Source organism: Triticum aestivum, chromosome 7B (genome assembly GCF_018294505.1).
Source record: "Triticum aestivum cultivar Chinese Spring chromosome 7B, IWGSC CS RefSeq v2.1, whole genome shotgun sequence".
Classification (NCBI taxonomy): Eukaryota; Viridiplantae; Streptophyta; class Magnoliopsida; order Poales; family Poaceae; genus Triticum; species Triticum aestivum.
In genome coordinates this window covers 133,096,015-133,168,103 of record NC_057813.1, presented here as the reverse complement: position 1 = coordinate 133,168,103, position 72,089 = coordinate 133,096,015, and positions in this window count along the sequence as shown.

Sequence of the window (72,089 nt, the reverse complement as noted above, 5' to 3'; positions counted from 1 at the left end):
CATCATATTGAGCTAGTTAAACGTTCATAACATCTGCATCTGCTCCTGCAATAGGTCTGTCACCTAGCGGTGCATCAAGGACATAATTCTTCTGTGCAGCAATGAGGATAAACCTCAGATCACGGACCCAGTCCGCATCATTGCTAGTATCATCTTTCAACTTAGTTTTCTCTAGGAACACATATAAAAACATAGGGAAGCAACAACACGAGCTATTGATCTACAACATTATTTGCAAAATACTATTAGGACTAAGTTCATGATAAATTAAAGTTCAATTAATCATATTACTTAAGAACTCCCACTTAGATAGACATCCCTTTAGTCATCTAAATGATCACGTGATCCAAATCAACTAAACCATGTCCGATCATCACGTGAGATGGAGTAGTTTTCAATGGTGAACATCACTATGTTGATCATATCTACTATATGATTCACGCTTGACCTTTCGGTCTCCAGTGTTTCGAGGCCACATCTTCATATGCTAGGCTCGTCAAGTTCAACCCGAGTATTCTGTGTGTGCAAAACTGGCTTGCACCCATTGTATGTGAATGTAGAGCCTATCACACCCGATCATCACGTGGTGTCTCAGCACGAAGAACTGTAGCAACGGCGCATACTCAAGGAGAACACTTATACCTTGAAATTTAGTAAGGGATCATCTTATAATGCTACCATTGAACTAAGCAAAATAAGAAGCATAAAAGATAAACATCATATGTAATCAAAATATGTGACATGATATGGCCATCATCATCTTGTGCTCATGATCTCCATCACCAAAGCATCGTCATGATCTCCAACGACACCGGCGCGACACCTTGATCTCCATCGTAGCATCATTGTCGTCTTGCCACCTATTATTACTACGACTATCGCTACCGCTTAGTAATAAAGTAAAACAATTACATGGTGATTGCATTGCATACAATAAAGCGACAACCATATGGCTCCTGCCAGTTGCCGATAACTTTGTTACAAAACATGATCATCTCATAAAACAATTTATATCACATCATGCTTGACCATATCACATCACAGCAAGCCCTACAAAAACAAGTTAGACGTCATCTGCTTTGTTGTTGCAAGTTTTACGTGGCTGCTACGGGCTTCTAGCAAGAACCATTCTTACCTATGCATCAAAACCACAACGATTTTTCATGAAGTGTGATGTTTTAACCTTCAACAAGGACTGGGCGTAGCCACACTCGATTCAACTAAAGTTGGAGAAATAGACACTCACCAGCCACCTATGTGCAAAGCACGTCGGTAGAACCAGTCTCACGTAAGCGTATGTGTAATGTCGGTCTGAGCCGCTTCATCCAACAAAACCGCCGAATCAAAGTATGACATGCTGGTAAGCAGTATGACTATTATCATCCACAACTCTTTGTCTTTTACTCGTGCATATAACATCTACGCATAGACCTGGCTCGGATGCCACTGTTGGGGAACGCAGTAATTTAACAAAAATCCTACGATCACGCAAGATCTATCTATGTGATGCATAGCAACAAGAGGGGAAAGTGTGTCCACGTACCATCATAGACCGAAAGCGGAAGCATTATGACAACGCGGTTGATGTAGTCCTACGTCTTCACGATCCAACCGATCCAAGTACCGAACGTACGGCACCTCTGCGTTTAGCACACGTTCATCTCGATGACGTCCCTCATACTCTTGATCTAGTTGAGGTTAGAGGGTGAGTTCCGTTAGCACGATGGCATGGTGACGGTGATGATGATGCTACCAACGCAGGGCTTCGCCTAAGCTCCGCAATGGTATGATCGAGGTGTGTAACTATGTAGGGGGCACCGCACACGGCTAAAAGATCAACTTGTGTGTCTATGGGGTGCCCCTTGGCCATGCATATGAAGGAGGGAGGAGGAGGAGGCCGGCCTAGGAGGGGCGCGCCTACAGGGGGAGTCCAACTAGGATTCTGAATCCTAGTTGGAGTCCCCTTCCTTTTCCAAGAGGGGAGAGAGGGAAGGAGTAGGAGAGGGTGAAGGAAAGAGAGGGGGGCGTCGCCCCTCCCTAGTCCAATTCGAACTTGCCATAGGGGGGCGTGCGGACACCCCTTGAGGCCCTTCTCTCCTTTTTCATATGGCCCATTAAGGCCCACTACTTCCCCGGCTAATTCTCGTAACTCTCCGGTACTCCAAAAAATACCTGAATCACTTGGAACCTTTCTGATGTCCGAATATAGCCTTCCAATATATCGGTATTTACATCTCGACCATTTCAAGACTCATAATACAAATCGTCATCGAACGTTAAGCGTGCGGACTCTACGGGTTCGAGAACTATGTAGACATGACCGAGACACGTCTCCGGTCAATAACCAATAGAGGAACCTGGATGCTCATATTGGTTCCTACATATTCTTCAAATATATTTATCGGTCAAACCGCATAACAACATATGTTGTTCCCTTTGTCATAGTATGTTACTTGCCCAAGATTTGATCATCGGTATCATCATACCTAGTTCAATCTCGTTACCGGCAAGTCTCTTACCTAGTTCAATCTCGTTACCGGCAAGTCTCTTTACTCGTTTGTAATACTTCATCTTGCAACTAACTCATTATTCACATTGCTTGCAAGGCTTATAGTCATGAGTATTACCGAGAGGTCCCAGAGATACCTCTCTGAAACACGGAGTGACAAATCCTAATCTCGATTTATGCCAACCCAACAAACACATTCGGAGACACATGTAGAACATTTTTATAATCACCCAGTTATGTTGTGACGTTTGATAGCACACAAGGTGTTCCTCTGGTATTCCGGAGTTGCATAATCTCATAGTCTTTGGAACATGTATAAGTCATAAAGAAAGCAGTAGCAATGAAATTGTAGCGATCATAATGCTAAGCTAACGGATGGGTCTTGTTCATCACATCATTCTCCTAATGATGTGATCCCATTTATCAAATGACCACACATGTCTATGGTCAGGAAACATAACCATTTTTGATTAACGAGCTAGGCAGGTAGAGCCATACTAGGAACACTCTGTTTTGTCTATGTATTCACACATGTACTAAGTTTCCGGTTAATACAGTTCTAGCATTAATAATAAACATTTATCATGATATAAGGAAATAAATAATAACTTTGTTATTGCCTCTAGGGCATATTTCCTTCAAGGGGGTTGATCAAACGCGCCTCGGGCTCCTTCCTTTTTTTTACAGGAGGACAAAAACTTACCTAATCTGACCGGTTGCGAGGGATCCCTAACCAACACTTAGGGCATGTACATCAGTTTAGACGGCACTTGTCTACAACTGCTTGCCACTTCACATCCATACGGCCAAACATACAGCTTGTATAGTGAGCCGTCTATTTGACTGTCTAGTGTTGTACAATGCGTTCATGCATCCATGATCAAGCACGGGTATGATCAATGTATGTCACTCTGTTGCTTCTCTATGCAAATGAGATCAAACATATTAAGATGAACCTAACATGTGTATATGTGAACTGTATAGAAAGTAATAAAAAAGATATAAACGCGAGTTGGATCAGATCTATTACATATGGGAATCAATAATAAAAATATTTTTCAAACTAGTTGTAATTATTCACTCAAATTGGTACGAAATTATTACATATGGGAATAATTAAGGGAAAAATTAACAATAAAAATTAATTCAACTAGCTCTAATTATTCACTCATCCCCAAATTTTTGCCAGATATGCTCGACCAAATCCTGCTTCAGTTTCAGATGTGTTGGCCGTGCACGAATAGAGGAATTCCTTTGTAGCACCATCTGTAAAGTAGATGTTAGGACCACGATTGACCTCCGGTGGTAAAGCACAATATGTTCCAGGATTATCATTCAAGTCTAAAGGAAGGAATAGATAGTCACCAAGCTGGACACTGTTATGAGCTGGCCGGGACTCTGTGAGATGCTGGGCGTCGACCTTTGTATATAAAGGGACACCCCGGCGGCGGTTTAGGACAAGTAACACTAAATCAGGAACTAGGTCAAGCAGATTTCACTCCCTGGTAATCGAGACATAGCAATTCCACCTCAAACTAGATTAGGCCTTTACCTTCACCGCAAGGGGCCGAACCAGTATAAACTCCCATGTCATTTGCCCGTTTTAACCCCTTTAAGATTCCTAGTTGCAATGGCTCCACGACTAAGTCCTTTCACTAGGATATCTGACGTGACGATTCCACGACAATTGGCACCCACGGTGGGGCCAGTGCATGGTGGATTTGAGTTCTTGAAGGGCAGCTTAGAAGGGCTCAAAGGATACTGAGGGAGTCCTGGATTAGGGGGTGTCCGGATGGCCGGACTATGACCTTTGGCCGGACTCCCGGACTATGAAGATACAAGATTGAAGACTTTGTCCTATGTCTAGATAGGACTTTCCTTGGCGTGGAAGGCAAGCTTGGCGATACGATATGTAGATCTCCTCCCATTGTAACCGACTCTGTGTAACCCTGGCCCTCTCCGGTGTCTATATAAACCGGAGAGGTTTAGTCCGTAGGACGAACAAGAATCATACCATAGGCTTGCTTCTAGGGTTTAGCCTCTCTGATCTCGTGGTAGATCTACTCTTGTACTACCCATATCATCAATATTAATCAAGCAGGAGTAGGGTTTTACCTCCAACGAGAGGGCCTGAACCTGGGTAAAAACATCGTGTCCCTTGTCTCATGTTACCATCCGCCTAGACGCACAGTTCGGGACCCCCTACCCGAGATCCGCCGGTTTTGACACCGACATTGGTGCTTTCATTGAGAGTTCCACTGTGTCGTCGCCATCAGGAAGGATGCCACGTCCCGTCTTTAAAGATGGCACTGTTGCTAAAGGAGCTTTGGCTATCGGCCAAACTCTCCGGCTAGGCGGTTTTCTTATGACCGCATGTTTGGCCGCCGCGCTGATGATGACTTCTCGGGTCATCAAAAGCAATCTCCACGTCGACTCGGAACTCACCGAGCAGTTAGATCCGATGGAGCTCTCTTCCTTCAACGAGCTCTTGGATCGCATCGCCACCCTGGGAGTCGCTACAGACTACGATCAGATTGGGCTTAAACCCGATCCAAGAGAAATTGACTCTCCCCAGGTCACCAACCACATCGCAGTGGTGGAGGAACAATGCGGCAAATCTATACCCATCTTAAGGACCAAATATGTCCGGATTCCCGATCCCCCCAAGCCGGATACCCGCGGAGGGGAGGATGTCACTCAAGCCCTGAACCTAAAGTCAGGCAGCGGGCCAGATTCATTGGACAGCATCGAAGAACCCAAGCTTCCGAATTCGGAAACTCCTTGGCCCCTGAGCCTCAGATCGGGCGAGGTTCCAGATTTAACTGCACCCGCCCACCCTAACGTAAGGGATCTATCCCAAGTTCGGCAAGAGCCCACGGAAATAGTACATCATTACTGGGCCAGATTCCTCCTGGTTATGAACAGGATAGAGGACTGCCGCGAGGAGGATGCAATTTCATCCTTCTGCAATAATTGCACGGACATCGGAATCCTCAACACCATAAGTCTCCGTGATATTACACGCTTCATTGACTTGGCATCCATGGTACGAAAATACTGCGTGATGGAAAGTATCCAGAAAACCGAAATAAAATTTTGGGACGATCCGGCCCAGAATACAACCCCAGTCCGAAATAAAAGGGCGCATTATCGCCATGCACAGGGGTTAATCACCAAAAAAAGAAAACCTCTATAGGGTATGGAATCGTACTGGAGGGATGGCTCAATGGACCCTGTAAAATTCATAGTACAGAGGGCGTCACACCAACTCATAGCCTTAGAGCATGTTGGATACTCCGGTAGGTGGCCAGAAGTGGCGAGGAGCTTCTAACTCCAAAATCCGTAGAGCACCACCCCAGGAATACCAGTACGGTATCAACAGTCTTCGAGATGTTCGCATCAAACAATGTGCGGAAATGAACACTCCGCAGCCTTATCAAAGTCTACCAGGTAGCAAAAATAAACCCATGGAGTGACACGGCTATTACCTTTAATGCTAGTGACGAACCTAAATTTCGGACAGCCCGAGCACCAGCCACATTGGTCCTCAGTCCGATAGTGGACGACTTGGTCTCCGGATGGCAGTCTCCATGGGCATTCAACGCCTAGAGGTGCGTGGGGATTCAAACCTCGTGATATCCCAAATAAATGGAGACTTTGATGCCAAGGATCCAAAAATGGAAGCTTATCGCAATGCTGTCCTAAAAATGTCAGCTCGGTTCGAGGGGCTCGAATTTCACCATATAGCCCGGGAAAATAATCAGGCAGCAGACGTCTTGGCACGCATCAGCGCAAAGCGCGATGTAGTCCCCCCCAACATTTTATTGGAGAGGCTATTCAAGCCATCCGTCCAATGAGAAGGGGAGTCCGGAAATAACAACCCGGACTCAGCCGCACCACCTGACACCGAACATTCTGACACAACGGGAGGCTCTGCCAACGAAGTAACATCCTCAACCCACGTAATAATGGCAGTCATTACCCCATGGACAGAACCATTCTTAGCCTACCTAACCAGGCAAGAACTCCCCGAGGACCAAAACGAGGCACGCTGCATAGTGCGGCGATCTAAAGCCTACAAAGTCCATGAAGGAGAGCTTTATAGGAAAAGCACCACCGGAGTCCTTCAAAGGTGTATCTCCGAAGAGGAAGGGCGGAACCTTCTGGCTGAAATTCATGCCAGACTAGGCGGGCACCACGCCGCAGCCCGGGCCCTCGTAAGCAAGGCCTTCCGTACTGGATTTTATTGGCCTACGGCCCGGACAAATGCTCAGGACTTAGTCCAACGATGCGTCGGCTGCCAATTATTCGCTAACCAAAGCCATATGGCACCCACCGCCGTCCGAACTATACCCATCACCTGGCCCTTCGCGGTTTGGGGGCTTGACATGGTTGGAACCCTTAAAGGGGGAACCCACAAGCAAAAATACTTATTTGTCATGGTTGACAAATTCACCAAATGGATAGAGCCCAAGCCTGTTAAGACGGCCGAATCCGGACCAGTGATAGACTTCATATCAGGGGTCGTACACCGTTACGGCGTCCCCCACAGCATCATCATTTATAACGGCACGAACTTTATGGCCGACGAGGTAAAACTCTGGTGCAAAAACATGGGCATCAAGCTTGACTACGCTTCAGTCTATCACCCACAAACTAACGGTCACGTCGAGCGGGCAAATGGTCTAATCATGAGCAGCATCAAACCCAGACTAGTGCGGTCCCTCAAGGAATCTAACACGCACTGGGTAGAGGAGCTCGACTCCGTACTCTGGGGGCTGCGGACCACGCCAAACCGCACTACCGGATTCACACCATTTTTTATGGTATACGGCGTAGAGGCAGTTCTGCCCTGTGACATAATTCATGACTCACCTCGCGTGCGCATGTACGAAGAAAGAGAAGCCGAACTCGATCAGTAGGACAGTTTGGACGCATTGGAGGAGGAGCGCGACGTGGCAAAAGCTCGTTCCGCATTCTATCAACAGCAGGCTCGAAGATATCAAAGCAGAGAAGTACGGGCCAAAACTTACAATGTTGGCGAATTAGTTCTATGCCTGTCAGACAAGAAAAAGGACAAAATCAAGCCCAAATGGGAAGGTCCCTTCATAATTGACCAAGTCCTGGCTGGTGGAGCATACCGTCTGCGAAATGCATCGGATCACCAACTCGAGCCGAACCCATGGAACGCCGCGCGCCTACGAAGATTCTATGCCTAGCACCGGAATCTGTGTTCGTCTCCTTCCTCTGTCTATTTTGTACACATTAGCAGTCTTATATTTCTCTCCTTCTCCCTCCTTTTCTCTTACAGCCTTTTAAGGGCTCATTCGCGCCTCGTTCGCACACAATTGACGCGCTATCCGCGCTCATTATACCTGGGGGCTTCTTCAACAGAAGCTTATTTACATGGGCCTCGTGCCCAAGACGTGTGTCACACTTCCGCATGTACCTTTTATTCACCATTATATGCATCGATATGACTTAAGTTTTGGCCAAACTGGGTTGCCTGGCTCCTGTGCTTACCCCTACGTTCCCAATTGTTCGGCTAGGTGGTAAAGGGAGCAACTTTGCGATTGTTACTGCCGGATCAGCCGGATGTGTACCTCACACTGGGTGAAGCCGAAAGCTAGCGTTCTTAAGGGAATATTTGGTCGGTGAACTAAAAGATGTTTTTTACCTTGATTATTTATCCGCCCCGGATGCTTTCCTGCTTTTTTCGCAGTTCGGACATGCACTTTATGGCATGCCTCCCAGGGAAGGGAACCCCTAACGAAACTATTCTCCATGGAAGATGTTTCTTACTAACCATGTAATATAACATAACTAGTTGGGCACTTGTCTGCTAAAGCACTAATGACCCCTACGCCTGGTCTCCACGCATGCCCCGGTTCTTACATAACCGAGAGGCTATTCGGACACACTCCGGACTAATGGGTCCCGAGGTTGAAGCGAAAAGGTCCGCTATGACAAATGATCTACAATCCGGCTAGAAGGCATTTTACATGTCATTTTAAATTACATAGTCAATTTGACTGGGTATATTCTAATTCAATACCATCCAACAGGTTGTCTAGTTTACAGTCCCATTGGGAATATTTTGCGGCCACCTCTACCTGTCCGTACACTAAACTGACAGGGATCTCCTTCCCATCGGGCCCTACAGGTCCGACCTCGGCCATGTGGTTTGGGTCAGCCTTCGTGTACCGCGTCTTCACCATGGCCCAGGCTTCTCGGGCGCCTTGACGGCAGGCCGATATCTTCCATAATCGTAAGCGCCGCCGCGCTCCCTTCAGCTTCTCTGCAAGCTCTCCAAGGCCTTCAGGCACGGAGACGGATGGCCACAAGGCCTGGGCGACGCCTTGCATCACATGCCGAACTCGTTCATGCAGTTGTGAGAGCTCGGGAGAAGGTCACACGTAGAACCGTGCATTTCCTCCACAGGTCGACCTGTCAGCATACCTACAGACATAACGATGTCAATTCGACTTCCTCGCCGAACTCTTCTTTTTATAAGTTCATTCAAGCACTTACTAAAAATGCTGCGTCGAAGCCGCCGATTCTCCTTCATGGAGTCCGACAGCTGAGCACGAACATCCTTTAGTTCCTCGCCCAGCTGGGTGTTGGCATCTTGAAGCTTGTTCTTTTCTTACCTCACCCTTGTAAGCACGCTCGCTCCGGCCTTTAACTGGCGCAAGAGTTGCTGCTTGTCCGGATCCACTCTGGCGCCATCTGCACTGTTATTGTCAGAATTGCACACATGCCGCACTTCACCACATACTTATCTTTCGAAGTGTATATTACCAGAGGGGGTCTCTTTGGCCTTCCCTGTTGCGGCTAGTGCGGCCTCAAGTTGGGCTTTGCACTCTTCCATCTCTTGGGACAGTCGGGTATTCTTTTCTGTAAGATCCTGCATAACAAATGATCATTAAATTAGTCATTCTAACTGTTTCAAGTCTCGGGGGCTACTGACATATGTAACCATCAAATTTTCTCACCCGTATGTCTTTTACATACTGCTCTATGGCTTTGGCTAGACCATTTTGAGCGGCACGGAGGTACGCGTCTCCCGTATGAAAAGCGTCCAACGCCTCTTGGAAAAAACAAGCGTCACGAAGAATAGTCCGGCGACGCCTGTGGTTCATGGCACTCTCCACCTCGGAATTGGTGGCAGACAGCCCATCCGCATCCTCTGCCGGAGGAGCGTCCGGTACGCGCCCCGTGTTCGCCTCCGCTTCCGGACCCGGCCTTGAAGCTTGGCCGGTGGATATAGTCCGGCGGGCGCTCTTCTTCCTAAAGTAAGCATGAGCGTTAGTATGCCTTGAGGGCATAAACCTTGGGCATTAAAGTTACACGCCGTACCGTTGCGTCGGCATCTCGATCCGGTTCGCACTTCTTTTTAGCCCGCTGGGCCTCGATGGCCCTTGTTGGCTAGCCGCCGCGGGCTCGGCCCTCCGCCTCAAGGATTTCCCCTGCGAAAAACGCCATTGGTATACGGTGATCAAAAATAAGCACGGATGGATCCTCTTGAAAGTAGTGGGACTTTGATCTCAGTTACCTTTGAGGCTGGAAGTAGTCCGGGATAATCGGCCGTAATGGCCACTAAGGTGTTGTCCTTAATCAATTGATGAAACACCCCATCAATCAGCTCCACACATAAGTCCAGGTCCTCATGGGAGTCCGGGTTGAGGGACCATTCCGGGTCCTTGGGTTGTGTAGGAGGGTTGTTTATCTCCTTTACAGTCTGGTGTAGCTCCTGCGTTGAAATTGCTAGACTAAGTACTTAACTATGGGAATATAAAAATGGATGGGCAAGTGAACGTGTTCACTTACCCAGCTTGGAGGATTGTACATAGAAAATCCGCCCCGTGGGTTGACACGGAGGAATTCCTCCTCTTCTCCCTTGTACAAAGCGGACAAGATCTTCGTTAGAGTAGCAGCCGAATCCGGCCCCTTACGGACGCACCGGGTGGCGTCGTCCTCCTCGTTGAAATCCCACATGGGGTGGTCTCGGTATTGAAGTGGCTGCACCCCCCCCCCCCGCGTAATGCATATGGCCATGACCTCGATCATGGTCAGACCGAAATGAGCTAACAACCTTATCCGGCTCATCAGGTAAAGGACGTCCCTGTCATTTTCCTTCTGAGGGCTCTGTGGGCGCCAGCTCAGGCATTTCTTTAATGGAGCATTATCAAACTCAGGGAGGCCGATCCATACAGGGTCCGGCAGAGGGACGTCTTCTATATAAAACCATTCTGAAGGCCAGTCTTCGGACGCCTTCTTTGGGGTTCCGGATAGATATCCGGTCCCGGTGATGCGCCATAGTTCGGCTCCGCCCACTTGATATATCGACCCCTCCTGCGAATGGGGCACGAGGCAGAACAACTTCTTCCACAGCGCGAAATGGGCCTCGATGCCCAAAAATAGCTCGCAAAGGGCTACGAAGCCCGCAATATGCAATATGGAGGCAGGCGTAAGGTTGTGTAACTGGAGGCCATAGAACTCTAGGAGCCCCCAGAGAAATGGATGAACTGGAAATCTGAGCCCTCTTATTAAATAAGGGACAACGCAGACCCGCTCTCCTTTGGAGGGATTGGGCACGCTCTTCGCTTGCTCTCCGCCATTATAAGTGGCAATCCGGCTCGAACTAGGACCATGTAAGGTGGGGGAGAAGCCCCTTGGCTTGGACGCTACTAGCTCGCTGTGCGGGACGGAACACCTCTCCCAATCTCCAGGCTGAGGGCTGGGGGGCGAGAGGAGGAGCTGCATCGACCGGCCATGATGGAATGGATCTTTGTCGAATGCGCTCCAATGAATTCTCGTGGAGGGAAGATGGTGTGATTCGGATCTAAGTCCCCGCCTCTTTTATAGGCGGCCCATTTTCGCAGGTAGGGGGATAAATGAAAAAACACCCTGTCTTTTCGCATTCTTTTGACACGTGGAAGATGGCCATTATTGGGTGCAGAAGCCAAGGAGCGCAACATTCATCGGAAGTCGGACAGTATTCGACAGGTATATGGGATTTGGAGAAGAACCCGCCTTGCAATGCCAAAGACAAATCTGCGCGCCGGACTCATCGTCATTGAAGCCTGGTTCGGGGGCTATTGAGGGTGTCCTGGATTAGGGGGTGTCCAGATGGCCGGACTATGACCTTTGGCCGGACTCCCGGACTATGAAGATACAAGATTGAAGACTTCGTCCCGTGTCTGGATAGGACTTTCCTTGGCATGGAAGACAAGCTTGGCGATACGATATGTAGATCTCCTCCCATTGTAACCGACTCTGTGTAACCCTGGCCCTCTCCGGTGTCTATATAAACCGGAGAGGTTTAGTCCGTAGGACGAACAACAATCATACCATAGGCTAGCTTCTAGGGTTTAGCCTCTCTGATCTCGTGGTAGATCTACTCATGTACTACCCATATCATCAATATTAATCAAGCAGGAGTAGGGTTTTACCTCCACCGAGAGGGCCCGAACCTGGGTAAAAACATCGTGTCCCTTGTCTCCTGTTACCATCCGCCTAGACGCACAGTTCGGGACCCCCTACCCGAGATCCGCCGGTTTTGACACTGACAGATACGCTGTGGGCCGGATGACCAAGAGTCGTCGCGGCAAGCTCTACATCGACGATGCAGGCTGGGGCCCCGATGCCAGCTCAATTGAATATGGGTACAGGGTCCCCTTCGGCGGAATCCACATGTTCATCGGCAAGATCGGCGAGCCAGGCCCTGAGTCGGACATCTGCACCGACATTGTCAAGACGGCTCAGCATGCGACACCCGCCCGAGCTCAACTCGCCGTGAAACATGCCTTCATGGGATGCATCCATGGAGGGGAATTTTCGGAAGGATCTGTGTCCGGCGGTGAGACGGCCATGTACGATGATGGAGAATCGTCCACGGGTGAGACGGATTTGTTGTATCAACTACAAGATGGCGGGCTTGGGGGCTGTTCTGATGGCAACAGTATTCCGGACCCCTTTGAGCCGCCAAACAAAGTTGGGATCTTCATGGCTGGCATGCAACCCGGGCAGAACTCTACGGCTGCGGCGGCAATGACTTTCGGGTCAGCAGCAGTGACTGCAGCCGGGGCAAGAGGCCCTGTGCGCCTGCCGGCTCAGGTCCTGATGGCTTTAATGGATAATATGGCAGCTCTGTTAACCGCCATGGTCAACCCTGTGGATCAAGCTCAACATGATGCTGAAGTAGCACGGCTACGTGAGGAGGTAGCACAAGCCAAAGAAGACCTAGTAGCGGAGGACGTCAGGATGGCCACGGAGCGGGCGACTCTGGATGCTCAGGCTCAGCGGATTCAATCCGAAGCTTTTCAGCTTATGATGGATCAGAATGCGTCAAATGAGATTATGAGGAGAAGGCACTAGTACCGCCTGCCTACGGTTTGTGAGCCTAGAAACCTTTTCCGCACACCCGGTGCAAGACCTTGTAACCTGCCAGAGGTAAACCGGGCCGCGGCGCCCGGGGCTGGGACTCCGGTTCAACCACGTATTATGGAACCCCCTCGTCAGCATATTGCTCCTTCTCAGCATGTACCAGTATCGCCGGGTCATTATTCTAATCCCTTGGAGAACATGATTGCTGCAGCGGCACGACTAGCAGCTCTCCCAGCCGATGGCGACTCTTCGACGGCGGTCGAAACACGAAGGGTCGGAGAACTTCTTCAGAAAGCTCTGGCACAGCAGGAGGCATATTCTTATAGCCGAGACAGGATTCATTCTACCCCTCGCCCAAGCCGGAGCTATAGCAGGCACATGGACTCACCAGTCGTTTCAAGCAATGCCCGGCACCGTGACCTATCGCGCGGGTATAACCCGGCTCATGATGGAGCTCTCAATTTGGTTGATCAGGACAGACTGCGTCAGGAAGCTGAGCGGGCGGTTCAGCAGGCGGCTCATCAGCCCCTTCCGGTTTATCTGACGACTTCAATTGAGGCATGCGTGACCACTAGGACTGGGGGCGCACCTTGTTTGGTACCGGCTCTACATAACGAGCGTTTTCCCAAGGATTTCAAGGGACCTAGAAAGGTGCCTGATTACACGGCTGACTTACAACCTGGGGCATGGATCGAAAGCTACGAGATGGCTATGGTGCTACTAGAAGTCAGTGACGATGTGATGGCCAAGTACTTCACCATGATGCTGGATGGAACGGCCCGTACTTGGTTGAAGGGACTGCCACCTAATTCCATCAATTCATGGGCAGAATTGAAGGACCAGTTTATTCAGAACTTCAAAGATACATGCAAGCAACCCATGTCGATTGTGGACTTGACTAATTGCAAGCAAGAGGAGGGTGAGTCCACGCCCCATTGGGTGCGTCGGGTCAAAGCCATAATACATTCATCTAATAAGATGGATGCCGGCTCTGTAGTCTTAATGTTGGAGAAAAATTGCCGTTTTGAGCCTCTGAAATGGAAGCTGGGGCGGCTCAAGTGCGATTGTAATGACATGGGCCAGCTGATGGCGGCTCTAGTCAAGTATGCCGACTCTAATAGTACCAAGGATCCCGAGTCTGACAAGGAGTAGATAGGGAAGGGAAAGATGGCGGCAACACGAAGGGCCCGCAGCAAAATCCGGTGAGTCAAGGGGCAATAACAAACGTAAGGCTGATGGTAGCTCGGAGTTTGTGGCTAACACCAATGCATAGGGTAACAATCAACGACGAAAGGGGAGGCCGCCTCCTCGGTCTGGCGGGTCAGGTCGCACTCTTGAGCAGTTGTTAAATGAGCCATGTCCAAGGCATGGAACTCGGGAGAAGCCAGCCACTCACCTGTGGAAGGATTGTACGATCATGAAGGCTTTCAAGAATTCTAACATGTTTGACAGCAATCATGGGCCGGCGGCGGCTCAGGCGGTGGTGGTTTTCATGGCCCGAGTTATGGAGGTGGCGGTTCGAATTCCTGCTTTCGGGGCCACCAAAATAACCAGGGTGGATATAATCAAGGCAACCAGCAATCTGGCCAAGGGGGTCAGCAGCAGCAGCAATCCGGGTATCAAAATCATCCAAAGCAGTTGAGCAGTGGGCAGTATCACGTCTTCACCACAAGTTTGTGCAAACGGGACCAGAAGCTTCACAAGAGGGTAGTGAACGCCGTTGAGCCGGCAGTTCCCCAGTACTTGCGATGGTCTGAGCAACCCATTATGTGGAGGCCGGTGGATCACCTACATCGGGTTGATAACCTGGGTCACTTGGCATTGGTGGTGGCCCCTCAAGTTGGTGGATACAAATTTACTAAGGTACAAATGGACGGAGGTAGCAGCATTAATATCCTTTATTATGAAACCTTCCGTCGCATGGGGCTAACTTATAAGAATCTTAAGCAGTCCAACACTATTTTCCATGGTGTCATTCCTGGTAAGTCGGCGTATCCAGTTGGCAAGATTGAACTAGAGGTAGCCTTTGTAGATGAGCACGATTCCAGGGCTGAGAAGCTAACTTTTGAAGTGGTCAAGATCAAGAGCATGTATCATGCTCTGTTTGGGCGGCCGGCTTATGCCAAGTTCATGGGCACGGCTGTGTTATGTTTATCTACAACTCAAGATGTCGGGTTACAAGGGGACCATCACGGTTCATGGTAGTCGGAAGGTAGCCCTGGAGTGTGAAGAAGGTGACGCGGCTTATGCTGAGTCGGCCTATGCAGCGGAGGAGTTAAAGTTTTACAAGGACAATATTGATCCGGCTAACATGACGTATTTAAAGAAGCCAACCACGGAGCACGACCCGATGATGAAATTTAAATTAGCTGATGAGACCATGCTTGTTAATTTTGTTCCTGGCGACTCATCCAAGCAGTTCAGTATCAGTGCTAATCTAGATCCCAAATAGGAAAGCAAGCTCATCGAGTTCATCCGTGAGAACCGGGACACCTTTGGATGGAAACCTTCTGACATGCCGGGTGTACCGAGAGAACTTGCTGAGCACACTCTCAATATTGATCCGAAATTTAAGTCGATCAAGTAGTTTCTTTGGCGGTTTAATGAGGAGAGGCGTAAGTCCATTGGTGAGGAAGTGGCCCGGCTCTTGGCAGCTCGGTTCATTGTTGAAGTTTTCATCCACAGTGGTTGGCTAACCCGATGCTAGTGCTTAAGAAAAACGGCACCTGGCGCATGTGTGTGGTTTACACGAACTTAAACAAGGCTTGTCCGGCTGATCCTTTTGCTCTCCCTCATATTGATCAAATCATTGATGCTACGACGGGTTGTGAGCTCTTAAGTTTTATGGATGCTTATTCTGGTTATCATCAGATCAAGATGGCAGTTAAGGACCAGGAGAAGACGGCTTTCATTACTCCTTTTGGAGCCTTCTGCTATGTTTCTATGCCTTTTGGGCTCAAGAGTGCCCAGGCGACTTATCAGCGATGTGTGCAGAACTGTCTTCATAATCAGATTGGGCGCAACGTTCATGCTTATGTGGACAACATTGTGGTGAAGTCCAGAGTGAAGGAGACCTTGATAGATGATTTGAAGGAAACCTTTGATAATCTCCAAGTCTACAAGATGATGCTTAACCCGCCCAAGTGCGTCTTTGGTGTGCCAGTAGGCAAGCTTTTGGGTTTTATGGTTTCTAACAGAGGCATTGTGGCTAACCCGGAAAAGATCAAGGCCATCACCTCCTTGGCTAAGTCGGCGTGTGTTAATGATGTTCAGCGTTTGGCGGGTCGAATTGCTGCCTTAAGCCGGTTAGGTGAGAAGGCCATACCGCTGTATCAGATGATGAAGAAAACAGATGACTTTGTCTGGAGCGATGCTGCTAACGATGCATTTGAACATTTGAAGAGGCAACTAGCTGAGCTACCTGTCCTTGCTACTCCCACTGATAAGGAGCCTTGATTGTTATATGTGGCTGCTAACATGCGTGCTTTCAGTGTAGCCATTGTGGTGGAACGCAAGGAGGCTGGTAAAGAATATCCGGTTCAACGGCCGGTTTACTACATCAGTGAGGTGCTTATTGAGTCCAAGCAGAGATATCCACATTGGCAGAAGCTTGTTTATGGGGTGTTCAAGGCCAGCCAGAAGCTTAAACAATATTTTCTGGGTCATCCCATCACTGTGGTCAGTTCTGCTCCTTAAGGAGGTATCATTCAAAACAGAGAAGCCACAGGACGAGTCGCTAAGTGGGCCATTGAGCTTGGGCATCATGATTTAAAGTATGTACCACACACTGCTATCAAGTCTCAAGCACTGGTGGATTTCATCAACGATTGGACAGAGCTGCAGATGCCTAAAGAGAAGCCGTACAACACATATTGGACTATTCACTTTGATGGGTCCAGGCAATTGGAGGGCTCAGGGGCTGGAGTCGTTTTAGCTTCCCTCGAGGTGACAAATTTTGTTATGTGCTAAGGCTGATGTTTCCTTGTACTAAAAATGCAGCTGAGTATGAGGCCTTGCTCCATGGTCTTTGGATGGCTAAATAGATGAGCTTGAGCCGGGTAAGGTGCTTTGGCGACTCATATTTTGTGGCTCAGCAAGTCTCAGGCAAGTGGGACTCCAAGGATTCCCTCATGGCGGCTTATCAACGTGAAGTTGATGCGGTTGCTGGGCACTTCAAGGGTTATCAAGTGGAGCATATCGATCGCAGGAAGAATGAGGCGGCTGACGCTTTCAGCCGGTTGGGATCTCAGCGTAAGCTGGTGCCACCAAATACTTTCTTTGATATTCTGCATAACCCTTCCGTTAAGTTACCTACAGAGGAAGACTTGGTTGTTCCTGATCCAGAAGCACAGTTGATGGCGGCTCTTCATGTCATCCCAGATTGGACAGTGCCATACTTAGCTTATATGATCCGAGGTGAGTTACCTGAGGATGAAACCTTGGCTAGGAAGATAACCCGGCGGTCTAAGTCAATGAAAATTGCTAATGGCGAGTTGCATCATCGCAGTGTCACTGGGCGTTTCAGCGTTGTGTCTCTCCTGAGGAAGGTCAAGAGATTCTTCTTGAGATCCATGAAGGAGATTGCGGCCATCATGCCGGTTCAAAGTCTCTTCTGGCCAAAGCTTTTCATCATGGGTTTTACTGGCTGACGGCTCACGCTGATGCAGAGGACCTAGTCAGTAAATGTGCCAGTTGTCAAAAATTCTCACGACGAGCTCATGTACTGGCTCAAGAATTGAGGATGATCCCAATTACTTGGCCGTTTGCAGTCTGGGGACTTGACATGGTTGGGCCTTTTAAATGGTCCAAGGATAAAAAGACCCACCTCTTGGTGGCGGTTGATAAATTCACAAAGTGGGTTGAAGCAGAGCCGGTCAGTAAGTGTGACGCGGCAACGGCGGTTCAATTCATGAAGAAGGTGATTTTCCGTTTTGGCTTTCCCCATAGTATCATAACTGATAATGGCTCTAACTTATCTAAGGGTGCTATGGAGGAGTTTTGTCAATGTGAGCATATCCGGCTTGATGTTTCATCAATAGCTCACCCTCAATCCAATGGTCAAGCCAAAAGAGCCAATCAGGAAATTTTAAAAGGCATCAAGCCCCGGCTTTTGGTTCCCTTGCAACGGATGTCGGGTTGTTGGGTGGAGGAGTTGCCATCAGTACTATGGAGTATCAATACTACCCCCAACAGATCTACGGGTTATACCCCTTTCTTCATGGTTTATGGAGCAGAGGTGGTTCTTCCTAGTGACATCTGTCATGACTCGCCTCGCGTGGCGGCTTACGTCGAAGCTGATGATGAACAAGCACGTCAAGATGCACTTGACCTGTTAGATGAGAAGCGTGACTTGGCAGCAGCCCGTTCAGCGATTTACCAACAGGATCTGCACCGTTATCATAGCCGCTAGGTTAAGTCCAGAACCTTTCAAGAAGGTGATTTGGTGCTCCGGCTCATCCAGGATCAAACTGATGCTCACAACGTATCCCCACCTTGGGAAGGGCCCTTTGTGGTCAGCAAGAATTTGAACAACGGGCCATACTATCTTATCGATGTTCGAGAGCAGAAAGACTCATGTAAGTCGGAGGAGGAGATCCGCCAGCCGTGGAATATCGCTCATCTTCGGCCTTACTACACTTGAGCCACCGGCTCTTATGATGTACATATTTTTTGACGATGTATATATTATGATAAGTAATCAAGAAGGACCTCTGTCCTTTTCATCTTCAATGATCATATGTCTTCATCATAACAAAAAAGATCACTAGGGGGCTTCCTGTTCAAACATAGGTCGTATTCGAACCAAAGAGAACATAGTTGTCGGTACCCTCTTGATCGGCGCAATTCCCAACCCACTAGGGGGCCTCTTGATTGTATTTGAATCATAGCTTAACCCCTTTTCGGGTCCGAATTTGATCGTATTCGAATCGGAGTCGTTAAAAAATCTCAAGGTCACTAGGGGGCTTCCTATTCAAACATAGGTTGTCTTCGAACCAACGAGAACATAGCTGTCGGTACCCTCTTGATCGGTGCAACGCCAAAACCACTCGGGGGCTTATGGATCATATCCGAATCCTAGCTTAAACCCCTTTTGGTCCGGCTTACGAATCGTATTTGAATCAGGAGCCCCATTTTTTAAGTTTTTTTACAACAATATTTGAATTTAGCTTCAGACCTTTTTGTTCATATCTGAGACATATGTGTGTGGTTTCTATTTTAACCCATCTTGACTTTGGACAGTAAGTCGCCAGCATGTGACAATCATTAAACACTTGGAAGTTTTCGCTTCTAAAAATTGGGTCATCACCCTTACTGCACAGGTCGTAACCGGCAGTGCAAATTCAATATCACAGGTATGATATTATTATTATAGTAATATTTCAAAGATATGATTCATAACAAGGTTTATCTGTGACTCCTTTTTACACATTAGTGGTTATATGTGGGATATTACAACCCGCCCTGCGGTAAACCGCCAAGGGTTCTTGTGATCAACCTCTATGTGCAGGATATTTTAAGGATTTCTTTTGCACAAGGAACATAGATGATAAGTATAACCAGAGTGAATAAAAGGAGGCGGCTTAACAGTGTTGAGCGTTAAAAACATGCACGATGGCACGACAGATCAAAGTCATTTCTACTCTATTACATGACTCCCCGAGTCCAAATGATTAAACTGTTTTTCGGGAGGCTACTAATATGAGACGCCCAGCATATCAATTTTCTTGTTGGCCTGATGTTTCCGGGTCAAACGTATCTGCTTCTTTGTCCTGTCCGGCGCCCTGGAAGGTTGATGATGACCAGTCAATGCCACTCATAGCTTCAAATTCAGCTTCATCATCAATTAACCCGTCCAGGTTCAGGGGCAAAGGTGTGCTTATGGATTGGAGGGGTCAGGCTTGTCACTTTATAAGTCGGGGTTGGCTGCCTCTGATTTTCTGTGTTGTAAGCCAGATGATACTTGGTGAGGTCTGTCTCATTGGCAATCATGCTGGCCACAGGACGTATCTCCTTCACACAAGCAGCAAAATCCGTTTGTTCAAACGGAGAGCCATCCTCCTTAAGACTGGGGTACCCAATGGCGATGTCGGCCGGGTTTAATTCTGGCAGCCATGCTTTGGCCCGGCTTAAGGCAGATACAACTCCGGCTCTCGCAGATGACCGATTTAATTCTTTAAACCACTGGGGCAGCACAGAGAGCTTCTTTAGCACATCAACCAGGAGTGTGGGGGCATCATTTGACAAGGCAATTGTGGCCAAGGCATGCTGAGCTCGAGTGTAAAGTTGTTCCATGAGCATGTAAACCGCCTTCAGCTTAACTAGCATGTCCTGGTTGAGGTTAGTTCTCCTGGGGCCTGCATAGCAATAACAGGTGAGTTAAACAACAATCATATGATCACCAGAAAGATTCAATACTTGACACTTGTAGGGCGGCTTATCAAAGATTGCTTAGACCATCTGAGACACATGGCGTTTTAAGCCGGACAATTCAGTGGTCACCTCTCCGAGAGCCGCCTCTGCTTTTTTCGCTCGACGGGTCAAGGCTATTTTTTCTTCAGCCCAGGCTTTCTTTTCAACTTCAAAGTCATCCCTTAGTTTTTCTTGTTCAGACACACTGAATTCAAATTTGGAGTTTGCTCTTTGAGTCTCCGTCTCTTGCAGATCCAAGCGGTTCTTCAATTCAGATAGCTTTGATTGAAGTTGAGCAGTGGTAGTCTGCACAAGTACCGGATCAAAATCATAAACATTGGTATGAAATATTAAGTCACAAGCCTTTTTGCAAGAAACAACACTTGGCACTTGGGGACTAATGTCAACCAAAAACTTTATCTAAGTGGCAGCTTATGAGAGTACAAGTCCCAAGCTCTCTGCAAGAAACAGTACTTGGCACTTGGGGGCTAATGCATATTGCTGTTTAAAGTCACACAAGTACTATCTTCTACACAAGCATATCAAGGACCGGCTCATACATGCTGAGTAAACCGGCCCTTGGGGGCTATGGATTAAGCCGGATTTTAAGGTTTTATCAAAGGATATTACTAAGACTCATAAATTTGTTCTAAGTCTACAGCAGATTCATCATAAGCAGTAGACTTGGGGGCTGACATAGTAAGGTTAATGCAATGAAGGGGAGAATTTATACCTCAAATTTATGGTGCATTTGTTTTACCATGTCAACTTCAAGATCACGACTGTTGTGCACTTGGTTCAGATAACCAGAGAAAACTTCGTCAATGCTCAAATGAGTGTAGTCAGCAACGTTAAATCTGACTTTGCGACGGCTCATGTGCTCCTCCTTGGCAGAGCACTTGGCGACCATAATAGGTCTCCCCGGTTCAGTATAGTCGGTCTTGGTAATTTCCACATCAACATCTTGTGGGCCGGCTGTCCTAGCCAGGCTTGAAGATTCATGATTTACAGCGTCATCGATGGTTTGATCGATAGGTGGGTCAGCAGTTATCGCTGGCATGTCATGAACCGGCTCAAGTGGTGGCTCAGGAACAGAGTCTTCAGGCGCTGCGGGTTGAAGCTCTGGCTCATGGACAGTCGGCTCTATGGCCGGTTTGGTTTTCTTCACCCTTTTACTGGGCTTTGCTTTTCCACTACATAAAATCAAAAAGATCAGTACAGATATAAAGGTTTGTAATGAATACAGGATAAGTAAATCATAATTACCCGGCAGCGGTCTTAAAAGCCTGCATGTTGGATTGAATTGAGTCGCTAGAAGAATATGAAGTTTCCTGATAATTTGAATCAGAAGAATTGAGCGGTTGATGAGTGAGACCCACCAAAGGATAAAAAGAATTTAAGTCGGAGATGACCTCATTCCGGCACTTCCTTGGTGTATTTGGCAAGCCGGAGGAGAGTTTCACATCCTTGCTGGTCCGGGTCTGCCTCCTGCTCTCATGCATCCGTCGCTTCAAAAGAAAGTGAGGATCCTGGTAAGCTAAGGGATGTGAAAATCTTACTTTCCGGGTTACTCTTCAGATTTTTTGTCTTGGCAAAGGCTCCGAGTCGGAGGAAATAATAGTTACCTCTTCATCTACCCCCTGACTCGTTCCCGTGTCATCCTGATCATAATCAGTATCAATTAGTGATTAAAAAATGAGCCAAGAGAGTCAATGGCTACCTCCGACTCAGAAGAGTCCTCCAGTTGAAGCAGCTCAGAAGCACTGGACTTCTTTCCTCCTTTCTTCGCGGCGGCTTTCTTGGCTTTTCTGGCTCTCTTTGCAGCTTCATGATCATATGGTTTCTTCCAAAAACGTCATCGGCCTGTGGAAATCATCAGTGGTTGGAACAAAAACAAAAAGATCAAAGATAAAGGCAAAATAGTTAAGTTTGGCGGCTTACCCCTGGAGCCGGGTTGGCTTTGCAGAAAGGGCTTAGGCCCACCTTGCCATAGTCTGCTAGGCTTTCATTTAAGAGTGACTTCGTCATATCATTGATAAGACCCTCAGGTAAATCATCAGGGTTGTGGCGCAGTGGATCATTCTTATCTCCTGTATAGGTGCACATTAAACCGAGGCGGCGGCTTAACGGGATGACCCGTCAGGCAACCCAAACCCGGACCAAGTCAATGCCATTTAAGCCATTCCCCAAAAGAGCCTTGATTTTGGCCATGGTAGGGGCGAGCTTTTGGCGTTCAGCAGCTGATAACTTGTCTGGAAGAGGATGGTTAGACTCAAGGCGCAGGGCGCGGAAGCCGGGCAGAGGGTTCTCATCAGCCGGAGAAGTATCTTGTCAGTAGAACCAAGTCTGGTTCCAGTCTTTGGGGTGACTCGGCAGTTGTGCATAAGGAAAGATGAATCTCTCCGTTGTTGGATTGAGATCCCTCCCAATTCCAAACTTGGTCCATTGGAATATTTGTTCTGGTGGTTCAAATAAAACAATTCTCTGAAAAGTTCCAAGCTGGGTTCTTCTCCAAGGTATACCTCACAAAATACTTGGAAGTTGCAGATGTTAGACACGGAATTGGGTCCGATGTCTTGAGGACGGAGGTCGAAAAAGTGCAAAACATCTCTGAAAAACTTAGAGACGGGCGGTGAAAAGCCTCGATTCATGTGGTCAGTGAAGACGATAACCTCTCCTTCTTTGGGCTGCGGTTTCTCCTTTGCCGGGTTAGAAGGACGATAATACATGACATCCTTTTTTGGCAGATATCCGGTGTTCACAGAGTCGTCAAGAGTACTATCCGTGACAATGGATTTAAGCAAATTGCAAGACGTGGTTGTTTTGGGCGGCATTGTGAAGGAAGCCTAAAAAAGAGTAAGATTACCGGTTCAATTTTAAGCCGGAGGACAAATATTGTAAGCACGAATTCAAGTCGGTAGCTTATAAAGGGGCCTAATGGTATATGGCTAATTACGTCAAATTATTTAAACCGCCATGAGCTGTTGAATATTGAGCATTATCGCTAAAAGCCGGTGGTATGAGCCGCCATGACTAGGAGGATCTATCAAAACGCAGATTTTTGGTTAAGTGTCACACAAACTAGTTTCGCAGATCGCAATCATTATTTTGGATCAGTGAGTGTTCAAAAAAGGAAATAAATCAAGACCTAGAACACTAGTGCAGATGAGTTCCTGCGGTCCAAGGGGATCGTTTCTTCAAAGAAAGGGGCTTGCTAGTATTGAAAGGAAAGGTGAAAACAACTACCGCATCAATTCTGTGTTGTTTTGGATAAAAAAGCTCATGGTACAGGCATTAAAGAAGAATGGCGATGAACTATGAAGAACACAGCGAACTCTGAAACCCTAATGCGGATCTAGGGTGCAGGAAAACAAGTACTTACCAATGCATATCTACTGCAGAGGGATGCCGCCGTGTGGGGTGATGCAGCGGCCTGAGACGAAGACGACGGTGCGCTCTGCGGCGGCGGCAAATCTTGAGCGGCAGGGGTTCGCGAGAGGAAGAAGAAGCTTGAAAGGGGGAGAATGAGGAAAAAACCAGCCGTGGATATTTATAAGGAAGGGCTCCTAAGTGGGCGTGAAAATCGAGAAGACCAAAACATAGGTATCCAGTTGTTCAGGCGCCTCAATTCTTGGGACAGATATTAAGATAAGGATCCGTTGAGATGTGTTGGATAAAGTGTGAATTAATGGCAGGTGACGTCATGGCGGGTTATCCCAGATCTAGAAGATGACGTCATGGCAGGTTATATATTCTCGCATAGATGAAGAGCAGAAGATTTTTTCATTAAGTGTGTAAGATTGACATGAACTAGTTCAAATCAATCTGGAGCCTAATTTTGGGGATATAACTGTTAGGTATGACCCGCCCAGGAGGGGCCGGGTTATACCTATAGGCGATCCATAATATGATGTCCAAGAAGACACTTGAAGATGGCAGTTCACTTAAGGGCCCAAGGCCCAAAGGCGACTTAAAGCCCGTAGATATAAACCGCCATATGAATATGACTTGTATTGTAAGGCAGGAATAGATAGTCACCGAGCCGGACACTATTATGAGCCGGCCAAGACTCTGTGATCCGCTGGGCATCGACCTCTGTATATAAAGGGACGACACGGCGGCGGTTCAGGACAAGTAACACCAAACCGAGAACAAGGTCAAGCGGATTTCGCTCCCTGGTAATCGAGACATAGCAATTCCACCTCAAACTAGATTAGGCCTTTACCTTCACCACAAAGGGCCGAAACAGTATAAACTCCCGTGTCCTTTGCATGTTTTAACCCCTTTAAGCTTCCTAGTTGCAATGGCTCCACGACTAAGTCCTTCCACTAGGACATCTGACGTGACAATTCCATGACATGTTCCACTTCAACACATCTCGGGGGCCTCAAATACTCTTCGCCAAATATGTCAATCACCCCTTATGCGAACATCCCCAAACATTCTAAAGTAGTTCTTACAGCTAACATTAGCACCTCATCAAGTTGGTCCGCGGGGGCTCCATACGCTAACATGCGGATTGCGGTTGTACACTTTTGTAGTGGTGTGAGCCCTGGTCGGTTGGTGGCATCTATCGTATGAGTGAAATATGGATCCCACACACTGAGTGCATTCACAATTCATAAGAACAAAGGACTTCTCATGCGAGACCTTCTATGAAACATCTCATCGGTGTGCATTGGATTATAAGAGAAGTAACAGTGCACGAGGTTTCGATGGGCTATTTCACGAATCCTATATATGTACCTTCTCCTACCGCTTTGACGGACAGATTGCTCAAAATTTTGTTCCTTGAACCTAGTGATCAACCTATCAGTGAGACGCTCATCTATCCTATCAATGACTCAGTCAAATATCTCTTTCTCCACTGTGAAGACTTCCCATGTGTCAATGTCTTTGACTGATCAAAATCGTTCCAGTTATTGTCCTCATTTGTGGAATATGAAGACTCAGATTGGTATGACTTGTCGGAAGATGGAGAGTAGGATTGATGCGACATGTCGTGTCATTTAGATCCTACATGATTTTGTAAATTTAGTATGTCAATTTTGTTACTATAATTACTTTACGACGTACTGAGACAAATATTAGTGTGCATAAAGTACTAATAACAACACACATTATGAAGTGTAGAGAATGCAGATGATAATGCGCTCTATTTAATATCCGCCAACTTACCTCCTATAAAAGGTAAGAGGAATATTTAATCTTAGATGTCCATCCACTAAAGGGTAAATTCTACGAGTTGAAATACCACTAAAGCTAAGTTAGTATTCCTTTGAACAAGCTTATCGGCTGAAAACAATTGTTCTGCATGATGCTCATGAATTTGTGGAGCTTTTGTTGCTAATTTCAAATTTCTTTCTTACTATTACTTGGAGCTCCATACAAAGTCAGGTTGCCGATTATAAATACTGATCAAATCAGCAAACTATTTCAGTTATTTTCTCTCAGCTACATATTTGTTCTTGAAATGTTCAAAGGAACTGTAAGCATCAAGAGCAAGCACATTTCAGATCAGTCTCTCTTGAAACACCACATCTACATATGTGACAAGTATGTCGGTTAATTAAGTATGCTCTTAGTTTACTTAGCCATGGCCGCGCTCGCTCATTGTAGAGCACGACAGATTCCATGGTATATATGATGACTGAGACGCAGAGAACTAGAAACAGGGATAACACCCCCAGGTTGTCCCACAAGCTCTTGTTGATGTCTAAATAAAGAAGGATGTGAGCTTTTTGTACGCCGTATGCCTACTTTTTTGAAACATTTCCAGTTGTTTTGGTAGATGAGGAGGGAATTGTTAGAGCAAACCGACCATTTTGATTCTTCAGAACAACTCGATGAATTTGGTAGAGCCTTTTAGTAGGCCCTCAATGACCATAGATCGAACCTATCCTATTTTTATAGTGCGATGGCTGGCTATTCATGGACTAGTTGTACCTACTGTTTTTTGTTGGGATCAATAGGTCAAATTATCATTTCGTAAGTTTTAGTAAGGCCAGTTATGGGAAGCAGACCATGGATTGTTCTATTGTAATTAATTGAATCGGTTCAATTCTTGCCCTCATATTGAAATGAATCGAGATTGACATGGAGTTAGTTAATGATGTTTGAGCATGTAATTTTTTTGAAGGAATTCAAATCATAGTTCAATACAGACTTTTTCTCTTTTAAGAAGGATGAAACTTTCCTTCCAATACTTGTGTGCTCTACCCATCTCTACTGAACAAACCCACTACACATTGAGTGTCAGTGTATGTGTAGGCTTTTTCAAGGACATTCGAAACAACATGTCGATAAATTGTTATAGAAAGTGGGGCTAGATCGAGAGTTCTGACCTTTTCGTGGGTTGGGTGATCTTCAAACTCTTGTTTTTCTAGCGAAAGAATGCCCTTCTAAGCGATGATCTCCTACAAGCGAGTATATTAAGGTGTCCTACGGATAATGCAAATCGAAGCTATTTGATGTCTGGGCGGCACAAATAACTGATGTAGGGTTTGCCGCTCCTTAGTTCATCTCTCGGTAGAACAAGGCACCTATGCGGTGGGTTCGACTCCCATAGGAGCATACATTTCCAATCGATTTGGTACTTTTGTTGATCCAGAGTTCTTGTTATCTATTACGGATTCTTTAGTGATGTAAAGCCTTCAAGCAGTAGACCAGCAAGGGTTTTTCTGTCTCGGTATTTGTTCTTGAATCAGTGACTGAATGTAAGGGCTAGTGATACATCTAATCACTAAAGGTGGGGCATCTTTCTTTTCATAGTAAGCAACTCTATTGAGAATCTTGTCCGTCTGATCATTGGAATCGGCTTAGCTGAAAAAGGCACATCTAGGACACATCTAGATGTGACAAAGTTATGTCATATCTAAGTTGATATCCACTCTGTTTGTAGTCTAATTTTTTTTGCCCTGTTTTTTGTTTCTTTTTGATGAATTATATATTTGTGAGGGTTTAGATGTGACATCCTTAAAAAACATCTAGATGTGAATTAGACAAACTAAAACTGAAAACTTGGGAGCGGCAGCTGCATGCTCGGTGGTGGTGACCTGCGGAGGCTCCCGTGGCGGTGGCTGGGGCGGCGGCGGCACAGGGACCCGCATGGATTGGCACCCCATCCTCTCAAGATGTGAAAAAGGGCTAGACCAGAAGACAGATCGAATACATCCTGGTTCAATTGAGAGGGCATCATGGAGAAGGGGAAGTGGAGGATGAGTGATTCGTGGAGAAGAAAGCGCGCTCGATTTGATTTCGTTTGCGCGCGACAACAGATTTCGTGGGAAAAGGGAAAGCAGTTTCGCAGGAGAAGGAAAATCTGTTTTCCTGGAACACGAGCTCAGGATGGGGCCCACCATAGATGACGCCCTCATGCAACGGGGAAAAGGTCGTCTATAACAAAGCGATTTGCACGCCAATAGATCATTGTTATTTCTACAGACTATATCAGTTTTCCTTTTCTCTCCCCCCCCCCACATTATTTCTTTTCCTATGTGGCAGGGCTTCTGACTGTACCCCATTGTACATGCCCTCAGTTGCTGCCTAGACGCATCCTATAAAAAACCAAATGCTAAAAAGTGCAGCTGCACTTTTAGCTGTCTCGAGCACACACCCTCCGCGACCGTCAGATCGAAATCATGATATCCATGTGTTCCACGGTCGGGCCGTGGATGTGGTTCGCATGAAGAGATTGTCTCCCAGGACGCAGCGGCCCACCACAACCCCCAGCCTCTCTCCACTCTGCTTTACCCTTTCCAAAATCCACCACCGCAGTCCAATCATCCCCTCGCCCAAATCCACCGTCGCTTCATCATTTCGAGGCGCGCTACCGGAGGTCCGCCGGAGATTGGGAAGGCGTTGTAGAAGCGGGAGGAGAGAACCAAACCCAATCTGCGACCCAGGACAGAGGGGCCTGAGCTCCGCATGCGGTGACCACCAGGAGGAGGCAGAAGGGTGGTGTATGGGGCTGCCGCTTCTCTGTCGCCGCATCCATGAATTGACGGTTTGAATGGGAGGGACACCACACGTCTGTGCAGCTCAACTCCTAGCGCCGAAGAGTGAGATCCAGAAGTGCCATCTTCAGCGGTCGAGGAATCGGGCCTCAAATCACCGGTAAGCATCATTGATTCCCACACACATGTGTTTTATTCCACTCGAATTGAGGTCATATTGGCCTCACAGGGGGTGAGGGAGTCCTGGACTAGGGGGTTTCCGGATAGCCGAACTATCATCATCGGCCGGACTCCAAGACTATGAAGATACAAGATTGAAGACTTCGTCCCGTGTCCGGATGGGACTTTCCTTGGCGTGGAAGGCAAGCTTGGCGATACGGATATGTAGATCTCCTACCATTGTAACCGACTCTGTGTAACCCTAGCCCTCTCCGGTGTCTATATAAACCGCATGGCCTTAGTCCATAGGACGAACAACAATCATACCATAGGCTAGCTTCTAGGGTTTAGCCTCCTTGATCTCGTGGTAGATCTACTCTTGTAACACACATCATCAATATTAATCAAGCAGGACGTAGGATTTTACCTCCATCAAGAGGGCCCGAACCTGGGTAAAACATCGTGTCCCTTGTCTCTTGTTACCATCCGCCTAGACGCACAGTTCGGGACCCCCTACCCGAGATCCGCCGGTTTTGACACCGACATTGGTGCTTTCATTAAGAGTTCCTCTGTGTCGTCACCGATAGGCTCGATGGCTTCTTCGATCATCATCAATGACGCAGTCCAGGGTGAGACCTTCCTCCCAGGACAGATCTTTGTATTCAGCGGCTTTGCACTACGGGCCAATTCGCTTGGCCATCTGGAGCAGATTGAAAGTTGCGCCCCTGGCCGTCAGGTCAGATTTGGAAGTTTGAACTTCATGGCTGACATCCGCGGGGACTTGATCTTCGATGGATTCGAGCCACAGCCAAGCGCGCCACACTGTCACGACGAGCATGATTTAGCTCTGCAGCCGGACAGTACCCTGGAGGCCGCACTCGAGCCCGCTCCGATCTTCAATTCGGAGCCGGCTGCGCAGATCGAGGACGAATGGCTAGACACCGCCTCGGGGGCTGCAACCTCTACAGTGATAGAGTCGAACACTGACCTTGTCCCTCATGAAGCTCGTGACTCCGAGGTGCCGGACTCCTTGCCGGACTCCGAACCTCCCGCGCCCCCTCCAATCGAATCCGATTGGGCGCCGATCATGGAGTTCACCACAGCGGACATCTTTCAACACTCACATTTCGGCGACATATTGAGTTCGCTAAAGTGTCTCTCGTTATCAGGAGAGCCCTGGCCGGACTGTGGTCAGGACGGTTGGGATGCGGACGACGAAGAAATTCAAAGCCCACCCACCACCCACTTAGTAGCCACTGTCGACGATCTAACCGACATGCTAGACTACAACTCCGAAGACATCGACGGTATGGACGACAATGCCGGAGACGACCAAGAACCAGCGCCTACCGGGCACTGGAAAGCCACCTCATCATATGACATATACATGGTGGATATCCCAAAGGATGGGAATGGCGAAGGAACAACGGAGCATGACCCCTCCAAGAAACAGCCCAAGCGCTGGCGTCAGCGGCGCCGCTCTAAATCCCACCACAGCAAGAATGAAGATTCCGGCACCGGAGATAACAACACCCCAGACAGTGCCGAAGACAACCCACTCTAGCAAGATTCAGCACAGGAGGACGGAGACGCCAGCCCTCATGAGAGAGCGGCAGAAGAAGAGGTAGAGGATTATATGCCTCCCTCCGGAGATGAGGCAAGCCTCGACGACGACGAATTCGTCGTACCTGAGGATCCCGTCGAACAAGCGCGTTTTAAACGCAGGCTTATGGCCACGGCAAACAGCCTCAACAAAAAGCAGCAACAGCTTAGAGCTGATCAAGATCTGCTAGCCGACAGATGGACTGAAGTCCTCGCGGCCAAAGAGCATGAGCTCGAACGCCCCTCCAAAAGCTACCCTAAACGCAAGCTGCTCCCCCGATTAGAGGAGGAGGCGTATGAACCTGCATCACCAGCAGAGAATACGGCTGACCGACCACCCCGTGGTCGCGACAGAGAGGCCCCTAGGCCCTTCACTAGAATCGTACCCCGACATCGCTCGAAAAGCACAAGGCGACAGGGGAACGCTCCGGAGTTGCGAGATATATTGGAGGGTAAGGCAAGACAATCAAGATCGATCTATGGATCGCGTGGGCGCCCCATGATACGTGACGACAACCGTTGCGCCAGACACAGTAAGTCCGGCCGGGCCGAACAAAATAGACAAAGCTCTTTTGAGCTCCGTCGTGATATCGCCCAGTACAGAGGCGCCGCACACCCACTATGCTTCACAGATGAAGTAATGGATCATCAAATCCCCGAAGGGTTTAAACCCGTGAATATTGAATCTTACGATGGCACAACAGACCCCGCGGTTTGGATCGAAGACTATCTCCTTCACATCCACATGGCCCGCGGTGACGATCTTCACGCCATCAAATATCTCCCACTCAAACTTAAAGGACCAGCCCGGCGTTGGCTTAACAGCTTGCCAGCAGAGTCAATCGGGAGTTGGGAAGACCTGGAAGCCGCATTCCTCGATAACTTCCAAGGCACGTATGTGCGACCACCAGACGCCGATGACCTAAGCCACATAATTCAGCAGCCAGACGAATCGGCCAGACAATTCTGGACACGGTTCTTAACCAAGGAAAACCAAATCGTCGACTGTCCGGACGCGAAGGCTCTTGCGGCCTTCAAGCATAACATCCGCGACGAGTGGCTTGCCTGGCACCTGGGACAGGAAAAGCTGAAATCCATGGCAGCCCTCACATCACTCATGACCCGCTTCTGGGCGGGTGAGGACAGCTGGCTAGCACGCAGCAACAACCTCGGCAAAAATTCTGGCAGTCCAGATATCAAGGACCGTAATGGCAGGTCGCGTCGCAACAAAAACAAACTCTGCATTAACGGCGATAATAGTGAAGATACGACAGTCAATGCCGGATTCAGAGGCTCTAAACCCGGTCAGCAGAAAAAGCCATTCAAAATAACTACTCCGGGTCCGTCCAATTTGGACCGAATACTCGACCGCTCGTGCCAGATACATGGCACCCCCGAAAACCCAGCCAACCACACCAACAGGGACTGTTGGGTATTCAAGCAGGCAGGCAAGTTAATTGCCGAAAACAATGACAAGGGGCTGCATAGCGATGACAAGGAAGAGACCCGACCGCCGAACAATAGAGGACAGAAGGGTTTCCCCCCACAGGTGCGGACGGTGAACATGATATACGCAACACACATACCCAAAAGGGAGCGGAAGCGTGCACTCAGGGATGTATACGCGATGGAGCCAGTTGCCCCGAAGTTCAATCCATGGTCCTCCTGCCCGATCACTTTTGATCGAAGGGACCACCCCACCAGCATCCGCCATGGCGGATTCGCCGCATTGGTTTTAGACCCAATCGTCGATGGATTTCACCTCACCAGAGTCCTGATGGACGGCGGCAGCAGCCTGAATCTGCTTTATCAGGATACAGTGTGCAAAATGGGCATAGACCCCTCAAGGATTAAACCTACCAAGACGACCTTTAAAGGCGTCATACCAGGTGTAGAAGCCAATTGTATAGGCTCAGTTACACTGGAAGTGGTCTTCGGATCCCCGGATAACTTCCGAAGCGAGGAGTTAATCTTCGACATAGTTCCGTTCCGCAGCGGCTATCATGCTCTACTCGGACGAACCGTGTTCGCAAAGTTCAATGCGGTGCCGCACTACGCATACCTCAAGCTGAAGATGCCAGGCCCTCGAGGAGTCATCACGGTCAACGAAAACACTGAACGCTCTCTCCGAACGGAGGAACACACAGCGGCTCTCGCGGTAGAAGTATAGTGCAGCCTCTTAAGGCAATTCTTGAGTCCGGCCGTTAAAGCGACCAGACACGGCTAAACGCGCCCGGAGTAACCTACAACAAGACCACCTGGCACGTTCCGAGCATGCGTAGCAGTGCAGCCCTGACCCTAGCCCCTGTAAAACATAAAGACAGGTCCTTCGCGTACACCATTACACTCTGAAGATACCATGGGCATGGGGAGAGGGGCACTACCACGATAGGCCCAGACTGCAGCTCAACCACACCAGGGGCTCTCAAGTGTGTCGTTCTTTTTTTTCTTTTTCCTTTTTATTTTTACCCACATGACTCCGTTCGTCAGAGGCCCTGTCCGGCAGCAGACCTGCCGAACTCACGATGCAACAGCCAGGGAAGGAGAAAGGCTACAACGAATATCCAGGTGGTCTCCATTACGAGCATTAAATCTGTTTTATGCACCATTCCGCAGCCTACCCCTGGAGGGGGACATGTTTAATAGTCCCACCCCTTGCTTATCGCACCATTTGTATCGTTCTGCATTTACAGCAGTTTTTCTTGAATAAGTAATGCAGCACCCTTTTGCTTCCAATTGCATTTCTTTCTTATACATATGTTCATTTATGACCTATTGCATCCGTACATTTTGGTACGGCTAAATACACCAGGGGCTTATGTTTCCCGCATCATGGTGTGATAAGTCCGAACACTTTCACAAGTGCGGCACCCCGAACTTATAGCATTATATGCATCGGCTCCGAATCGTGTCTTGGGTCAATAGTTGGGTTTGCCCGGCTCCCATGTTTTGGTACTTTACATTCCGTTGTATCGGCTAAGGTAGCACTGGGAGAACCACTACGATTGTGCCCCAGTTGAGCTGGGCGAGCGCCTCAATGGAGAAAGCTAAAACTGACCGTCATGATGTGGCGAGAGTTGGTCGCTGTTCGAGATGTTTTTTGCGAGTCCCTAAAGACTTATGCCGCTTAGAGCGAGGAGCCGGCTTTTGTCCGGCCCAGGCGTGGATAGCGCCCCAAATTCGGCCTTCCGAAGACTAGGGGCTTCGCCGAAATTTAAAATTATAGAATTCTATGGCTAAGTGAGAGTGTTCAAGCATTATAAGTCCGGCTGCCTTGTTCACTGTGTTGAGAGCCTCCCTAGATGGACCCAAAAATGGGAACAAGAGTGCTCAAGTTTATCCCGAACACCCCAGCACTCGTGGCATGGGGGCTGAAGCCGATGACTTGCCATCTCTCAGATTTGATAAACAGCCGCATAGAAGGTAATATTTTAAATTAACAAGCGTTGCTTAGCGCATATGAACTAAGTTTTCAGCGCACAGGATAACAAAATGCGAGTCTACTCAAATATTACATCTTTGGAGCACTCACCCGCAATAGTGCGGGCACCCTTCAGCACAGTCTTATAATACATCTCGGGAGTACGATACTCCTTGCCCTGCGGTGGCGCGTCCGTCACAAGCTTCTGAGCATCCATCTTGCCCCAGTGCACCTTTACACGGGCAAGGGCCCGACGGGCACCTTCAATACAGGCGGAGTGCTTGATGACTTCAACCCATGGACACGCATCCACCAGCCGCCGCACTAGGCCGAAGTAGCTCCCAGGCATGGCCTCCTTCGGCCACACCCGAACAATGAGGCCCTTCATGGCCTGTTCGGCCGCCTTGTGGAGCTCGACCAGCTGCTTCAGCTGGTCGCTAAGGGGCACCGAATGTCCGGCCTCAGCATACTGAGACCAGAAGACCTTCTCCGTCGAGCTCCCCTCCTCGGCCCAGTAGAACGCGGCAGCATCGAACGCGGCAGCATTCGGGTAAGCAACAGGTCATTAACACTCACATGCTTACTTTGCATGAAAAATGCCTTACCCGCTGCTATTTTCTTCAACGCCTCGATTTCTTGGAGGGCCTTGTAGGCTTCGGCCTTAGGGGCTTTGGCACTCTCAAGAGCCGTTGCAAGCTCAGACTCTCGAGTCTTCGAGTCACGCTCCAGGCTCTCATGTTTTTTCACGAGATCCTGGAGCTCTTGCTGTACCTCCGCCACACGCGCCCCCTGCTTCTCTCACTCAGTGCACTCCGCGGCCGCATTACATTCGGCCGCGGCCACCGCCTCATTTAGGGTAGCTGCCTCGTTAGTGGCCCCTGCAATACCCACGTTATCCTTGTCATTCTTTTTGCAACCAAAATCCTTTTCTGTAAGGTACAATTTTAATAAGGTCTTACTCACCTTCCTTGTCCTCGAGCTGCTTCTTGGCACGGCCGAGCTTGTTCTCGGACCGCTCGAGGTTTTGCTTCAAAGTATTGACCTCCGCAGTCAGTGCGGCAGAGGTCAGCAGCGCAGCCTGCAATCCCATATTGACATATTTTTTATGACTCCTGCGTATATCTTTTAAGATCCTTAGTCTGGCTTTTCTTTCCGAACACCGAACCGAGCATCAGGGGCTACTGTCTATGCGGTACTATTTTACATATATCAAAGCCTGTTAGAAGGTTGCTGCAGGCTTCGGTCAGCCCACTCTTCGCAAGCTGAACCTTTTGAATCACCGCACTCATAACAGTGCAGTGTTCCTCTTTGATGGAGGTGCCATTGAGCGCCTCCAGCAAGCTATCCGGCGCCTTCGGTTGGACGGAGGCTGCCGGCGTCATGATCTTGCCCTTCTTACTAAGGGGCCGCCCGCCAGACTCCGGAGCCACTATGGTTCCGGGGCCGAGTCCAGTGCAAAGTCCGGGAGGTTGTCCTGCGACACCTCCGGGGCCTCCTCCTCCTGGCGGGTCCCTTCCTGGGATCCCACCTCGGCATCATCCGCATAACGGGGGGTGGAGGCGTCGGAAGAGAATCCATATCCGGCGCACCTAAGGACCCGCTCGACGAAGCGGGAAGATCATCCTTGGGCGGACTGCAGGGTTGTATGCGGCATTAGAAAGACATTGCGTGGCAAAAAAGAAAAACCATGAAGTTATTCGGGAGTCCGGATACTTACGATCTCGCCAGGGGCTTGGCCCTTGGAGGCCAGTCCTCGTCGTCGTCACTGGCGTTGGTAGAGCAGTCCGGGGAAAGAGTTTTTCCCTTCTTGGACCCTTCGGCCTCCCTCGTTGGGGAGGCCTTCCTTTTCCTCCCTCCCCCCGCTGGGGGAGAGGCTTTCTTCTTCTCCTCCTCACCTTTGTGAGAGGAGTCTGCCTCGGAGTCATCATCCAATGGCACCTGAAAATGGGAACTCTTCCGAGTGCCCGTGGCCTTCTTTTTGGCCTTCTTCTCCGGTACCACGTGGGGTGCCGGAGCCAGCAGCCCCGTTAGGCGGGCGTCCGCTAGGTCCTCTGGCAATGGGGCCGGACAGATAGTCTGTTCGGCCTTTGTCAGCCAGTCCTGTGAAAGGAAAGGGAGTTTAGATCCTGCATAGAGTCAAACTATGGAAAACAAGTGTCCCGTAAAGGACAAAATCGCTTACCTCGCCAGTCGGACGCTGTGAGCTGAATCTGCGATCTTTGGTAGCGGATGCGGGAGCCTCGGTGCCTTTGAACAGCACCTTCCAGACATCTTCGTACGTAGTGTCGAAGAGCCCGCTCAAAGTTTGGTGCTGCGCCGGATCAAACTCCCACATGTTGAAGCCCCCTCGTTGGCACGGGAGGATCCGGCGGATGAGCATGACCTGGACTACGTTGACAAGCTTGAGCTTCTTGTCCACTAGCTTTTGGACGCGGGCTTGCAGTCCGGTCAGCTCCTCCGAATCACCCCATGTCCGGCCGCTCTCTTTCCAGGAGGTGAGCCGTGTGGGGATGCCAGATATGAATTCGGGGCCGCTGCCCATTCAGGGTCACGCGGCTCGGTGATGTAGAACCACCCCGATTGCCACCCCTTAATGGTTTCCACGAAAGTGCCCTCAAGCCAAGTAACGTTGGACATCCTGCCCACCATGGCGCCTCCGCACTCCGCTTGGCTGCCCTTCACAACCTTCGACTTGACACTAAAGGTCTTGAGCCACAAGCCGAAGTGGGGCTGGATGCAGAGGAAGGCTTCACACATGACGATAAACGCCGAGATGTTGAGAATGAAATTCGGGGCCAGATCATGGAAATCCAGGCCGTAGTAGAACGTGAGCCCCCGGACAAAGGGATGGAGTGGGAAGCCCAGTCCGCGGAGGAAATGGGTAAGAAATACTACCCTCTGATGGGGCCTAGGGGTGGGGATGAGCTCTCCCTCGTCGGGGAGTGGATGCGCGATGTTGCTGGATAAATATCCGGTGCTGCGCAGCTTCTGGATGTGCCCCTCCGTGACGGAGGAGGCCATCCACTTGCCTCCTGCTCCGGACATAGTTGGAGAAGTTTGAGGTGAGATGTGCGGACTTGGGCGCTGGAGCTCGAGTTCGCGGAGATGGATAAGCCAAGGAGGACGAAGGCGCAGGTAAAAGGGTTGGATCTTTATCCCCTTATATGGGCGGACGGAAGCATGCGTCCCCCCGGTCTGATAAAACTCGCTTATCCCCCAAGTGCCGCAATCAATGGCGCGGTTGGGTTACCCACGTCCGTATTGATGGGAATCCCGGAATAAGGGGAACACGATCTCTGCTTCGACAAGACGTACCAAGGAAACCGCTTCGCTAAACGCGCTAAGGTGGTACAATAAAAACAATTCTAGTAAAGGCTTGGTAGTGGTGTGACGTCACGCCACAAAATACGTCAGCAGATTGAACTTGTGTAATATTATTTTATCTACGGGGGTACGTGAAATTTATTTTGCAGAGCCGGACACTATCCTGGTGTTCACAATCTTCTATAAATTATTCGGAGGAGGAACCCGCCTTGCAATGCCGAAGACAATATGCGCGCCGGACTCATCGTCATTGAAGCCTGGTTCAGGGGCTACTGAGGGAGTCCTGGACTAGGGGGTGTCCGGATAGCCGAACTATCATCATCGGCTGGACTCCAAGACTATGAAGATACAAGATTGAAGACTTCGTCCCGTGTCCGGATGGGACTTTCCTTGGCGTGGAAGGCAAGCTTGGCGATACGGATATGTAGATCTCCTACCATTGTAACCGACTCTGTGTAACCCTAGCCCTCTCCGGTGTCTATATAAACTGGATGGCCTTAGTCCATAGGACAAACAACAATCATACCATAGGCTAGCTTCTAGGGTTTAGCCTCCTTGATCTCGTGGTAGATCTACTCTTGTAACACACATCATCAATATTAATCAAGCAGGACGTAGGGTTTTACCTCCATCAAGAGGGCCCGAACCTGGGTAAAACATTGTGTCCCTTGTCTCCTATTACCATCCGCCTAGACGCACAGTTTGGGACCCCCTACCCGAGATCCGCCGGTTTTGACACTGACAGGGGGTGTGGGGGCATGCTGATTTCAGGGGGGGCGAGGTCAAGCCGTGGCTGGCCGCTGGAGGCTGTCGCGCTCGTGCAGCTCATATTCAATGCTAGCTTGGCGTGCCCCTTGTCTTCGTGAGTACCCCGGCTTCCTCGCGTGTCACTAGAACTCCAACGGAAGCTATGTGACATGGTAATAGTAGTAACCTTTGCTCTCCTTTTAATTTCAGAAAAGGAATGCTTGGTTTCTTGTAGTAACTGGCGTAGTGGCATGGTTAGTTAGAGGATCCACTCTTTTTCTTGAATAATCTGGGAATCTGAGCATCTCGGTATTAGAAATAGCTTACAGGATAATTTATGGGGGAAAGGGGATAAAATCACAGCAATGTCTTAGTTGCGTCTCGGTAAGATTTATGTCACAACAATGCCAGGAAACGATTGCAAAATCCAGTGTCATTTGTTACTTAGTTGCGTGAGTTTTTGCCAAAACCTGCCCACACATTGTAGGTAGTTGCCTCAAAATAACTCACATAATGAACAATCCTAAAGTTTTGTACACATTGGTTCGGTTACTTAGTTGCCTGACAGGTTCAGATTTTTTTGCTTTACTGATTGTGTACTCATAAAATTCGTCAATGCCGAGATCACTGACTTATAAAATGATACTACTATTGACTATGTTGCCTATAATCAAACTAACTAATATATCAAGTCTACATTCTTTTGTCCTAAATAACTAATAGATCAAGTCTATAGTATTTTGATTTTAGACTTGCCAACAATCAAAATCAGAGTTGTTTTCTTGAGAAATAATCACAGTTGCCTACAAACAAGTAGGGGAGTTGCCTGCTTTTTCCCCTTCTTGTTTTAGACAAGGGCCTTAAGTGCATATCGATCATGAAGTTTGGTATCCCACCACTAGGCCTGACTTGGTGAATTTAGTTTTTTCTTCTATATATGGCTGCTTTGTCGGTGTACTAAGTCAGGTTAGGACTACACATGAGTTGCCCGGTGAATGCACTTGATTTGCACAAAAACACCAAAAATTTGCTGAATTTTTTATTTCCAACTCAAGTGCATGACATGGATTGGCCTACGGTGTCCGTATGGTGGCGGGCAGGGACCCGACGACGTCTCAGTCGTCCATTGGGGGAGTTAGGGTTTGACGGCAATGGGTCTTGGGGTTCCTCGTCGGCTGGATCTGGCCCGTGGAGACCTGCTTCCCAGGTGTCTGTGACGGTCTATTGGCCCGTGTCGTGGTGATGGTCGTCACTGGTGGGCCCCCTTGACCTTGGTCTCCTCTGTGTGTGGGCCAGTATTGGGGATGTCCAGTCCTGGCTAACGGCATTTCTGTCCCGGCTTTGTCCGTATCTTGGTGTCTCGTTCTCGGACAGTCTATGCAGGTGGAGGGCAGCGAGGTGTGAGATAGGGTGCATGGGGAAAGACGAAGGTAGTGGGCGACGAGGCGAGAGAGATGAAGCATGTGGGGAAGAGGAAGGTGGACCAAAAGTGCCCAGATTTATTATGTATTTTCGTTTATCCAGTGGAGTTTCCCAGTAACATTTTTATAAGTGTTCTCTGTGACAGGATCTTCCAAAAAATGGCATTAGTACGTAGTTGCCTAAATACTGGACTAGAAGTTTCACAAGCTACCAGGGGTGATTTTTTGTCACTGGAGTTGCATAAGATATCATAAAGAGTTGCCTAGTAGTGGATCAAAAGTTGCATAGTTGTATGCGACGATCGGTTCTTTCCCATAGAGCAAAGACATCACTTGCATCATCCTGCTTCTGAAAAGAGCAACACAAAAAGGGGTCAGTGGGGATAGAGCAACTCTACAAATAGGATAAAGCAACTTTGCATATGGTATGCCTATCTGCCTAGTTAAATATTTCTACCGAATATGGTATCCATGTCAGCTAGATTGAAACTTGTACAGGAACACGTTAGTTCAGCCTACTTGGATGGTTTATACAGTACAAGTCCATTGATTTAATAAAGCATTAGGACATAGCATTATTGTTATGCTATTTTTAGTACACATAAAACTAATCTCTCCAAGGGGAAATCAACACTGCATCTGATGAAAAATTCTTTGTCTTACAGTAGTCGCTGATGCCACACACACGATGCAGTTAACAACAGGATATTGCTTTGATGTGTGCACTCATAGTTCCATCTGTTTGATCAATTCACTAGTTCTCCTTCCCTAGTTGTAGCTTCTTCCAATTCCCCTATCAACACTTCTGTTAACCATTAGTACATCAATAAACAAGCAAAAGTAAGAAGCTGCAGACTGTAATCTAGACTGAGAAAGTCAGCAGCCACAAAACATGCTTTCTTCTAGTCAATCTATACCATTTTTGGGCATTGATCTAGCCAGAAAACATGTTTTCTTCTAGAGCCAAGGAGGCAGTGACATTTGTGCGTCACGACCACCTTGTGGGATGGAGTTAGATCTGGGAAAGCGTTATCTCGAGTGGTCGAGGAACTAGCCCGCAAATCCTCGTAAGTATCTTGAAATCAACCCCCTAAGCATGTGTTTTTCTACTCATATATACAATTCTATGTGATATAGGCAGAATAGGGAGGTTGAAGAGGGGTGTGGGGGTCCCATGTTTATGGGCGAACCAACGATTTTGAGTGCGGCAGTGGTTTATGACGTGGGGATGTGGGGGTTGGAATCTTGTATGATTTTAGGAGAAAGTTTTTAAAACTTGCCCAACACATGCCAGTTAGTTGCTATAGATGCCGGCATAAGTCACCCAAAGATCCGGTCCCAACATGGGGGGCTAGAAACATCGATGATTCGAGCCGAAAAAACTTACCCAACGCAAGATAGGTAGTTGTTAGAGATGCTTTTGTAAGTTGCCAAAGATCCGTTCCCGATATGTGGGGGCTGGAATCGTCTCGGACTTGAGCCAAAAGTGTCCAAACCTTGCCCAGCGCATGACAGTTAGTTGCTCGAAATGCCGGCATAAGTTGCCAAAGATCCGCTCCCGAGATGCGGGCACTGGAATCGTCTATGATTTGAGCCGAAAGTGTCAAAAACTTTCCCAACACATGATAGTTAGTTGCTAGAGATGCTGGTGTGAGTGGCACAATGATCCACTGCCGACATGCGGGGGTTGAAATCGTCTATGATTTGAGCCGAAAGTGTCCAAACTTGCCCAACACATGATAGTTAGTTGCTAGAGATGCTGGCGTGAGTTGCCCAAAGATCCGCTACCGAGAACATTGGGTTTTATTTCACCAAAACTTGCCCAATGCATCATAGTTTGTTACTATAGAGGATGGCCCGAGTTGCCCAGAGATATTTTTTAGCAAAACAATGATTTTAGTTGCACAAAAGTTGTGTTTTCCAACAGGATAAGTTGTCTACTTATAAATAGTACTTGCCTAAAATCACCTAAGTTTTCGTAAATATGGTTTTGTTGATATTCTTACCTAAACAGATTGTTTTTTACAGGGCCTCACTAAATTCTAAAGTCAAAGCAACATTTTTGAGGTTTTGTGCACACGCCCGAGCAAGAAGGTTCAACACCCACTTTCAGGTAAGCTTCGCAGAAAGATATCCAACTTTTTTGTTTTAGCATAATAAGTGTAGTTGCTTCAAACATACAAGAGTAGCTTACTGCCAACAGTGACTTTGCTTAAACAAATCCTAGAGCTTGGAGATTTTTTTGTTTTCTCAACACAGTCCTAGTATAAAAGGCAACTTAAGAAAAGCATCAAGGGGTTTCTCTGGATGTACAACAGCCAGTAGTTAGACAAAGGAAAACAAAACAATTTTCATGTACTGGCAGGACTAGCCTTTTGTCAATACTTGATTTGCTTAAAAACCCACTATAGTTGCTCACTAATTCCTTTTTTACCGTTTTCTTGCAATTGGTTGTGTAAAATCAATACTAGATGCTCATGCCGGAAGAAACAAGGGGGAAATACTGGAAAAATAGTTGCAATCGGGATGAACAAGGTGAGAAAAATTCAAACCTTCTCTTTATTTTCCTCCTCTACACGCTAGGTCATTCTGATTCGATATGTGGGTTGGTTAGTTAAATATTGTGCGAGAAAAATATGGGTCAATTTTGCTTAGAATTTATATATATTTTTTGCTTATTGGGGTTTTGAGCATAGGTGGACAATAAATCAATCTCTTTTTCACCTGCATACACATCAGCCCCAGGAGATACCTATCCAAAATCCAAAGGACAAGCTAAAACCATAACTTCAAGAGGGTTATGTTTCTTTTTATTCACAGAACTAAATAAACATGAGTTGCCTACAAAGCTTTCCCTACTTGCCCAAATATTATAGAAACTTGTCTAGATATGTAAACAGCTAGAAACACAACCAACACAGCAGCTACAGTTAGAGAAAATCCCAGATACATACATTGCCCAAAATCCAGTAGCAAAATTCACAACGAAACACAACAGCTACTACTACAATTGTGCAACCTATAGTTCAAGGAGACATTTGCCCCAAAATTCACTAATAAAAGCCAAACCCTGTAACTTTCAAGACCTCTTTTCTCCTTAATTTATTTTTCTACAACACAAGAAACATGAGTTGCCTACATTTTTTTCTCCCTAATTACCTACACATATACACAACTTTCCCAAAAGCCTTAAAAAGCTTGAAGATCAACCAAAAAACAACAGCCTCGCGCAACCTACAACACTCTGCAGATACTTGCAAAAAATCCAAGCTTAAACTAGAATAGTAATTTCAAGAGAGGGGCTTCCTTGTGTTTCCAGTATGAGTTGCCTAGAAATCATTCCAGACTTGCCTTCACATCATACCAACTTGCCCATAAAAAACAGATTATTTTGCATGCATAATGTCTCAGTAGTTCTTTTTTGCAATTTCGCAAGCATTAACTGCCATGTTGTTGTATATTCTATAATTGATAAACCCTTCGTTCCATAGGCTTTTGTAAAAGAGAAGGCCTCTGAGAGGGCACATCAAGATAGAAGCTCACCCCTCAGGTCCATAGCCACCAAAATGGGGGCAACAATTGTGGCAATGGAAGAGAGGGCCGATCGAGAAGGGGAGGTCAAGGGGGAGGTTTGGGGGTCTGCGACTGGAAAGGGGAAGGAGGATTTGGTGCGTCGGCGTGAGGCTACTGCTAATGTCAGTAGGGGGAGCTGAAGTGATGATTGTGACAGACTCGCCCCTGGGGGCCATGTGCGTGAGGGGGCCATTTCTTTCCTTTTTGGGTTTTCCAACTGGATCTGGGAGAGGTCCACTACCAATATTCGGGTGTGTGCTCTGGACCGCTAGCCAGCCAACGGTTGCTGGCTAGTCGCGTCCATAAAAAAATATGCGTTTTCTTGAATGGTGGAAAATATTCATATCTCATTCATTTCATCTCTCACAAAAAATGCTTCGAAAATGACCCTTTGTTTCATTTTTTCCCTCCGTGATTGTATCACCCACGAATATATTACTTCTAAGTAATCGATAAAGCTCATGATTTGCAAAGAAAGACCCTGACCGGGCGCGTTCGTTCCTTGTGTCCACATCGAATCAAACAATTCACTTACATTACATCCATTATTATTCGTCTTGAACCAAGTATATATTTACAAAAAGGAAAACATGACCGGATAGCACGCGACATGCGAAAGCCCAATGCAGCAAGGTTGGAAGGCGACCCGATGATGTCAACAATGCAGAGCGGGTCTGTTCTCCAACGTCACGCACAGGAAGGATCATATGTGCTCCTACATTTATACGTAAAGGTCCAGTCCATTACATCTCCCCTAAGCTAACGACAAAGAGCACCACAATTCACAGCAATGTTATCCCATGTTGAGGCTAATTTAGCTGCGAGAAAAGATAAACAAACATAGAGGAAAAGGACGCTCCATGCCGTATGAAGAAGAAGCGGTCGAGGCGCGAGGCATGAAACCGTCGGCGGCCTCTCATCTCCAACTCCGGCAATCTATGGTCCATCGATCTATAACTTGCAAGAAAATGACTTGTGAAACCAGCACGTTGCCCTCTCATCTCCAATAACCTCTCTCGCTTCAGGTGGGGGGAAAGTCATCATGCTATGATCTCATCCGACAAGGCCACGAACCGCGTTTTCTTCTGAAACACCAGAGAAACAAAATCACATGAGAAGATGTTAGCAAAAGCGACGGGTAATTCATCTCAACCAATTGCTGATCTGTTCACGGATCAGGGGACGACAACAATGGGCTGAGATTTACAAGATCAGAACATCAAGTACATGAAAAAGTAAAGGCCGGGGCCAACAATGATTTACTTGTGAAAAGAAATGAAAGAAAAATCCTAATGAAAAATTCTGCCGATGTAATATCCCTTATGGCACAGGTAGAAAACGATTGCTAGTGGTGCCATGGTGATAAGATAAGCTTCAAAGAGATAGTTCCCCTGAAAACAGCTACAATGAGATAGTACCATGCCATCATCTAACGGTCGCCTGCTGCTGCCTAAACTACTTTAACGGTTAGGATTTGCTGGTTTGACATTGAGGTGCTCAACCATAAATCAATTGAGCCTGCACATCATACCAACTTGCCCATAAAAACAGATTATTTTGCATGTATAATGTCTGAGTAGTTCTTTTTTGCAATTTCACAAGCATTAACTGCCATGTTGTTGTATATTCTATAATTGATAAACCCTTTGTTCCATAGGCTTTTGTAAAAGAGAAGGCGTCTGAGAGGCCATAATAAGATAGAAGCTCACCTCTCAGGTCCATTGCCACCAAAACGGGGGCAACAATTGTGGCAATGGAAGAGAGGACAAATGGAGAAGGGGAGGTCAAGGGGGAGGTTTGGGGGTCTACAACTGGGAAGGGGAAGGTGGATTTGGTGTGTCGGTGTGACGCTAATGCTAATGCCAGTAGGGGGACCAGAAGTTACGATTGTGACAGACTCGCCCCTGGGGACCATGTGCGTGAGGGGACCATTTCTTTCCTTTTTGGGTTTGCCAGCTGGATCTGGGAGAGGTCAACTACCAATATTAGGGTGTGTGCTCTGGACCGCTAGCCAGCCAACGGTTGTTGGCTAGTCGCGTCAAAATGCTAAAAAGTGTAGCTGCACTTTTTAGCTGTCTCGAGCACACACCCTCCGCGACCGTCAGATCGAAAACAAGACCTCCAGCTGTTCCACGGTCAGGGCGTAGACGTGGTTCACATGAAGAGATTGTCTCCCCTGCCGCAGGGGCCCACCACAACCCCCAGCCTCTCTCCACTCCGCTTTACCCTTTCCCAAATCCACCACTGCAGTCCCCTCATCCCCTCTACCAAATCCACCGCCGCTTCATCATTTCGAGGCGCGCTGCAGGAGGTCCGACGGAGATTGGGAAGGCGTTGTAGAAGCGGGAGGAGAGAACCCAACCCAATCTGTGACCCAGGACAGAGGGGCCTGAGCTCCGCGTGCGGTGACCACCAGGCGGAGGCAGAAGGGTGGCGTCCGGGGTCACCGCTTCTCTGCCGCCGCGTCCATGAAGCGAGGGTTTGAATGGGAGGGACACCGCGCGTCTGTGTAGCTCGACTCCTAGCGGCGAAGAGTGAGAGCCAGAAGTGCCACCTTCAGCGGTCGAGGAATCGGGCCTTGATACGTCTCTATCGTATCTACTTTTCCAAACACTTTTGACCTTATTTTGGACTCTAACTTGCATGATTTGAATGGAACTAACCCGGATTGACGCTGGTTTCAGCAGAACTACCATGGTGTTATTTTTGTGCAGAAATAAAAGTTCTCGGAATGACCTGAAAATCCACGGAGCAACTTTTCAGAAAATATAAAAAATACTGGCGAAAGAAATAGCGTCAAGGGGCCCACACCCTGTCCATGAGGGTGGGGGCGCGCCCCCTCCCCTGTCAAGGAGCCAGAAATTCCCAAAGATTCCAACTATCATTATTGGAGGTTTTGAATTTCCTCTTCCTACTGTCAAGAAAAAATATGATATTCTTATTATTGGGGATGTGCATATCCCCGTTGAGGTAACCTAGTGTTATTCGAATTTCTCCGGTTCCATGCTATTCGGAATGTGTTTGTTAACAAGACTTGACCGACCTTGTTAGTGGATTCCTTTTGATGATCATGAGATGGATGAAACTAGAAGGCACAACCTTCTGTACCCTCCTTTTACTTTTTGTTAATTAGAATAAATAAACTAAAAATAGTATTATCTGTATGTTTTCTGAATTATCCATGCAATAAAAATATTTGGAAAATAAAAGTTCTCCAAATTCCCTACCAATTTAGTATGATTTTTTATGGAATATTTGAGGATTTTAGGCACCGAGAACACAGTAGGGGGGCAAGCACCTGGCCACGAGGGTCCAGGGCACGCCCCCTGACTCGTGGGCCCATGGTGGCCCCCTCCACTTATTCCTTCACCCACACACTTCATCTTCCTCCAAACAAATCCCCATCTAGCTCAAGCACGAGTTCTAGCTCGTTTTGCTGCAATTTACGATCTCCTTGCTCAAAGCCCCATTCACAAAACTGCTTTGGGAGATTGTTCTTTGGTATGTGACTCCTCCAATGGTCCAATTAGTTTTTGTTCTAGTGCTTTATTCATTGCAAAAAATTTGGCTGCTTAGGTGACCCTGTTCTTGAGCTTGCATGTCAAATTTATGAGGTCCCAAGTAATTCTAATGCATGATATAGGCTCTAGGCACTTGTGGGAGTAGTTGCTATCAATCTTGTTGATTTTGATTCACTTTTATTTTGAGTTACTAAAAATTTCAGGAATTGCAGAAAATAATAAAGATATTTTTGAGGGGCTCTTCTAGCTAAGGCTCTAAGGATAAACAAGCTAAGGAGAAAGAAAAGGCCAAGTATAATCTTCCTCGCATAGCGGAAGTAAGGCCGTGTGAGTGGCCTTGTGATAATTTCTTGAGAGCAGCCGTGATTTATGAAGACTTTTATTCTTTGGCTGATAATGCGGGCCTCACCGACTTTCTCCACGACTGGATCGAACAGTGTCTCTTACTCACCAATACTTTCATGCAAAACTTCTACTATTATCCTAAGAATTCACCTCCTTCAGTAGCTTTTCATTTATATGATGAGGCTAGGGAGATGTCATTACGTAATTTTTACGCGGTTTGCAGAATACCCTTCGAGGGCAGCTTAGATGAACCACATCATAAAGATGTGGATGGTTTTATTAATACTATTACTATAGGGGAATCGAGGAAGGTTTCTGATGCAAGAATAACTAGCATACATTTTCCTGTTTTACGTTACTTTGCCATATTTGCTAGTCGATGCTTAATTGGCCATGGAAACTGTGGAAACCTCAGTGTTCCTGATATTATTATTTTGTTCCATGCCTTATTTTGTGATAACTCTTTTAGTATGGGTGATGTTATTGCTAAATGATTAAGCTTGAACCGTACGAAGGGTCCTATCTTTGGAGGTATCTATGCCTCACGCCTTGCTAAACACTTCGAGATACCTATTAGGCATTATGAGGAAGAGGAAAAACTGCTGCCCCCTACCTTTTTAGATTACAAGAGCATGGTAGCACATGAGTTTATTGTTAACAATGATGATAAGTGCTTCTATATAACCCGAGATTTAATAAGAAACATAATGAGATTATTATCTTGCTTACGCCTTCTTTGTTTGATTTAACTGTGTGCCACTACCTCGTCTTGCCGGCGGCCGTTTACGCACACCGAGGTCAGACATCAGCTCCAGAGCCTGAGCCGGAACCACCACTGGACCCTTATCGTCCATCATCTTATCAGTGGGATCCGGAGGAGATCGCCAGCCAGTGGCAGTACGATGACACTCCTCAGTACACCGGGGAGAGTAGCAGCTATCCATGGCCATATACCAACTTAGGCCAAAAGGCTAAGCTTGGGGGAGTACATATTTCTCACCGACATTACGTTCATGTTCACACACTCATTCTAGTTGTCGGTGCTCATACTTTTTCATTAAACTATCCATGCTAGTTTAATTTATGTTCTAGTTTTCTTCTTGTTTGTTTAATAAACCTAAAGAAAAACCAAAAAAATTAGTTAGCTTAATTTCCATGCTTCTAGTAGTAATTAAAAGAAAACCCAAAAAGATTTCTCGTTCTTCTTTTGCTTGTTGGGAGCTTTCCCGTGTAAATAGTTTTATTTCTTCTCTTTCCTTTGGGGGTTGAGAGGAGAAACCTTAATGAAAATGTTTAGTGGCTATAATATGCATGATTGATTTAACCAAGAGCCAATAGTATCTTGTCTTCTCCCTTGAATTGAATGCTTGCAGATTCCATCTTAGTCCAACGCACGTGCACTATTACTATTATATACACCGTTCGGTCGTGCAAGTGAAAGGCAATAAGGACGATATATGATGGACTGGCTGAGATGAGAGAAGCTCGTATGAACTCGACCTCACTTGTTTTTGTAAATATGATGAGTTCATCGTTCCTGATTCAGCCTATTAAATAAACATGTTTGCAATGAAAATTAGAGATTATAGTTGCTTATGCCATGCTTAATTAGCTAGGAGCTTATAATGGTTTACCTTGCATGCCAACATGCTATTAAAATGGTTGTGATGTGGTATGATAGGGTGGTATCCTCCTTTAAATGAATTGAGTGACTCGACTTGGCACATGTTCACGCATGTAGTTGAAACAAAATCAACATAGCCGTCACGATATTTATGTTCATGGTGGATTATATCCTACTCATGATTGCACTCGATGTTGATTAATTTTAAAGCATGTTCATGAATGTTGTCGCTCTCTCAGTTGGTCGCTTCACAGTCTTTTGCTATCCTTCACCTGTACTAAGCGGGAATACTGCTTGTGCATCCAAACTCCATAAAACTCCAAAGTTATTCCATATGAGTCCACCATACCTTCCTATATGCGGTATTTACCTGCCGTTCCAAGTAAATTTGTATGTGCCAAACTCCAAACCTTCAAATGAAATTATGTTTTGTATGCTCGAGCAACTCATGCATCAACTAGGGATATCTGTATCTTCCATGCTAGGCGGGTTATTCTCAAGAGGAGTGGACTCCGCTCCTCATTCACGAGAAAATGGCTGGAAACCGGGATGCCCAGTCCCATGATGCAAAGATCAAATCAAATCAAAATAATTAAACAAAACTCCCCCAAGATTGTTGTTAGTTGGAGGCACCCGTTGTTTCAGGCAAGCCATGGATTGATGATTGTTGGTGGAGGGGGAGTATAAACTTTACCATTCTGTTTGGGAACCGCCTTTAATGTGTGTAGCATGGAAGATATCGATATCTCATAGTTGTTGTGTTCATAGTGAAAGTATACCGCTCAAAATGTTATTTATCTCTCTATTTAAAAATCAAGCTCTGGCACCTCTATAAATCCCTGCTTCCCTTTGCGAAGGGCCTATCTATTTACTTTTATGTTGAGTCATCACCCTCTTATTAAAAATCACCCGCTGGAGAGCACACTGTCATTTGCATGTGTTACTATTAGTTTATATTGGCTATGACTTGACTGGATCTCTTTTACCATGAATTACAATGTTTAGTCAGTCCTTGATCTTTAAAGGTGCTCTCCATTTATGTTTTGCGGTCTCAAAAAGGGCTAGCGAGATACCATCTTGTTATATCATATTATGATTGTTTTGCGAAAGTGTTGTCATCCGAGATTTATTATTATTGCTCGCTAGTTGATTATGCCATTGATATGAGTAAACTTGAGACCTAAGTGTTATTGTGAATATGGTTAGTTCATAATCTTTGCTGAAAACTTGAATGTTGGCTTTACATATTTACAACAACAAGAGCAAATAGAGTTTGTAAAAGTTTTTCTTTATCACTTTCAATTTATCAACTGAATTGCTTGAGGACAAGCAAAGGTTTAAGCTTGGGGGAGTTGATACGTCTCTGTCGTGTCTACTTTTCCAAACACTTCTGCCCTTGTTTTGGACTCTAACTTGCATGATTTGAATAGAACTAACCCAGACTGATGTTGTTTTCAGCAGAACTGCCATGGTGTTATTTTTGTGCAGAAATAAAAGTTCTCAGAATGACCTCAAAATCCACAGAGCAAATTTTCAGAAAATATAAAAAATACTGGCGAAAGAAATAGCGTCAGGGGGCCCACACCCTGTCCATGAGGGTGGGGACGCGCCCCCTGCCTCATGGGCCCCCTGGGCGTCCACCGACCTCAACTCCAACTCTATATATTTGCATTCACCGAGAAAAAAATCAGAGAGAAAGATTCATCGCGTTTTACGGTACAGAGCCGCCACCAAGCCCTAATCTCTCTCAGGAGGGCTGATCTGGAGTCCGTTCGGGGCTCCGGAGAGGGGGATTCATCACCGTCATCATCATCAACCATCCTCCATCACCAATTTCATGATGCTCACCGCTGTGCGTGAGTAATTCCATCATAGGCTTGCTCGACGGTGATGGGTTGGATGAGATTTACCATGTAATCAAGTTAGTTTTGTTAGGGTTTGATCCCTAGTATCCACTATGTTCTGAGATTGATGTTGCTATGACTTTGCTATGCTTAATGCTTGTCACTAGGGCCCGAGTGCCATGATTTCATATCTAAACCTATTATGTTTTCATGAATATATGTGAGTTCTTGATCCTATCTTGCAAGTCTATAGTCACCTATTATGTGTTATGATCTGACAACCCCGAAGTGACAATAATCGGGATACTTCTCGGTGATGACCGTAGTTTGAGGAGTTCATGTATTCACTATGTGTTAATGCTTTGGTCCGGTACTCTATTAAAAGGAGGCCTTAATATCCCTTAGTTCCCACTAGGACCCCGCTGCCACGGGAGGGTAAAACCCATGTTCAAGAATTCATCCGATTAACCAGTTAACTTGCCGATTAATCCCTACTCCTAGGGTCACAGAGTAACCGATAAATCGTCCGATTAATTGATTAAATGGCCGATTAACTTGCCGATTAGCCTATTAATCCCCTACTCGCCAGCCAACCGAGCAGCTACCAGTTAATGATTTCCGCAACAATTGGTAAGACAAAATATGTCATGCAAGTTCTTTTCCATAAGCATGTATGACCATATTCGGAATACATGCATACATTACATTGATGAACTGGAGCTAGTTCTGTGTCACACTATGTTATAACTATTACATGAAGAACCACATCCGACATAATTATCCATCACTTATCCAATGCCTACGAGCTTTTCACATATTGTGCTTTGCTTATTTACTTTACCGTTGCTACTTTTACAATTACTACAAAACTGCTACTATTACCTTTGCCACTGTTACCATTACTATCAAACTACTTGCTACTAAATACTTTGCTACAGATACTAAGTTATCAAGGTGTGGTTGAATTGACAACTCAACTACTAATACTTAAGAATATTCTTTGGCTTCCCTTGTGTCGAATCAACAAATTTGGGTTGAATAATCTACCCTCGAAAACTGTTGTGATCCCCTATACTTGTGGGTCATCAGGCCTCAAATCACTAGTAAGCATCATTGATTCCGCAAACATGTGTTTTATTCCACTCGAATCGAGGTCATATTGGCCTCACAGGGGGTGTGGGGGCATGCTGATTTTAGGGGGCGCGAGGTCAAGCCGTGGCTGGCCGCCGGAGGCTATCGCGCTCGTGCAACTCATATTCTCTGCTAGCTTGGCGACCCCCTTGTCTTCATAGTACCCCGGCTTCCTCGCGTGTCACTGGAACTCATATGGAAGCTATGTGACATGGTAATAGTAGTAACCTTTGCTCTCCTTTTAATTTTAGAAAAGGAATGCTAGGTTTCTCGTAGTAACTGGCGCAGTGGCATGGTTAGTTAGAGGATCCTCTCTTTTTCTTGAATAATCTGGGAATCTGACCATCTCGGTATTAGAAAGAGCTTACAGGATAATTTATGGGGGAAAGGGGATAAAATCACAGCAATGTCTTGGTAAGATTTATGTCACAGGAATGCCAGGAAACGATTGCAAAATCCAGTGTCATTTGTTACTTAGTTGCGTGAGTTTTTGCCAAAACTTGCCCACACATTGTAGGTAGTTGCCTCAAAATAACTCACATAATGAACAATCCTAAAGTTTTGTACACATTGTTTCGGTTACTTAGTTGCCTGACAGGTTCAGATTTTTTTGCTTTAGTGATTGTGTACTCATAAAATTCATCAATGCCGAGATCAATGACTTATAAAATGAAACTACTATTGAATATGTTGCCTATAATCAAAATAACTAATAGATCAAGTCTACATTCTTTTGTCCTAAATAGCTAATAGATCAAGTCTATAGTATTTTAATTTTAGACTTGCCTGCAATCAAAATCAGAGTTGTTTTTTTGAGAAATAATCAGAGTTGCCTACAAACAAGCAGGGGAGTTGCCTGCTTTTTCCCCTTCTTGTTTTAGACAAGGGCCTTAAGTGCATATCGATCATGAAGTTTGGTATCCCACCAATAGGCCTGACTTGGTGAATTTGGTTTTTTCTTCTATATATGGCTGATTTGTTGGTGTATGCTACGTCTTGAGCTTGCGTTGGTTTTCCTTGAAGAGGAAAGGGTCATGCAGCACAGTAGCATAAGTATTTCCCTCAGTTTTTGAGAACCAAGGTATCAATCCAGTAGGAGGCTCCTCACAAGTCCCGCGCACCTACACAAACAAAACAAGAACGCGCAACCAACGCAATAAGGGGGTTGGCAATCCCTTCACGGCCACTTGCGAAAGTGAGATCTAATAGAGATAATCTGACAAGATAAATATGTTTTTGGTATTTTATGATATAGATTGGAAAAGTAAAGATGCAAATAAAAGTAGATTGAAAGCTTATATGATAAGAGATAGACCCAGGGGCCATAGGTTTCACTAGTGGCTTCTCTCAAGATGGCATAATTATTACGGTGGGTGAACAAATTATTGTCGAGCAATTGATAGAAAAGAGAATAATTATGAGATTATCGAGGCATGATCATGTATATAGGCATCACGTCCGTGACAAGTAGACCGACTCCTGCCTGCATCTACTACTATTACTCCACACATCGACCGCTATCCAGCATGCATCTAGAGTATTAAGTTCATGAAGAACACAGTAACGCATTAAGAAAGATGACATGATGTAGAGGGATAAACTCATGCGATATGATATAAACCCCATCTTTTATCCTCGATGGCAACAATACAATACGTGCCTTGCTGCCCCTGCTGTCACTGGGAAAGGACACCGCAAGATTGAACCCAAAGCTAAGCACTTCTCCCATTGCAAGAAAGATAATTCTAGTAGGCCAAACCAAACTGATAATTCGAAGAGACTTGCAAAGATAACTTAATCACACATAAAAGAATTCAGAGGAGATTCAAATATTTCTCATATATAAACTTGATCATAAACCCACAATTCATCGAATCTCGACAAACACACCACAAAAAGAGTTACATCGAATAGAACTCCAAGAAGAGGAAGGAGAAATTTGTATTGAGAATCAAAGAGAGAGAAGAAGCCATCTAGATAATAACTATAGACCCGAAGGTCTGTCGTAAACTACTCACAACTCATCGAACAGGCCTTGGAGTTGATGTAGAGGCCATCCGTGGTGGATTCCCCCTCCGGTGGAGCGCCGGCGACGGCTCCAAGATGGGATCCCGCGGATACAAAAGGTTACGGTGCTAGAAATAGGTTTTCATGGTTTCCTCTAATTGTTTCGGGGTACATGGGTATATGTAGGAGGAAGGAGTACGTCGGTGGATGCTTGAGGGGCCCACGAGGGTGGGGGGCACGCCCACCTGTAGGGGGCGCATCGGGCACCCTCGTAGCCGCCTCGCTTGTTTCTTGACTTCCACTCCAAGTCATCTGGATCACATTTGTTCTAAAAAGGTCGCTCTCGAAGGTTTCATTCCGTTTGGACTCCGTTTGATATTCATTTTCTGCAAAACACTGAATTAGGCAAAAAAATAGCAATTCGGGCCGGGCCTCCGGTTAGTAGGTTAGTCCCAAAAATGATGTAAAAGTGTAAAGTAAAGCCCAACATCCAAAACGGGTAATATAATAGCATGGAACAATAAAAAAATTATAGATACGTTGGAGACGTATCAAGCATCCCCAAGCTTAATTCCTGCTCGTCCTCGAGTAGGAAAATGATAAAAACGGAATTTTTGATGTGGAATGCTACCTAGCATATTTCTCAATGTATTTCTCTTTATTTGTGGCATGAATGTTCAGATCCAAATGATTCAAAATAAAAGTTCATATTGACATAAGAAATAGTAATACTTCAAGCATACTAATAAAGCAATCATGTCTTCTCAAAATAACATGGCTAAAGAAAGTTTATCCCTATAAAATCATATAGTTAGGCTATGTTTCATTTTCATCACACAAAATACTGATGACCCACAAGTGTAGGGGATCTATCGTAGTACTTTTGATAAGTAAGAGTGTCGAACCCAACGAGGAGCAGAAGGAAATGATAAGCAGTTTTCAATAAGGTTTTCTGCAAGCACTGAAATTGTAGGTGATAGATAGTTTTGTGATAACATAAATAGTAATGAGTAACAAGTAAAAAAAAGTAAATAAAGTATAGAAAGGTGTCCCAATCCTTTATGTAGCAAAGGATAAGCCTGGACAATTTCAAATAATGAGAAAGGAGCTCCCGAGGACACATGGGAATTATCGTCAAGCTAGTTTCATCACGCTCATATGATTCGCGTTCGGTACTTTGATAATTTGATATGTGGGTGGACCGGTGCTTGGGTACTGCCCTTACTTGGACAAGCATCCCACTTATGATTAACCCCTATTGCGAGCATCGTCAACTACAAAAAAAGTATTAAGGTAAACCTAACCATAGCATGAAACATGTGGATCCAAATCAGCCCCTAACGAAGCAACGCATAAACTAGGGTTTAAGCTTCTGTCACTCTAGCAACCCATCATCTACTTATTACTTCCCTATGAATTCCTCTAGGCCCAAACAATGGTGAAGTGTCATGTAGTCAACATTCACATGACACCACTAGAGGAGAAGACAACATACATCTCATCAAAATATCGAACGAATACCAAATTCACATGACTACTAATAGCAAGACTTCACCCATGTCCTCAGGAACAAACGTAACTACTCACAAAGCATATTCATGTTCATGATCAGAGGTGTAATAATATGCATTAAGGATCTGAAGATATGATCTTCCACCAAGTAAACCAATAAGTATCAACTACAAGGAGTAATCAACACTACTAGCAACCCACTGGTACCAATTTGTGGTTTTGGATACAAGATTAGATACAAGAGATGAACTAGGGTTTGAGAGGAGATGGTGCTAGTGAAAATGTTGAGGGAGATTAACCCCCTCCCGATGAGAGGATCGTTGGTGATGATGTTGGTGATGATTTCCCCCTCCCGGAGGGAAGTGTCCCCGGCAGAACAGTTCTACCAGAGCCCTAGATTGGTTCCACCAAGGTTCCGCCTCATGGCGGCGGAGTTTCGTCCCGTAAGCTTGCCCACGATTTTTTCTAGGGTAAAAGCCTTCATATAGCGGAAGATGGACATCGGGGAGCCACCAGGGGGCCCAGGAGACAGGGGGCGCCCAGTAGGGGGGGCACCCCCACCCTCCTGGACAGGGCGTGGGCCCCCTGATGTATTTCTTTCACTCAATAATTCTTAATAAATCCAAAAACATGTTTCGTGGAGTTTCAGGACTTTTGGAGCAGTGCAGAATAGGTTTCCAAAGTTTGCTCCTTTTCCAGCCAGAATTCCAGTTGACGGCATTCCCCCTCTGCATGGTAAACCTTGTAAAATAAGAGAGAATAGCCATAAGTATTGAGATATAATGTGTAATAACAGCCCATAATGCAATAAATATTGACATAAAAGCATGATGCAAAATGGACGTATCAACTCCCCCAAGCTTAGGCCTCGCTTGTCCTCAAGCGGAAGCCGATATCGAAAAATATGTCCACATGTTTAGAGATAGAGGTGTCGATAAAAATAAAATACGGACATGAGGGCATCATGATCATTCTTACAACAGCAACATATATAGATTCCATTATATAATTTCATATGCTCAAGTGACAATCAATTCACAATATCAAGTATGGTTCAAAAACTTCATTGTGAACTAACAAACTATAATCTCAGTCATTGAAGTAATCGCAATTTATCATAACATCAGAAAGAGTCAACAATAGAGCTTTTCAGCAAGTCCACATACTCAACTATCATATAGTCTTCTGCAATTGCTAACACTCACGCAATACTTGTGGTTATGGAGTTTCAGCCGGACACTGAGAAAGATAGGGGCTTATTGTGTTGCCTCCCAACGTATTCACCTTTAGGTGATGTCAACAATAATAGCCCATGCTAACGAACATCCAACTGGATATATGTATCATGATCTTTCAAACACGAGGAGCTTGCCAAAGGATAAAATTAAAAAGGGAAAGATGAGAATCACCTTGACTCAAGTTCAAAATAAAATCATAAAGTAAGAACATAAAGTAAATATAGGCCCTTCGCAGAGGGAAGCAGAGGTTGTCATGCGCTTTTAGGGTTGGATACACAAAATCTTAGTACGAAAGAACGTCACTTTATATTGCCACTTGTGTCTGGACCTTTATTATGCACTCCGTCGCTTTTATTGCTTCCATAACAAGATCGTATAAAGCTTATTTTCTCTGCACTAATAAGTCATGCATATTTAAGGTGCAATTTTTATTGCTTGCACCGATGACAACTTACTTGAAGGATCTTACTCAATCCATAGGTAGATATGGTGGACTCTCATGGCAAAACTGGGTTTAAAGGAATATGGAAGCACAAGTAGTATCTCTACTTGGTGCTAGGAGTTTGGCTAGCATGAGGGGGAAAGGCAAGCTCAACATGTTTGGAAGGTCAATGACAATATATTTTAACTAAGATGTGAGAAAACATAAACCACTACGTTGTCTTCCTTGTCCAACATCAACTCTTTTAACATGTCATACTTAATGAGTGCTCACAATCATAAAAGATGTCCAAGATAGTGTATTTATATGTGAACCTCTCTTTCCTTATCACTTACTATTAATTGCAATGATGACCAAAACTACGTTTATCAACTCTCAACAATTTTCATGCCTCATACTTTCTATATGTGAAGTTATCACTAACCATAAGATCAATAAGAACTCTTTAATTCTTTCTACTTTCTCAAGATCATAGCAACAAAGCAAAGCCCTTGACTCAACACTAATCTTTATTATAGATAGCTCAGGGACACGATTACAAAAACAGATTACTAAGAAAAACTCAAAACTACTTGATATCAAAACTTCAATCTACTAGATCAAGATACTACTAAAACGATCGAACTAAATAAAAACGGTAAAGGTAGGAGTGTGATGGTGATACGATACCGGGGCACCTCCCCCAAGCTTGGCGGTTTCCAAGGCGGAGTGCCCATACCCGTGTGATTATGTCCTCGGAGGTGGTGAAGGTGATGATGATGACGGTAGATAATCACACATTGAGCGTAAAAGCTCCTCCAGCTTGCGAATAATGCCCTTGAGTCCGGCGATATGATCCTTCAACAGAATATTCTCTTGTGTGAGATACTTGTTCTGTATGCGAGCTAACTCTATCATCTTGAAAGCTTAAATCTCTGTTGGAGTGAAGAGGTTAGGTAAAAATTGAGGGATGTCTTCTTCCACTGCCGAAGCTTGGACATCCATGGCCTTCTGGGTCCCTTCATCCTTGTGGGTCTCCTCCGGTTCTTCTCTTTTCAGCTCTATCTTCAATAGCCAAGCATCCTTGTCTTCATTGTTGAGGGAGGGCGACGCCATGGTGCTCTAGAACTAAAACAGAAACAGCTCGAAACGAAAACAGAGGATATTTGCGTGATACGGTGGTCAAAACCTTCGGGAGTATATATAATGAATTTTTACCAACCAAAATACGTAAAGTGCAAGAAAACGGAGTCTGGGAGGCACACGAGGTGCCCACGAGACAGGGGGCGTGCCCAGGAAGGGTGGGCGCGCCCTCCACTCTTGTGGGGGCCTCGTGTCCCTTTCAGAGTACTTCTTTCTTCCTAAAATTCTCAAATAATCCAAAACTGATAAATATTGCCATTGTAGTTGTTTTGGAGTCGGTTTACTTACCGTACCACATACATATTCCTTTTTAGAGTATGGAACATTCTGGAAAGTGTCCCTTATGTATTCCTCCGGGGTTACGGTTTCAATAATATTAGTTTCAACATTAATAGGATTACCTGAAATATAATGTTTAATTCTTTGACCGTTTACCACCCTTGGACTTGTGCCTTCAAAGTTGTTAATCTTTATGGCACCAGAACATAGACCTCCTCGATAACGTAGGGACCTTCCCATTTAGAGAGAAGCTTTCCTGCAAAAAATCTTAAACGGGAGTTGAATAGTAACACATAATCTCCTACGTTAAACTCACGCTTTTGTATCCTTTTATCATGCTAGCGCTTAACTTTTTCTTTGAATAGCTTGGCATTCTCATAAGCTTGGGCTCTCCATTCATCAAGTGAGCTAATATCAAACAACCTCTTCTCACCGGCAAGTTTGAAGTCATAATTGAGCTCTTTAATAGCCCAATATGCTTTATGTTCAAGTTTAAGAGGTAAATGACATGCTTTTCCATAAACCATCTTATATGGAGACATACCCATAGGATTTTTATATGCAGTTCTATAGGCCCATAATGCATCATCAAGTTTTTTGGACCAATTCTTTCTAGATCTATTAACAGTCTTTTGCAAAATTAATTTGAGCTCTCTATTGCTCAACTCTACTTGACCACTAGACTGCAGATGATAAGAGGATGCGATTATATGATTGACATCATACTTAGCAAGCATCTTACGGAAAGCACCATGAATAAAATGTGAACCACCATTAGTCATAAGATATCTAGGGACTCCAAACCTTGGAAAAATAACTTCTTTAAGCATTTTAATAGAAGTGTTATGATCAGCACTACTAGTTGGAATAGCTTCTACCCACTTAGTAACGTAATCAACAGCAACTAAAATATGTGTATAACCATTAGAGGCAGGAAAAGGTCCCGTATAATCAAAGCCCCAAACATCAAATGGTTCAATAACAAGAGAATAATTCATAGGCATTTCTTGACGTCTACTAATATTACCAATTCTTTGACATTCATCACAAGATAAGACAAACTTACGAGCATCTTTGAAGAGAGTAGGCCAATAAAAACCATATTGTAGTACCTTATGTGCAGTTCTATCTCCAGTGTGGTGTCCTCCATATGATTCAGAGTGACACTTGCGTAGGATCTGTTCCTATTCATGCTCAGGTACACAACATCTAATAACACCATCTACTCCTTTATAAAGGTGTGGGTCATCCCAAAAGTAATGTCTTAAATCATAAAAGAACTTTTTCTTTTGCTGGTATGTGAAACTAGGTGGTATAAATTTAGCAACAATATAATTAGCAAAATCAGCATGCCATGGAGCAGTACGAGAAGCATTAATGACCGCTAATTGTTCATCAGGAAAGCTATCATCAATAGGCAGTGGGTCATCAAGAACATTCTCTAACCTAGACAAGTTGTCTGCAACGGGGTTCTCAGCTCCCTTTCTATCAATAATATGCAAATCAAACTCTTGGAGCAGGAGAACCCATCTAATGAGTCTAGGCTTAGCATCTTTCTTTTCCATAAGATATTTAATAGCGGCATGATCAGTGTGAATAGTAACTTTGGAATCAACAATATAAGGTCTAAACTTATTGCATGCAAACACAACTGCTAAGAATTCTTTTTCAGTAGTAGCATAATTTCTTTGGGCAGTATCAAGAGTCTTAATTACTAGCATACTGGATAACATTCAATTTCTTATCGACTCTTTGCCCTAGAACAGCACCTACAGCATAATCACTAGCATCACACATAATTTCAAAAGGTAAATTCCAATCGGGTGGCTGAACAACAGGTGCGGTGATCAAAGCTTTCTTAAGTATTTCAAATGCTTCTACACAATCATCATCAAAGACAAAAGGAATATCTTGTTGCAATAAATTAGTCAGAGGCCTAGAGATCTTAGAAAAGTCCTTAATGAACCTCCTGTAAAAACCAGCATGACCGAGGAAACTTCTTATACCTTTTATGTCCTTAGTACGTGGCATCTTTTCAATAGCATCAACTTTGGCTTTATCAACTTCAATACCTCTCTCGGAGATCTTGTGCCCCAACACAATGCCTTCATTAACCATAAAGTGACACTTTTCCCAATTCAGAACGAGATTGGTGTCTTCGCATCTCTGCAAAACTCGATCAAGGTTGCTCAAACAATTATCAAAGGAGGATCCATAAACAGAGAAGTCATCCATGAATACCTCGCAAATCTTTTCACAAAATTAGAGAATATAGCCATCATGCATCTTTGAAAGGTAGCAGGTGCATTACATAAACCAAAAGTCATATGTCTATAAGCGAAAGTACCGAAAGGGCAAGTAAAAGTAGTTTTTGCTTGATCTCCTGCTGACACAGGTATTTGAGAGAAAACCAGAATAACCATCTAGAAAGCAAAAGTGTGTGTGTTTGGATAGTCTTTCTAGCATTTGATCAATAAAAGGTAAAGGGTAATGATCTTTCTTAGTAGCTTTATTTAATTTACAAAAAACAATTACCATCCTATAACCTATAATAATTCTCTGCGGGATCAATTCATCTTTATCATTAGGAACAACAGTAATACCTCCCTTTTTAGAGACACAATGGACAGGGCTTACCCAATCACTATCATCAACGGGATAAATTATACCTGCCTCAAGGAGCTTTAGTATCTCCTTTCTTGCCACTTCTTTCATCTTAGGATTTAGTCGTCGTTGAGGATCTCTAACTGGTTTGGCATTGTCCTACAATTTAATTTTGTGTTGACATAACATGGGACTAACGCCCTTAAGATCATCCAGAGTATATCCAATAGCAGCTCGATGCTTCTTCAGAGTTTTCAATAATCTTTCTTCTTCTTGCTCTGAAAGGTTAGCACTAATAATAATAGGATATATTTTCTTTTCATCAAGATAAGCATACTTAAGATTATCAAGTAAAGGTTTAAGTTCGAACACTGGATCACCCTTGGGTGGAGGGGGATCCCCAAGAATTTCAACGGGAAGGTTATGTTTCAAAATAGGTTCCTGTTTAAGGAATACTTCATCTATTTCCCTTCTTTCTTTCATAAACATATCATTTTCATGGTCTAGCAAATATTGTTCTAACGGATCAGTAGGAGGCACTGCAATAGAAGCAAGACCAATGATTTCATCTTTACTAGATAATTCTCTATCACGGGGTTGTCTACGAAATTTAGCAAAATTAAACTCATGAGTCATATCATCTAAGCCAATCATAACAACATCCTTTTTACAATCAATCCTAGCTTTAACAGTGTTCTAGAAGGGTCTACCAAATATAATGGCACAAAAGGCATCTTGTGGAGAACCAAGAACAAGAAAATTAGCATGGTATTTAACCTTCCCACACAAGACTTCAACATCTCTAACAATCCCAACTGGTTTAATGGTATCCCTATTAGCAAGCTTAATAGTAACATCAATGTCTTCTAATTCAACGGGTGCAATGTCGTGCATAATTTCTTTATATAAATCATAGGGTATTGCATTAGCACTAGCACCCATATCACATAACCCATGGTAACAATGATCTCCTATTTTAACAGAAATAACAGGCATGCCTACAACAGGTCTATGTATCTTAGTGTCTGGTTTTGCAATATTAGCAGCTTCATCGCAGAAATAAATAACATGCCCATCTATATCATCATCCAAGAGATCTTTAACCATAGCAATACTAGGTTCAACATTGATTTGCTCAGGAGGTGTGTAAGTCCTAGTATTACTTTTATGAACAACTGTCGAAGTTTTAGCATGATCCTTTATCCTAACAGGAAAAGGTGGTTTCTCAACATAAGTAGTAGGAACAATAGGATCACTATAAGTGATAGTATTTTCTTCTACTGTAATGGGTGCAACTACTTTCAATTCAATAGGAGGATTGTATTTAAACCACTTCTCTTTAGGGAGATCAACATGAGTAGCAAAAGATTCACAGAAAGAAGCTACTATCTCAGAGTCAAGTCCATACTTAGCGCTAAATCCACGAAAAGCATCGGTATTCATAAAAGATTTAACACAATCGAACTTAGGTGTCATACCTGACTCCTTACCATCGTCGGAACCCCAATCTTCATATTTGCGTTTAATTCTTTCCAATAAGTCCCATTTGAAATCAATAGTCTTCATCATATAAGAACCAGCAAAGGAAGTATCGAGCAGGTTGCAATTATCAAGAGAAAGCCGAGCATAAAATTTTTGAATAATCATTTCCCGAGAGAGCTCATGATTGGGGCATGAATATTAAATTGACTTAAGCCTCCCCCAAGCTTGAGCGATGCTTTCTCCTTCGCGAGGCTAGAAATTATATATGTAATTACGATCATGATGAACGAGATGCATAGGGTAGAACTTCTGGTGAAATTCCAACTACAATCGCTTATAATTCCAAGATCCCGTATCATCACATAGCCTAAACCATGTCAATGCATCTCCCTTCAAAGATAAAGGGAATACCTTCCTTTTTACAACATCATCGGGAATACTTGCAAGTTTAAATAATCCACAAACTTCATCCACAAAGATAAGGTGTAAATCGGGATGCAATGTTCCATCTCCTGCAAATGGATTAGCTAGCAGTTTCTCTATCATACCCGAAGGAATCTCAAAATAAACATTTTCATAAAGTTCAGTAGGTTGAGGAGCAACTCTTTACTCTACTGGTCGGGGTGAAGATACCCCGAACAATCCCCTCAAAGGATTAGTTTCCATAGTAACAAGAAACAAAAATTTCAGCACACTATATAAATGTTTCCTTACGAAGTTCCACTCACCAAAAGCGCTACACTCCCCGGCAACGGCGCCAGAAAAGAGTCTTGATGACCCACAAGTGTAGGGGATCTATCGTAGTCCTTTCAATAAGTAAGAGTGTCGAACGCAACTAGGAGTAGAAGGAAATGATAAGCGGTTTCCAGTAAGGTTTTCTGCAAGCACTGAAATTGTAGGTGATAGATAGTTTTGTGATAAGATAAATAGTAATGAGTAACAAGAAAACAAAGTAAATAAAGTGCAGCAAGGTGGCCCAATCCTTTATGTAGCAAAGGATAAGCCTAGACAATTTCTAATAATGAGAAAGGAGCTCCCGAGGACACATGGGAATTATCGTCAAGCTAGTTTCATCACGCTCATATGATTCGCGTTCGGTACTTTGATAATTTGATATGTGGGTGGACCGGTGCTTGGGTACTGCCCTTACTTGGACAAGAATCCCACTTATGATTAACCCCTATTGCAAGCATCCGCAACTACAACAAAAGTATTAAGGTAAACCTAACCATAGCATCAAAGATGTGGATCCAAATCAGCCCCTAACGAAGCAACGCATAAACTAGGGTTTAATCTTCTATCACTCTAGCAACCCATCATCTACTTATTACTTCCCTATGCCTTCCTCTAGGCCCAAACAATGGTGAAGTGTCATGTAGTCGACGTTCACATGACACCACTAGAGGAGAAGACAACATACATCTCATCAAAATATCAAACGAATACCAAATTCACATGACTACTAATAGCAAGACTTCACCCATGTCCTCAGGAACAAACGTAACTACTCACAAAGCATATTCATGTTCCTGATCAGAGGTGTAATCATATGCATTAAGGATCTGAACATATGATCTTCCACCAAGTAAACCAGTAAGTATCAACTACAAGGAGTAATCGACACTACTAGCAACCCATAGGTGCCAATTTGTGGTTTTGGATACAAGAGATGAACTAGGGTTTGAGAGGAGATGGTGCTGGTGAAGATATTGATGGAGATTGACCCCCTCCCGATGAGAGGATCATTGGTGATTACGTTGGTGATGATTTTCCCCTCCCAGAGGGAAGTGTCCTCGGCAGAACAGCTCTGCCAGAGCCCTAGATTGGTTTCGCCAAGGTTCCGCCTCGTGGCGGCGGAGTTTCGTCCCGTAAGCTTGCCCACAATTTTTCCAGGGTAAAAGCCTTCATATAGCGGAAGATGGACATCGGGGAGCCACCAGGGGGCCAAGGAGATACGGGGCGCGCCTAGTAGGGGGCGCGCCCCCCACCCTCCTGGATAGGGTGTGGGCCCCCTGATGTATTTCTTTCGCTCAATAATTCTTAATAAATCAAAAAACATGTTCCGTGGAGTTTCAGGACTTTTGGAGCAGTGCAGAATAGGTTTCCAATGTTTGCTCCTTTTCCAGCCAGAATTCCAGCTGCCGGCATTCCCCCTCTTCATGGTAAACCTTGCAAAATAAGAGAGAATAGCCATAAGTATTGAGATATAATGTGTAATAACAGCCCATAATGCAATAAATATTGACATAAAAGCATGATGCAAAATGGACGTATCAAATACTCCCATCAAGCACAACCCCGGTTTCAGCCAAGCAATTGTTTCATACTTTAGCAATCTCAAACTACTTTCAACTTTCACGCAATACATGAGCGTGAGCCGTGGATATAGCACTATGGGTGGAATAGAATATGATGGTGGAGGTTGTGTGGAGAAGACAAAAAAGGAGAAAGTCTCATATTGACGAGGCTAATCAACGGGCTATGGAGATTCCCATCAATTGATGTCAACATGAGGATTAGGGATTGCCATGCAACGGATGCACTGGAGCTATAAATGTATGAAAGCTCAACAAAATAAACTAAGTGGATGTGCATCCAACTTGATTGCTCATGAAGACCTAGGGCATTTTGAGGAAGCCCATCGTTGGAATATACAAGCCAAGTTCTATAATGAAAAATTCCCACTAGTATATGAAAGAGACAACAAACAAGACTCTCTACATGAAGAACATGGTGCTGCTTTGAAGCACAAGTGTGGAAAAAAGATAGTAACATTGTCCCCCTTTTTTTGGGCCTTTCTTTTTTTTATTTGGCCTTTCCTTTTTTTCTTTTTTTTTCTTTGGCCTCTTTTTTTGGCCTTTCTTTTTTTATAAGGGGCAATGCTCTAATAATGATGATCATCACACTTCTATTTATTTACAACTCATGAATTACAACTTGAAACTAGAACAAGATATGACTCTATATGAATGCCTCCGGTGGTGTACCGGGATGGGCAATGAATAAAGAGTGGCATGTATGAAAAATTATGCATGGTGGCTTTGCCACAAATACGATGTCAACTACATGATCATGCAAGGCAATATGACAATGATGATGCGTGTCATGATAAACGGAACGGTGGAAATTTGCATGGCAATATATCTCGGAATGGCTATGGAAATGCCATAATAGGTAGGTATGGTGGCTGTTTTGAGGAAGATACAAGGAGGTTTACGTGTGATAGAGCGTATCGTATCACAGGGTTTGGATGCACCGGCGAAGTTTGCACCAACTCTCAAGGTGAGAAAGGGCAATGCACGGTACCGAAGAAGCTAGCAATGATGGAAGGTGAGAGTGCGTATAATCCATGGACTCAACATTACTCATAAAGAACTCATACACTTATTCAAAAAATCTACAAGTCATCAAAAACCAAGCACTACGCGCATGCTCCTAGGGGGGGTAGGAGTTAACCATCGCGCGCCCCCGACCTCCACACAAGGGAAGGCAATCAAAAGAGAACCCTATGCAATAAATTTGTTACACAACTTTTACTATACGTGCATGCTACGGGACTTGCCAACTTCAACACAAGTATTCTTTAAATTCACAATTACATCAACTAGCATGACTCTAATATCACCACCTCCATATCTCAAAACAATTATCAAGTATCAAATTGATCATAGCATCCAATTCACTTCTATGATAGTTTTTATTATACCCAACTTGGATGCCCATCATTATAGGACCAATTTTATAACCATAGCAAATACCATGCTGTTCTAAGAAACTCTCAAAATAATATAAGTAAAGCATGAGAGATTAATAATTTCTACAAAATTAAGCCACCACCGTGCTCTAAAATATATAAGTGAAGCACTAGAGCAAAAATTATCTAGCTCAAAAGATATAAGTGAAGCACATAGAGTATTGTAATAAATTTCAAATCAAGTATTTCTCTCTCAATAGGTGTGTACAGAAAGGATGATTTTGATAAACTAAAAAGCAAAGACTAATATCATACATGACGCTCCAAGCAAAACACATATCATGTGGTGAATAAAAATATAGCTCCAAGTAAAGTTACCGATAGACGAAGACGAAAGAGGGGATGCCTTCCGGGGCATCCCCAAGCTTAGGCTTTTGGTTATCCTAGAATATCTTGGGGTGCCATGGGCATCCCCAAGATTAGGCTTTTGCCACCCTTTATTCCATAGTCCATCAAATCTTTACCCAAAACTTGAAAACTTCACAACACAAAACTCAACAGGAAATCTCATAAGCTCCGTTAGTGCAAGAAAGAAAAACCACCACATAAGGTACTGTAATGAACTCATTCTTTATTTATACTGGTTTTAAACCTACTGTATTCCAACTTCTGTATGGTTCATACCCCTACATACTAGCCATAGATCCATCAAAATAAGCAAACAACACATGAAAAACAGAATCTGTCAAAAACAGAACAGTCTGTAGCAATCTGTAACTTTCGAATACTTATGGAACTCCAAAACTCCTACAAAAATAGGACGCCCTAATAAATTTGTATATTGATCTACAGCAAAAAGAATCAACGCAAAATCATTTTTCTGTGATTTATTGAAATTTTTCTCATGAGCGCAAAGTTTCTGTTTTTCAGCAGAATCAAATTAACTCTTACCATAGGTTATCCTATAGGTTCTACTTGGCACAAACACTAATTAAAACAAGAAAACACATCTAAACAGAAAGTAGATGCAAAATTTATTACTAAACAGAAGCAAAACAAAGAAACTAAAATAAAATTGGGTTGCCTCCCAACAAGCGCTATTGTTTAACGCCCCAAGCTAGGCATAAAAGCGAGGATAGATCTAAGTAGTGCCATCTTTGGCACTTGATTCATAAGTAGCTCGCATGATAGATTCATAAGGTAATTTGAGTTTATTTCTTGGAAAGTGCTCCATGCCTTTCCTTAATGGAAATTGGAATCTAATATTCCCTTCCTTCATATAAATAATCGCACCAATTGTTCTAAGGAAAGGTCTACCAAGAATAATAGGACATGAAAGATTGCAATCAATGTCAAGAACGATAAAGTCTACGGGCACATAGTTCCTATTTGCAATAATAAGAACATCATTGTTTCTTCCCATAGCCTTTTTAATGGTGGAATCTGCAAGGTGCAAATTTAAAGAGCAATCATCAAATTCATGGAAACCTAGAATATCACATAAAGTTTTCGGAATTGTGGAAACACTAGCACCCAAATGACACAAAGCATAACACTCATAATCTTTAATTTTAATCTTTATAGTAGGTTCCCACTCATCATTAAGTTTTCTAGGTATTGAAACTTCCAAATTAAGTTTTTCATCATAAGATTGCATCAAGGCATCAACAATATGTTTGGTAAAGGTTTTATTTTGACTATAAGCATGGGGACAATTCAACACGGATTGCAACAAGGAAATACAATCAACTAAAGTACAACTATCATAATGAAATTCCTTGAAATCCAAGATAGTGGGTTCAATGCTATTTAAAGTCTTGACCTCTCCAATCCCACTTTTACCAAATTTAGCATCAGGATGTAAAAACTCCGAATCATTGGGACACCTTTTAACTAAAGTTGACTCATCTCCAGTCCCATCATTATTAAGATTCATATTGCAAAACAAAGATTTAATAGGTGACACATCTATAACTTTTAGATCTACATCATTATTTTCATGGAAACTAGAAGAACATGCCTTCACAAAGCAATCTTTCTTGGCACACAATCTAGCGGTTCTTTCCTTGCACTCATTAATGGAAATTCTCATAGCTTTGAGGGACTCATAGATATCATGCTTAGGAGGAGTAGATCTAAGTTTCAAAGATTCAATATCAAGCGAAAGTCTATCAATGTTCCTAGCCAAATCATCAACTTTAAGCATTTTTTCTTCAAGCTAGGCATTAAAATTCTTTTGAGAGACCATAAATTCTTTCACACTATTTTCAAAATCAGAGGGCATCTTATTAAAATTACCATAAGAATTATTGTAGGAATCTCCATAATTATTAGAGGAATTACTAGGGAACAGTCTAGAATTAAAGTTTCCTCTATAAGCATTGTTACCAAAATTATTCCTACCAATAAAATTCACATCCATAGATTCATTATTATTATCAATCAAAGGAGACAAAGTCATATCATTGGGATCAATAGAAGCACTCTTAGTAGCAAATAATTTCATAAGTTCATCCATCTTTCCACTAAAAACATTAATTTTGGTGTGCCATTGAGAATAATTATCCATAATATTATCAAGTAGTTTAGTAGCTTATCCTAAGGTGATTTCCATAAACGTGCCTCCCGCGGCCGAATCTAAAAGATTTCTAGAAGCAAAATTCAATCCGGCATAAAATGTTTGTATGATCATCCATAAATTCAAACCATGAGTAGGGCAATTGCGAATCATCAATTTCATTCTTTCCCAAGATTGGGCCACATGCTCATGATCAAGTTGTTTAAAATTCATAATATCGTTCCTAAGAGAGATGATCTTAGCGGGAGGAAAATACTTAGAGATAAAAGCATCTTTGCACTTATTCCAAGAATCAATACTATTTTTAGGCAAAGACGAAAACAAAATTTTAGCACGACCTCTATGTGAAAACGGAAATAACTTCAATTTAAGAATATCATTATTCATATCTTTCTTCTTTTGCATCTCACACAAATCAACAAAGTTGTTTAGATGGATAGCGGCATCTTCACTAGGAAGGCCAGAAAATTGATCTTTCATAACAAGATTTAGCAAAGCAGCATTGGTTTCACAAGACTCAACATCATTAAGAGGAGCAATCGGAGTACTAAGGAAATCACTGTTATTAGTATTGGAAAAATCACACAATTTGGTATTATCTTGCGCCATCACGACAAGCAATCCAACACACAAGCAAACAAAAAGGGCAAGTGAAAGAGAGAGGAGATTGGGAAAGAGAGGGCGAATAAAACGGCAAGGGTGAAGTGGGGGAGAGGAAAACGAGAGGAAAATGGCAAATATTGTAATGTGAGGGAGATGAGTTTGTGATGGGTACTTGGTGTGTCTTGACTTGAGCGAAGACCTCCCCGGCAACGGTGCCAGAAATCCTTCTTGCTATGTCTTGAGCTGGCGTTGGTTTTCCTTGAAGAGGAAAGGGTGATGCAGCACAGTAGCGTAAGTATTTCCCTCAGTTTTTGAGAACCAAGGTATCAATCCAGTAGGAGGCTCCTCACAAGTCCCGCGCACCTACACAAACAAAACAAGAACTCGCAACCAATGCAATAAAGGGGTTGTCAATCCCTTCACGGCCACTTGAGAAAGTGAGATCTGATGGAGATAATATGATAAGATAAATATATTTTTGGTATTGTATGATATAGATTGGAAAAGTAAAGATGCAAATAAAAGTAGATTGAAAGCTTATATGATAAGAGATAGACCCGGGGGCCATAGGTTTCACTAGTGGCTTCTCTCAAGATAGCATAATTATTACGGTGGGTGAACAAATTACTGTCAAGCAATTGATAGGAAAGGGAATAATTATGAGATTATCTAGGCATGATAATGTATATAGGCATCACATCCGTGACAAGTAGACCGACTCCTGCCTGCATCTACTACTATTACTCCACACATCGACCGCTATCCAGCATGTATCTAGAGTATTAAGTTCATGAAGAACAGAGTAACGCATTAAGAAAGATGACATGATGTAGAGGGATAAACTCATGCAATATGATATAAACCCCATCATTTTATCCTCGATGGCAATAATACAATACGTGTCTAGCTGCCCCTGCCATCACTGGGAAAGGACACAACAAGATTAAACCCAAAGCTAAGCACTTCTCCCATTGCAAGAAAGATCAATCTAGTAGGCCAAACCAAACTGATAAATCAAAGAGACTTGCAAAGATAACTTAATCACACATAAAAGAATTTAGAGGAGATTCAAATATTTCTCATAGATAAACTTGATCATACACCCACAATTCATCGGATCTCGACAAACACACCACAAAAAGAGTTACATCGAATAGATCACCAAGAAGAGGAAGGAGAACTTTGTATTGAGAATCAAAGAGAGAGAAGAAGCCATCTAGCTAATAACTATGGACCTGAAGGTCTGTGGTAAACTACTCACAACTCATCGTAGGGGCCTTGGAGTTGATGTAGAGGCCCTCCGTGGTGGATTCCCCCTCCGACGGAGCGCCGGCGACGGCTCCAAGATGGGATCTTGCGGATACAGAAGGTTACGGTGGTGGAAATAGGTTTTCGTGGTCACCTCTGATGGTTTCGGGGTACATGGGTATATGTAGGGGGAAGGAGTACATCGGTGGACGCTCGAGGGGCCCATGAGGGTAGGGGGAGCGCCCAACTGTAGGGGGCACGCCGGGCACCCTCGTGGCCGCCTCGCTTGTTTCTTGACTTCCACTCCAAGTCCTCTGGATCATGTTTGTTCCAAAAAGATCGCTCCCGAAGGTTTCATTCCGTTTGGACTCCGTTTGATATTCCTTTTCTCGAAACATTGAAATAGGCAAAAAAACAGCAATTCGGGCTGGGCCTCTGGTTAGTAGGTTAGTCCCAAAAATGATATAAAAGTATAAAGTAAAGCCCATAAACATCCAAAACAGGTAATATAGTAGCATGGAACAATCGAAAATTATAGATACGTTGGAGATGTATCAGTGTACCAAGTCAGGTTGGGACTACACATGAGTTGCCCGGTGAATGCACTTGATTTGCACAAAAACACCAAAATTTGCTGAATTTTTAATTTCCAACTCAAGTGCATTGATATTGATTGGCCTATAGTGTCCGTGTGGTGGCGCGCAGGGACCCGATGACGTCTCGGTCATCTGTTGGGGGAGTTAGGGTTTGACGGCAACGGGTCTTGGGGTTCCTCGTCGGCTGGGTCTGGCCCATGGAGACCTGCTTCCCAAGTGTCCGTGATGGTCAATTGGCCCGTGCCGTGGTGATGGTCGTCACTGCTAGCCCCCTTGATGTTGTTCTCCTCTGCGTGTGGGCCAGTATTGGGGATGTCCAGTCCTGGCTAACGGCATTTTGTCCCGGCTTTGTCCGTATCTTGGTGTCTCGTTCTCGGATAGTCTATGTAGGTGGAGGTGAGGGAGTCCTGAATAAGGGGGTATCCGGACAGCCGGACTATATTCATCGTCCGGACTATAGAAGCGTCAAGATACAAGACTCAAGACTTCGGCTCGTGTCCGAATGGGACTCTCCTTTGCGTGGAAGACAAGCTTGGCGATCTGGATATTATATTTCCTTCCTTGTAACCGACTCCATGTAAACCCTAGCTCCCCGGTGTCTATATAAACCGGAGAGCATGGTCCTTAGAAGGCCGATCACAATTACAATCATACCATCATAGGCTAGCTCTTAGGGCTTAGCCTCTATGATCTCGTGGTAGATCTACTCCTGTATTCCACATATCTTCAATATTAATCAAGCAGGAAGTAGGGTTTTACCTCCATCGAGAGGGCCCGAACCTGGGTAAACATTGTGTCCCTTGCTTCCTGTTACCATCAGCCTAAGACGCATAGATTGGGACCCCCTACCCGAGATCCGCTGGTTTTAACACCGACATTGGTGCTTTCATTGAGAGTTCCTCTGTGTTGTCGCTTCAAGGCTTGATGGCGTCTTCAATCGTCAACAACACGGTCCAGGGTGAGACTTTTCTCCCCGGACAGATCTTTGTGTTCGGCGGCTTCGCGCTGCGGGCCAATTCGCTTGGCTAGTTGGAGCAGATCGATAGCTTCGCCCCTGGCCACCAGATCAGGTTCGGAGGCTTGAACTACACGGCAGATATTCCCGGAGACTTGATCTTCGATGGATTCGAGCCTAGGCCAGGAACGCCAGACAGTTACGACGAGTATGGCCTAGACCTGTTAATGGACAATGCTCGGGAAATCATCCCCGCAGCAGCCCCAGATCTAAATCCAGGGCAGGTTGCGTTGCCTAGGGACAAAGGGCTGGTCCTCGCCCCGCAGGCCGCACACTCATCAGCGGTGGAGCCGAAAACAGGTCTCACCTTTGTGGAGGCCTGTAACCTCGGACCCTCAGACTCATATATGGTCGTTGGTCCCGGTCCGCACACTCTCGAGCCAGCCAAGCTAGGTTGGGCTCCGGTAATGGAGTTTACCGCTGCGGACATCTTTCAGCACTCGCCCTTTGGCGGCATGCTGAACTCATTAAAGTCTCTCTCTTTGTGAGGAGGCTCCGGGCCAAACTATGTCCGGCCCGAGTGGGAAGCAGGCGACGAAGGAAATCGGCGCCCACCCACCACCCACTTCATTGCCAAGATCAAAGAATTAACCGGCGTGCTTGACTCCCAAGACATCGACGGTATGGACGACGATGCAGGAGAGGCTCCAGAATCCCTAGAGCGCAGGACTACTACCTTGTCACACAATATATA